The sequence below is a fragment of the Phoxinus phoxinus genome (assembly GCF_949152265.1).
Source record: "Phoxinus phoxinus genome assembly, chromosome: 10".
Classification (NCBI taxonomy): domain Eukaryota; kingdom Metazoa; phylum Chordata; class Actinopteri; order Cypriniformes; family Leuciscidae; genus Phoxinus; species Phoxinus phoxinus.
In genome coordinates, this window is record NC_136885.1 from 8,089,963 (window position 1) to 8,162,051 (window position 72,089).

General features: G+C 39.6%; 2 protein-coding genes across 2 annotated transcripts; one reads left to right on the forward strand and one right to left on the reverse strand.

The window, feature by feature from the left end:
* The first annotated feature begins 2,759 nt into the window (after positions 1–2,759).
* LOC307005547 (uncharacterized protein) lies at positions 2,760–37,360 on the forward strand. Its single transcript, XM_079625797.1, has 9 exons — positions 2,760–3,180; positions 4,416–4,467; positions 16,498–16,574; positions 17,143–17,277; positions 19,085–19,234; positions 19,831–19,885; positions 19,959–20,133; positions 35,895–35,947; positions 36,669–37,360. The coding sequence occupies exons 1-9, from the start codon at positions 2,825–2,827 to the stop codon at positions 37,287–37,289; spliced, it is 1,674 nt and encodes a 557-aa protein (XP_079481923.1). The 5' UTR covers positions 2,760–2,824; the 3' UTR covers positions 37,290–37,360.
* Positions 37,361–42,622: 5,262 nt separating this feature from the next.
* On the reverse strand, positions 42,623–58,909 carry nrsn1 (neurensin 1). The gene is made up of 4 exons (XM_079625274.1): positions 58,856–58,909; positions 54,822–54,951; positions 49,769–49,975; positions 42,623–44,648 (listed from the first exon to the last, which is right to left on the reverse strand). The coding sequence occupies exons 3-4, from the start codon at positions 49,964–49,966 to the stop codon at positions 44,250–44,252; spliced, it is 597 nt and encodes a 198-aa protein (XP_079481400.1). The 5' UTR covers positions 49,967–49,975; positions 54,822–54,951; positions 58,856–58,909; the 3' UTR covers positions 42,623–44,249.
* Positions 58,910–72,089: the final 13,180 nt, after the last annotated feature.

The window sequence follows — 72,089 nt, forward strand, 5'->3', positions numbered from 1 at the left end:
AAAGGGGTATCTCTGGCCTAACATCTGGCTCCGCCTGCTCATGGCTCCTCACTGGGTCCTCCCAACATCCACTCCTCCATGGACTTATTTTACGTTTACCCTGAACTCTTTTTGTTTTCTAACTGCTCCACGCACTTCTCCAGAGCCCCCTCCCTCCCTCCTCAGTTGGACTATATTCGGCGCGAGGACGCGCCTTTTTGGGAGGGGGTCTCCCTTGTTTTGTCGTGTTTTTGGTTTAGTCCTGGCACCCAGTTGTCCCCTGTCTGTCTAATTAGTCATCTCCTTTACTAGTGTCTTGTTAGCTATCTAATACAGTTCCTTTTGTTTGGTCTGTGTATTTATACCCTGTGTTCTGCCTAAGTCTTCGTCCGTTCTCATTCATGTTTAGTGTGGTTTTCTCCTGGTTCCTGTGTCATTGTCATTAAATATCATTACCATCTTTTGCATTTTTGCATTTATTTTAAAGCACCTATATTGAGACTTTTCTCTGCAATTCACAGTCTTTAAGTCCATATAATTTGTGCTTATAGTTGTAGGGCCTGCTTGTAACAGTATATAAAGAACACAATGTGACTCCAGTTTTGCGTGATACATATTTGTGTGGTGGTGCAAAAGGTAAAACGAGTGCACTTGTGTGGCAGTAACCCGGGTTTGATTCCAGTCCGTAATGGCTCCTACATTCAGTGTACATAATATCTGTTCCCATTGTCTCACTGATGTTCTCAGGATAAGTAAGTTACTGGTATACTGGGGGGTGTCAGTAAAAGGCAAATTATTAAGCTGTGCCATTATTTATAAAGATTACTTTATTGTAGCCTATTTGAAGCACACATGATGATGCCATTAGCACACTTCAAGTTTATTTGTTATGCTATTGCAATGTTTTTTTAAATTACTAAAAGTTTGTTGTCAGTTTAATATTAAAGGGATAGTTGACCCAAAAATGAAAATTCGGTCATAATTTACTCACCCTCAAGTCGTTTCAAACCTGTATGAGTTTCTTTCTTCTGTTGAACACAAAAGAAGATATTTTGAAGAATGTTGGTGACCAGACAGTTGATGGACCCCCATGACTTCCATAGTAGGAAAAAAAGATACTATGGAAGTCAATGGGGTCCATCAACTGTCTGGTCACCAACATTCTTCAAAATATCTTCTTTTGTGTTCAACAGAAAAAAGAAACTCATACAGGTTTGAAACAACTTGAGGGTGAGTATAAATGATGACAGAATTTTTATTTTTGGGTGAACTATCCCTTTAAAGTATTTTCAACACTCTTACAGTGTAATTGAATTGCAATTGCAATGTCACCAAAATACATTTGAAGTTTATGCTAATTAAATTCTGAATATCAAAACTTAAATACAAGAGTATATTTAAAGTGTACTATACTTGGAATAGTTCCACTTCAGCAAAAACATCATTATCACCATTATAATAAACTGCACCTTGGTCCTCTACATCATTGGTTTCATCTGCTTCCATGTCAGCATCGCTACAGCCCTCATGTCATTCCAAACTTGTGGGACTTTATTTCCTGTGGAACACCAAAATTATTGACAAATTATTAAAACACTTTTTGTAAATTGCTCTGGACAAGAGCATCTGCTAAACTGCATAAATGCAATATGAATTTCCCCATACAGTATGTATGTGTATAATGGATATTGTTCTTCATCTTAGGAAAACGCTGTTCCCAAACCTGTACAGAGAGATGCACTAATTAACCAAATTTCCAAGGCTGCTTTCCCTTGACGGTAATCTTGCAAATGGTCAAGGCATTTGACACACAGTTGTTATGCAACACACCAAACAAACATGTTTTTGTTCCAAGATATAACTAGGTTCGCGCAACAGAGGGGTTGTACTTGCACATGAAATCCTTGGTGTCCAATTAGACTGGAGACTGCATTTTACTAGTACATACAGTATAGGCCTACTGATAATCCACATACTGGTATACTTTGAGCAGTAACTATTACAAACACTATGTTTTTTGTTCTATAGTATCCCCCCCCCCAAATAATTTCATGATCTATAAAAGTTTTCCTAACAGATGAAAAAAAAAAAAACTTACGCAATATGTGTATAGTCACATTTTTATCTTTTTAATTGAATTGCTTATTGTAGATATGAGATTAGATAATAATATTTGCAAATGTATTACTAGTGGGAGAAATACTAGGGTCTCATTCATGGGTAGGCAGGCCTACTAGTAGCATCTAATAAATCTAACAAGTAGCCAACTATTAAATGGAATGAGTATTGAATGGTTTCTAAGAAAAGAAGTAACTTTAATAAGTACGATAGGTACTAAAATTAAATGGCAAAAATGTGCAGTTTGTACATCATGAAACTTGTCTCTGACTAACATTTGAATAAACAGGCTAGCCTATCAAATAAAGTTACTGGTGAACTGGGGGGGGGGGGGGGGGGGGGGCGTACTAGTCACTTTTGGAATAAATACTTACTTTTAGCACAGCTAACAATAGCTATAGCTTGTTTTAAGGTATAGCCTATAGGCTAAATGTTAAAACGGCTTGCCATATCGTGTGTCTCTTGAGTTAGTGCAGTGTGGTATTAGCGGGATTTAATATTGTAATGTCACTATAGAAACCGCTGGAAAGAACACTAGAGTTTCCATGTCCATTGCAGACAGGCGTTTAGTGCGCGAGATGCCTGCGTGTCCGCTTCACGCGCGCTGCGACACCGCTATTCAGCATCTTTCTGATTAGTCTGCGCTTTATATCTTTATATCATCAGGATATGAACATCCCGCTCGAAAGTTTTATTTGCGGAAATTCCACGAGACCATGAGGATGATATGCACTGCTGCACACTGGAGAATTGCGCTATAACTGTTTTTCTTTTGTACGTTTTACCTTTTGTGGCCATGAGTGCGGAGAAGCCAAACTTTCTGTCTCAACCTGAAGTAAAAAATATATATTTCTATCGGAATGGGGATCCGTATTACGAGTCCAGGCGCTTGGTGATCAACTCGAAGAGGGTTTCGACCTTCGACACGCTGCTGCGGGAGGTGACTGGTGGCGTCCGGGCTCAGTTTGGAGCTGTGAGAAACATTTACACGCCCAAAGCGGGACACCGGATAGACTCACTGGAGCACCTGAGGAGCGGAGAACAGTATGTTGCTGCTGGACGAGAGAAGTTCAAAAAGATAGAGTAAGACACATTTAAGAAACATCTATCTATCTATCTATCTATCTATCTATCTATCTATCTATCTATCTATCTATCTATCTATCTATCTATCTATCTATCTATCTATCTATCTATCTATCTATCTATCTATAACGTTGATATAATGTTAAAATGTATCTGGTATTAATGTTCTCAAAAACTTAAATCGGAAAGGTTTTGTTCATGGAAAGGTTTTGCAAAATATGTTTTAAAAAAGAAAATGGATGTTTTGAACGTTACAGAGAACATTCAGAAATAACTTCTTAATAACTTAGGTAGCTACTGTAATATATGAGCATTATCAAAAAGTTCTTAGAACATATTTTTTGTTAGCTGGAGAGGAGGCCATAACCCCAGGGGAAGTTCTCATATTTGGCAAACATTCTGAGGAAACATTCTTCCAGTAACGTTACCCTTAATGTTCCCACAATGTTAGCATAAAATCAGTTGTTGTTTTTTTTATACATGGTTCATAAAACTTTTCTTTCTGACATGTTTTATTTGGACGTCGTCTAATGTTTTTAAGATATTTTATTTCAAAACATACATTAAACATGTTTTCAGAATAGTTTTTTTCCGTTTGATCTGATTATTTAAGGTCCACCCCTTTCAATTCGATCAAAATTTCTTTCTGATCGATTTAGGTGTTTAAATTAAGCCTTTTCAATCCGTTTGAGCGGATTATTTAGGTGCATGCAAATGTATCATACCTTAACCTTGCCTGATCAAAACCTAAACATGCCATGATGAGTACATGTACACTACCTGTCAAACATTTTCACATCTTTCAATTGATTCTCTATTTTCTATATTTTATAATGAAAGTTACGAAAACACAAATGAAAGTCTGCGGATGATGTAGTGATCAAAACAAATAATGGCACAAATAAAAACTCTCATTTATCAACCAACGAGGTGCATCCTGGGATGCTTTTAAAAAAAGTTCCCATGTATGGTGGACACATGATGCTTTGCTTTCTATTTCTGACCCAACTCATTCATTTATTTCGACAAATTTAAAATTTGAGTTGCATAAAGTTGTAATACAAATTTAGATATCTAATTTCATATTTAAGCATGGACTTTTAGATCAAACACAAATAATTCAACATTTGACTAGTAGTGTATCTGTTTTATGGCAACGAGGAACAAAATCTGCAAATAATATTTTATTTTGCATTGTTAAAGGGGGAAAAGTAATTCATCTTACTTTCTAGTTATTTACAGATAGGAACCAGGAAGAAAAGAATGCTTCAGCTCAATGGAGTGGTAAGGACAAAAAAAAAAAATCACTTTATTTACAGCTGAAATCTGTGTGTAATGTGTATACAATGAATACAAGCTCAACTCATATAAAACACTGCTGATCCTATTACTGTAATTAAGAACACAGCACAAATATTCAACATACACAAACATGCAGTGTAAAGAAGTCAGTTGCTACACAGTTTGCTTGTTAATGGAGTCAGCGGGGTATGTTCATCCACGTGTCCCAGAGGACTACAGTATGTACCAGAACACTGAAGACCCCAGTAGATTTAGACATTGGCAAACAAAGCAAACAATTTAAGAACATGTTTTTCAAAACACGTGCTTTTCAAGGTTCATGTTAAAAGAAAAAGTCTCACATATGTCTGGACCATGTGCTAGTTCAGCATATCGCACCTACTTTAGCATTCAAGAAAAACGACCTAAGCGAGGTGTAATGTTTAGACACACGCCGTCTGCGTTGTCGTCTGGGAAGAATCACTTTGTTGTCGGCTTATTAATTATTAACCTGTGAATTATTATCTATCCACCTTCTTGGATGCATATTTAAGTCAATGGCTCTGACCCAAAGCGCAAACAAAGCTCTCCGGAGACAATCTGAATGACACTTCATATACTCCCGCTGTACTCAAGACTAGTTAAAGAAGAGAAGAATGAAAAGAAAGAAAACAGCACAGGGACTTTACAACAGTCTTAAAATTTTATGAACTCTCTAAGGCAAAGAGAGTGAGTATCATCACTTCTGCTCAGAGACCACTTTATTATTGCGGTGAACTAAATGGCTGTTGCCGTGGTAATTGGTGATACAATGTCCTAATCATCATTAGGCAAGATTGAACAGGCCAATTGATTTATGATGTGGGCCACACTTTGTTCCTACTAGCTTCTGATTGTCTCAATTAGAGCGGCTGCTTTGGCCTGGCAGCGTCCCAAAGACTCACCGTCCCTCTGCTCTTTACACAAGCGCCTGCTGGGTTACCAGGGGATACGGCAGGGGCCTGAAAGACACTGAAACTCTAGATGAGAGCAGTTGTCTGTCTGTGTTTGGGTTGAACTGAGCAAGGCCCTCGCTTAAACACACTGGTTAATCGAACTCACGTCTGACCCTGACTGCAAGTGAGCAGCTCTTACATTTCACATCTTGAGGCAGTGTTTTCTACTGTCTGAAATGCAGTTTCCTATTTATTTTATTAGATCCATTTTTACGTTTAAGTTAAGTGTAAACAACTTGTTTTTGCTGTCATTTATTCAGGTGTTTTAATAATGTAAAGAGATTTGGTTTGTAGACTTATTTTTATTTTAACCACCATTTGAAACTTGTTAGTAAGTGTGCCTGAAGAAATACAATTTAGCATTCTTTTCAAATTATTGTTGCCTATCTGTCAGTCAATTCAACGTAGATGGCCTCTGCAAGTACGCTTTTCCCCCAGTGAGCCTCATCACACAGACACTGTGCAATATCAGGGAGAAAGAAGAACAAATCTTAATGGTTGGGCCAGTATAGGCCTTGGTTCTCGGAGCTCACACTGAAGCCCCTTCTTGGTGAATCCCCCTAAGGAAGGATCTCCTCTGGCACCTCCTTGTCTGGCCCCTGTACGGGACGTGGAAGACTTCAGTGGACTTTCACTAGTGGTGATAGACACTTTCACTCAGGCTAGAGCCCCCTCCACGAGGTGGGCCTATGCTTTGAAGTGGAGTCTGTTTGCTAACTGGTGTGCTGCCCGAAGGGAAGACCTACAGGGATTTGAAAACTCCATCTCCCCTTCGGGTAGGATGTGGTCTGTGGATGAAGTAGACCGCTTCCTCAATGCTCTGATCTGCATCAGCTGTAGATTTTTCCTTGAAAAAAAAAAGAACAGAAAAGATCAAGGACTTGTAACATGTACTTGTTACATCTGCATTGCCGAAACTCATAACAGTTCAGCTGATTTAGTATAGGGACCCCTAGTGTCAGTATATCAAAATATGTTGAAGTGACTGACAGATAGGGAACCTCTCTGTTACTATTTTTATCTCCATTCCCTGATAGAGGGAATAAGAGGTTGTGTCCTTCCAGTCACAACTCTGAAATGGCCGCTATCTCGGCTCCTCGGCACAAACCTGGGCGCTGTTGCTATTATACCGGTGGGATAAATTACTCGTGCGCCCGACGCAAATCTAAAATGGGTTGGTCTGAAGTAGCTACATTACTCATAAAGATGGTACTCAACCAGAATAAGACTTTTACCGCCGCCGTTCCCGCGGCGGTAAAATTGCGGGTGTGTATTTGCTGCCTTTGACCGCTAAGAGGCGCTACAATCGTAGACTTTGAAAAGTGTCAGTTTATTCTCTCTATTGCGTAATCTGCCGCCGCGCCGCGGCTCATTGAGAAGGATTGAAATGTGGTAACAGATCAATTCAAGTGAAACATGTAGTTAAATTAATTCATATAATCACAAGACTGAAATTAAATGTAGGCCTAATACATTTAATAAATAATGAAAACATTTCAACACAAAACATTGCAATAGAAAAATATTAGGCTACATCAATGAGGCTTTGCAAGAGCAACGTCTTATCAGCGGACCGACGATAGCGCAGTGGACAACGCAACAGCACGAGCTTCACGGAGCTTCAAGCGATCCGAGATCTCATTAGCTTTGGCTGACAGCGTTAAATGTTTTACCATTCTTGATGCTTAGATAGGTAACTGTTTATTGAAGTCAAGCGTTTTGTTTAATTATCAATGGCACATTACAACATAAATTTGCTACTTTCCAGTAGAGCCGCTGCACAGACGAGAAAACTGATGAAGGAAGATTATCAGCCGATCGTGTCAGAAAATGAAAATTACGAAGCTATCTTTAATCTGCTAAATTATTGTTTTGTGAATCATCCACGAAATTGAGATGACTGACATTGAGACCCGCCATATGCAAAGGAAGAAATTTTTAAAAACAGATCCTGGACATTTCAAGGTTTAAATAAAGTGTCGGGGGCAGTTTATTTATTTAAAACAGGGTTGCATCAAGTTAGAGTTTATTAGAGTTTCTTAAGTAAGAAACAGAATCTTATTCTTGCGACATTTTAAATCTGTATTGCCAAAGAAATTGCAGCTAAATAAACAATTAAAACAGTAGGCTAGTCTACAAAACGAAAATAGTTCAAAGCAACATAAATTAAGATCATGCGTTTTTCTTTGCTTCTCTCTCGCGCTGGATCTCTTTTATTTTTGTTTATTTTGTCTCCCTGCACTGCGCGCCGGGTCTCTCTCGAAATTAAACAAGATTTCAGGGTAAAACCCCATCATACAGCTGATAATACTGTAGTATGTCGCTGTTTGTCATCCATACAAATCACAAAAAAAAATGTAACAAATGATTGAGTCTTGCTTCAAACAGAATGCCTGGTTTAATTCACCGTACAATAAAACGAGGTGGATCGCGAATAAAATAGCTCTGTATCTGCTGCTCACTTGCATTCGTTTAGTTGGCAAGAACGCGTTTCGTTGATAGTTCATGTTTAGATAATGCCAGATTGTTGACACACACACACACACACTGCTCAAACATGTTAAAATTCTACAAAACTAGTTGAAACAAATGGATTGAACACTTCAACTGAAAGTGTGGAACCTCTTTAAATACAATACATAAAACTACAATATTTATAATTTAAGGGCCTACATTTGGACACATCGAGAGATTTATCTTTAAAAGTATTTTGCCTTTGCCTGGTCATCAGGCTCTCTCCATATGAACAGAACATTTAACACCTCCTGAAGCCCCAACCCCCCACAGGCTATCTGAGTTTGAGACCGACTTACAACAAAGAGAAGTCGCAATTCACACTTAATTCTAGACATAGCATTAGGCTAGTAAAGTGTTGATAATGAAATAATTTAATTATTTAGGCTATGTAGGCTAATAGGCTAAAATTTCTGTCATAAAAGTTTATTAATAAACATTTAATTATTTCAATAATTGAAGAAATAAAACGCTACCTCGGTTTGGGCCAGCTTTTTCCAAGCAAACCTAAATACAAACGCATGTTCATTTGTTCAAATGCATGTTCATTTGTTGTCATGAATACAATGTTCAACTCAATGTTAAATTCCACGGGGATCTTTGGATCCTTACAACCAGGGTGCATGCGATTTGTGAATTAGCTATTATTATTTTTTTATATATAAATCTCGAACCACAGTGCTTGCTGCTGCTAAACTAAATAACATTTATATCATAATTATGAACTTAAATGAAACAATATCGCAACATTTCGACAAATAAATTATCTGATCTGTTTTTACAATTTAATTCAGGGCTATTTAGCCTTGACTACATTTAATTATGGCGAGATTTTCACCCTTGTCCGTTCATCATTGGGAAGCACTCACATGAGCTAAACATGTTTGAGTAGATCCTCTGCACCTCTCGGTTTCATACGGATTACCTAATCAGAAAACATTTATTAAATATTTAGACATTTAAAGGGGGGGTAAAATACTTAGTTTCAGTCAATATCATGTTAATCTTGAGTACCTATAGAGTAATAGTGCGTCCTTCATATCTCCAAAAAGTCTTTAGTTTCATCATATTTATAAAATAAAAATACAGCTTTCCGATTCTATCCGGAAAAAGCCGAGGTCCTTGATTCTGGGCGTGGGCGGAGCTATAGAGTCAAGCGGGAGCGCGCGGGAAGGTTTGCTTATTATCGATCGTGGTGCGGTAGGTCATATTATTATATATATAAATAGTATTTGGTTTGCAAATCCAGCGACGACCTCGGCCTTGTTAATAAAACATTCGTCACTGAAATGACCAGAACACAAAACCGCACTTGCCACACTCCTTTGCTGTCCCGGAAATACAAACTGCATCCACTGTTCCAGTAACACTGGGTTCTTTGGGAAGCTGAACAAGGTAAACTTTCCCTCACATCCCAAAACACACTTTTTTGGAGACATTCTTGACATCAACCATTCCTATTTAGCGCTGCTGATGATGATTTCCGGTAGTAGCGCGTCGATGCATAGATATTATATAGAGATATTATATATGATGTCTATGCGCCGATGAGCGCGGTCTTTCTCTCCTCTGGTCGACGTGTGCGTGAACGCGCTTTTCCGAGAGCAATGCTCATATAAGGAGTTCCACTCTGGTCTACGTCATTAGATCTACGATAGAAAAAAAACAGCCGAAACGTGTTGCAATCCGGAAGTATGATTTTCAGCACAGAAATTCTCTGTTATTCGTTCAAAATAACTTTTCAAACTTTGGCCATTATTAGCATGAGAATCCATCTCTTTAACACTGTAAACAACTCTGAATACATGAAACACCATTGTACCCCCCCTTTAAAGGCTTTAGACATAGCCGATTTCTTATCGTGACTGAGCGGAGGTAATGGCTTTCGGTTCATTTTTGTGACGCGCAGTTCCCGGAGACAGAGACGACAGATAAACTTTTGAAGACTCGAGGCATTTCTTTTTCTCTTGAATTTATTTTAAATTATATATTACCCCTGGCTCATTTTATTTATGTATTTATTTTTATATTTTGTTATTATTACTTTATTTTTGCATTACTTTATTTTTGTATTACTTTATAACTCGATCTTAGTGTTGTTCTTGTAGTTCTCGCTGTTATGTTTATTCAATAAAAAAAAATAAAAAAAATAAACTTTTGAATAAAAGTTTGAATATGAATAAAAGTTTACTGTTTTGAACGATGTAGGATACTCTACTCTGATCTGTATGACAAAAAAACTACGGAGTAGTCTAAAGGGCCTAAGTTATTTTAGCTGTTATGAGAAAAATAAATCCAAATGAACGCACCGCCGCGTCTGCCGAACACTAATTCAACATGCCAGAATAAAACCCGACTTTAGAACAATGGATAGCGCCACTCGGCGTGGTGTGCCAAAATACTTAATTATAAACTTCAATATTTCATTCAAAATAATCTCAAAACGCTTTGTGACATTTTAAAAACCGTGCATGCATTAAAGGATAATTCCGGTATTTAACATCTTGAGTCTATATTGTAGTTTGTTTTGGATGAACAAGAGTGGTGGACAACATTTTTTTGACAATGGTTCCTCTCTCGAGTTTTTGACTATAAAAGAATTGGCCATGGACCCATTTAACATTGGAGTCAATGGGCATGTCCGAAAACGGAATTGTTTTCTGAAACTGCAAAATAGCACCAGGGAATGTTTGCGCCGGAACACGTCTCCTCTTTTCGCTGAACTGCCCCCCCCCCCCGGTAGTTTATCGACGTGCGTCTGTGGAGGGAAAAGTCTGCTGTTCGTCGGATGCAAAATAGGAATGATACATGCGTCGGCGTACAAAGTCATTTGCGCTGGGTGCAAGAAAGGACCCTATGTTTTATGCCCTCCGTCAGAGAACGGAGGCTACAATAGAAACCGAGTCTTTGTTTGTTTCATCTTTCTCAAGTGTGTAATGTTGCTGTTTGAGTGTGAAAAAGGTCTGCAAAGTTACAAAGCACAGTCAAGTAGGGCTGTAACGATACAGCAAACCCACGATTCGGTTCGTATCCCGATTTCTGACCCACGATTCGATACAAACCGCGATTCTTGCGAGGAGGGAGGATTTTAAAAGCCAAATAAATAAATAAATAAATAGCTAAAGCTATAACTCTGTTTTCTTGTAACAAAATACTTTTGAAAAACAAACAGAACTATACTCCATTGTGGAGATGATTCGAGCATGTTAAAAATTCTTCTGAGGTAACCGAGGCTTACTGTCTGTGCTGTAAACCACAAATAATATATTGCCTATTCCGCTTGACCCGCATCTCAATCGCAGGAATAACGCTTGCCACAAAGTGAACGCGCCTATATAGAGAAATGCACACTTCCTACGAATTAGCCTAAGCAGCCATTTCTTTATGTTTTGAATTAACGTTAAATCAAGTAAAAGTATTTCAAGCTTTCTATAGAAGTTTCGATTCGTTTATGAGGTGAGTTCCAGTTCACGCGCACGCCGGTGCCACATACACACACACACACATACAAGCAAACACCGCGCGCTTTGCTCACTTGCTCTGGTGTTTGCTTGTGTGTGTGTGTGTGTGTACTGTGCTCGCGCGCGCGCGTGTGTGCGTGTGGGGGAGAGGTGCGATTTTTTTAATAATAATCAAATGATACCCAGCGATCTTCGAATATTATTTTTGCTTGAAATTCCCATACCTAATATGTAAAAGACCCCGTCACAGCCCTAGGATCTATTCTGGACGAGAAAGATAAGTCTGGGAAGGGGTGTGTCGATCGCGATCTGCCTTCTCACACCGCGACACAGGTTCGTGGATCTGAGTGTCGCGATTTCGGTTTAATATCGTAAATCGTTACAGCCCTACAGTCAAGTAAAGTTAAGCCAAGTCACCTTATTTATTTAGCACTTTTTACAATACAGATTGTTTCAAATTAGCTTTAGGAGATAACAGGGAAAAAAAATCCAATAAAGTTTTTTTCTAGAAGAAAATAGGAGTGGAATGTTCTTGGTTGAAAGCCACACTTTTTGACCAACGAAGTATACGGGAGGCTTTTAGCGGTGGTGATCGGCCTTAGCCTTGGTGCGCGCCCCCATCTGGAGCAGAGTCTCGCGGGCTCTGGTCCATGTGCGGTGACACCTCTGGACGAAGGTGTGGGTGGAGGGGACCGCGACTTCGGATTCCAGACTAGGAAAAACAGGTTACGCTACACTCAAACAGAGATAGGCCCGTGGATGACACTGGTAACGAATTGTGAGTGTACTCCACCATTGAGAGCTGCTGACTCCAGGAGGAAGGATTCTTGGATACCAAACATTGCAGCACTCTCTCCGAATCTTGGTTGGCTCTCTCAGTTTGGCCATTGCTTTGGGGATGAAACCCTGAAGACAGACTGACACTCGCTCCCAGTAATCGATTCGGTGGGCAACCAGGTGGAGGCGTTACCCCTTTCTCAGGCCGTCTTGACCTTCGATTCGACCTCCCATGTGAGTGTAGAGACAAATAGGGTCTCGGGTAAAATGCATTCAGGAGTAGACGGGCATTCGGAATGGTCAAAAATGCGTGATAAAGAATCAGGTTTGATGTTTTTAGAATTGCGAATTAAAACCCGATAGTAATTGGCCTTATGGGAATCTGGACTTGGCCAATCTAACACAGCATTAACCTTTTCAGGATCCATGATGATGTAGATGATGATGACGAGATGATGTAACCTAAGAAAGGAACAGACTGTGCATGAAAAGCTCATTTCTCCGCCTTGACAAAAAGCCCATTCTCTAGCCATCTCTGAAGAACTCGCCGGACGTGCTGCACACATTCCTGGAGAGAAGATGAAAACATCAATATGTCATCCAGGTAGACATATACAGTATGATCTGATCGATCATATCTCGCAGCACATCATTGACGAGAGCCTGGAAGACCGCTGGGGAAATGGACAGACCGAAAGGTATGACCAAATATTCAAAGTGCCCCCTGGGGTGTTAAACGCGGTCTTCCATTCATCCCCCTTTCTTATGCGAATCAAATGATAGGCATTACGTAAGTCCAGTTTTGTGAAGACCTATGCTCCCTGCAACCACTCTAAAGCTGAAGACATCAACGGAAAAGGATAAGTATTCTTTACCGTGATGTTGTTCAACCCCTGGTAATCAATACAAAGTCGCAGGGAACCATCATTCTTCCCCACAAAAATAACCCTGCCCCCGCTGGAGAAGAGGAAGGACGGATGAACCCCGTTGCTAGAGAATCAGAATTATATTTATCCATGTCCTCCCTTTCTGGAGCAGAAAGCCAATATAGCTTGCTCTTAGGCGGAGACTTACCTGGCAGTAAATCTATGGCACAGTCGTAGGGATGATGCGGAGGAAGAGAAGCAGCACGGGATTACTGAACACTTCCTTCAGGTTGAGGTACTCCGCGGCAACGTTAGAAAAATCCACTGCCTCCTCCTGAAACACAGAACCAGACATAGACAGACAAGCAGACACTGGACATGACTCATGACACTGATTACTCCATGTGGAAACTGAGCTCTGACGCCAGTCCACTCTGGGATTGTGTTGGGTTAACCAGGGGTGACCAAGGACAACGGGTGCAAGTGGAGAGTCCATGAGGAGAAATGACAATGTTTCGGTATGGTTGCCTGAAGTGGTGAGTGTGAGGGGTTGGGTGGTGAATGAGATGTTGGGGAGGTCCTGACCATTAAGTGCATTGACTGCTATCTTGTGGGTGAGGGGTGTGACAGGGATCTGAAGTCTGTGAGCAAAATTAAAGTCCATGAAGTTACCTTCAGCTCCGGAATCCAAAAGTGCTTGGCAGTCGTGCATGTGTGTTGCCCATCTCAGTCTTACCGGGATGAGTCTGGATGATGATGAGGTCTTCCTGGCGGAGATCCCACACGATAGTAGCCTCACTGTTACTATCGGGCTTGTCCTTTTACTTGCCTAATACTGCCCCCTCACCTCAGTTGCCTTGTTGTTGTTGTTTTTTTTAATTTATTTTTTTTTTTTTTTTTATGTAGGTGTCTTAATGAGTTGTGTGTTTGTATATGCACTTGGGATATGTGTTATATGTTCTATATGTTCCTTATATGTTTTATTTCTGTGCTATGGAGAATGGAAAAATGTGTGAAAATGATTATCCCTATGGGACAATAAAGACTCTATCTATCTATCTATCTTTTAACGGAGAGGCGTGCAGGAAATGACCCGCTACCCCACAGTAGAGGCAAAGCCCCTGGGATCTCTGCCTCTCCTTCTACTCCCGGGAAAGCCGAGCTCTCCCTACTTGCATGGTCTCGTGATCGAGAACGGGGCTGACCGTGTCCCCGCCGCTGGTCCGTGGCGCCCCCAGATGGCCTGATGGGAAGGACGCGACGTTCCATCCTGGATATGCGGGCGTCCACCCGCAGGGCCAGCTCAGTAAGTCCGTTGAGACTCGTCGGAAGGTCCAGAACGTATATCTCCTTCTAGACACGGTCAGCCAGCCCACGCAGGAACATGTCCCACTGCGCCTCCTCGTCCATTGGCACTCTGCCGCCAGGGTGCGGAACTCGATGGAAAAGTCCGAGCGGCCTCCTTGACGCAGGTCAGCGAGTATCCTGGCCGCCTCTCTACCGACCACCGCCCGGTCAAACACTCGCCTCATCTCCTCTGAGAGTGCCTGGAACGAGGCGCAGCATGGATCCTGGTTCTCCCATGACAGTGCCTGGAACGAGGCGCAGCATGGATCCTGGTTCTCCCACACTGTAGTTCCCCATAACGCCGCTCTTCCAGTCAGCAGGTTTAGAACGAACGCTACCTTCGACCGTTCGGTGTTGAAGGTCCTGGGTTGCAAGGAAAAGTGCATGGAACATCTAGTCAGGAAGGCTCTGCAAGAGCTGGGTTCTCCCGAACATGCCTCTGGAACAGGTAGGCGAGGTTCTGACTGGAAGGGCGGCTCCGGTGGTGGGGGTTGATCCGGCGGTGTGGGTGGCGCAGCGGGACCTCTCAGGTGTTGGAGTTGCTGGGTGAGCTCAGACACCTTTGCCACTAGCGCCTGCACCGCCCGCCCTGTGTTAGTGAGACTCTCCTCTTGTGCATCCATTCTCGTGATGCTGCGGGCTATGAACTCGTTCAGACTGATCGTGGATTCACCTGCTGCATCCATGGGTGGTCAGATTGTTCTGTGATGATCAGAAATGAGGATGCAATAATGCAAGTAAAATGGATTTATTGGAAGTTCACAGAAAAGTCAGATTTAAACAAACACACAACACAGTGGCAGCAGAGTGGCGCAGGGACCTCGAAGGACAGCACGGTGTTGATGGATGTGAGTCTGGAGAAGTGTCCTTGAAGTGCTAGGTGAGTGACGTAATCCAGATGGTGAATGACGAACACTGGGAGAACATCCAGACAGGAAACACCGACCACGAAGACGCCAGACAGAAACGGGAACAGGAAACAACACCGGGAAACTCCACAACGATCTGACAACACAAGACAGCGTTCACTGACCATATAAACATGCATAGATAAGGATCAGCTGGTAACGGCAGGACCCCCCCCCCCCTGCCGTTTATATATTATATATAATATATATATTATATATATAATATAATATATATATTATATTATATATAATATATAATATATAATATATATATTATATATTATTATATATAATATATATATTTTTTATATATATATTTAGCCTCTCTGGAGGAAACCGTTATGTCATCGTCCAGCTCAGTTCAGTTGGTATGAAAAAGAAGCAAACAGTTTGTGAATAGGCTACTAGAAAATTATGGCCGTGAAAGAGACTGTTAACGCATTGAATAGGATATGTTTAGTTGGTGAATAGCATAGGCTACTATTACACAGCAGCGATTAACGTTAAGTGCACCAGAATAAAATATAATATTCAGAAGTAAACAGTGTAGCTGACTAACAGATTCAGTTAACATCCACAAATGAATAAGCGCGACGATTTAGGGAGCAGGCTACACAGTGAACTCCAAGAAAATGCTACTTAAGCTCTGCTGCTTTCTACGAGAAAACGCTACTTAAACTCCACTGATTTTTTCGACCCTCTCTGTCTCTGATCCTGTGCTGTCCTCACTCAGTGTGCAGTGTGAGAGGGGGAGTGGCCAGCTGCCTTTTACTGATATATTTAATGATATCTTTTGCATTTCTAAACAATTTCAAACAATGTCAAACTTGGCACTGCACTTACTATTGCCCGTAGCAAGACACATGTCAAGTTTGAAATCCATCTGACTAATGGTTAGAGAGATATGCGAAAAACACACACAGACAGACAGAAGTTCCTGCAAATTTATACTGTAGATAGATTTGTAATTACACATTTGTAATGATGAAGTTGCATTATGATGTATCTTAAAATACAGTTTATAAGTACAATACAATTGAACATTAAATACAATTAAGCACTTTTTTTTTTCATAAAGGGTAACCAAAGATGATATTCGTGAGCATGAGAAGATTAAAACTGTTAGTGTATGTGCTACACATTGAAGTCTTTTCCCTATGTTTAGATGAAACCCGTTCCTCAGAGTCGTGTGATAGTGTCTGCCAGATTCCTCAAACCCATCAAAGAACCCTGTGCAATATTGTAAGTACACTTTATTTCTTTATTTCATAGTCTTTAACTTTAGGCACATTTCAATCAATCATTTTTAGTCAGCATCACTGCAAATATTTGATACCTTAGTGTCTAAAAGCAGCATTTGTGTTGAGGGAATACTTTTTTTTTATACCACATTTAATCAAATATCTCTGTGGTATACTTAAAAGCCTTACCAGTTCACTCAAAAATGAAAATTCTTCCATTACACTCCCTCCTGTCGGTCCAACCCCTTTTTTTCAGTAAATGTTTAGGAGTAATTTTGCAGCTCTTTGCTCACAGTGATACCTCATAGTAACCACAGAGGTCAAGCTCAGAAAGGGAACACCAAAAGCACTAGTAGTCAAACTGTAAGGAGGTTGTATGTTTGGGAAGAACTTTAATTTTGATTAACTATTACTTTACTAATTACTTTACTAGCAACTAATGAACCAGCAAGTATGCATTTGTGGATGAATGGATGTACTGAATTCATACATTGTGTTTGTTTGTATACATCTGCACTATTAAAAATATACATTTGTAATATAAATGTAATTTTTTTCTGTGTCCTCAGTGTTGTGGCAAATGGAGATGTCCAGAATCCAGCAGCGAGGCTTCTGATTCCCAGCCGTGTGATTGGCCAGTTTGAGCGAATTCTGGAGATGATCTCAGATAAAATGGGCCTGCGAATTGTGGGTGGTGTGCGGAGGTACATTAAAGTGAATTTAGTTTATATTAGTCAGAATTCATATCATGAATTGGGATGGCTTCCAAAGTATTTTTTTTTTTAATCCAGATAAAAAACCTACCATTATGCTTCTTCTTTTTTTTTTTTTTTTACTAAAATCAGAGGTTAACTCTTTCAGGCAAATTTGTGCACTTGTAAGAGTTATTATCATTATGATATTTAGTTTTTAAGAGATGCAAAAAGAACAGCAGTTAAAGGGGTCATGACATGGTTTTTTTTTAATTTTATTATTATGTTCCCTTAGGTGCAATTATAGTATTACTATTGTTTTTTTTACAAAAAACTTTTAAAATGTAGTGATTTATGACCTTTTCCCACCCTGTTTCTCATCCTCTGATTCAAACAGTCTGTTTTGGGGGTGTTTCCCCTTTAAGAGTTCAGTGTTAACGCCCACTGTTATGATTGGCTAACGTCAGTGCCTATGCATCAATTATTAACGCCCCCAGCCAGAACATTGCGTCGTCGTTGTTGAGCCCAGAATAGTCGGCACGGACTTATCTTTGAGCAACAGTTTTCTGGCAAAGGCAGCATCATTTTGGGATTAGTTCTCAAAACAGTCATCCTTCAAATGCTTAAACTAACCCTGCCGTGACTGAGACGTCCGCAAAAAATAAAGTGCATCCATTTTTCCCTGACGTCTGGATCTTTCGCAGCGTATTCAAAGATGTTATTTGTCCACAGCCAGGAACAGCACATCTGCGTGGCATCGTAATTTCCCTGTACACAGACCCACTCGCTGTCCGTCGACTGAACACTTGTGAGGCGCGCAGCGCGCGGGCGCGACAACGATGCAAAATAAGCGTAGTTGCCTTGCGCTTTAAGCGTAGTTGCATTGCGCTGGAGGCGGTCTATATGCAAACGCTGGTACGTCACTTCGTACCGTGACGTCACTTCTTACCATGGATCCAGAACGAGCTGTATTTAGAGCTTGATTAAATAAATGATTCGTTTATAATGGGGAGGACGTCTTAAGCTATGAAACTTGCAGGACGTTTTAATGGTACAAAGACCTCTTATATACCAAAAGATCAAGGCAAATTTGGTTTCTCATGTCATGACCCCTTTAAAAAATATATATAATTTCAGATATTTGGGAATTCACACCATAATATACTTTCATTATTGTGCTTTTCCAGGATAGTCCCAGCTAACAGGGAATGTTCTCAGAACTTTGGCTAACATTCTGGCAAGAGTCTCTCAAAGTTATGAACACACATTATTCCAGTAACATTATCATTCAAAGTTATCTGATCTTTAATAAGTTCTCAAAAAGTTAGTTAAAAAAACGTACAATTATTTATTAAAATTATTTATATCATTAATTATATATAATCATTACATATACATGGAGTGTTTTTTTTTTTCCTTAAACGCTTTACCTGGACTTTTGTCTTTCATTTATTAAATGTTACTATATTTCTGTCAGAACGTTTAGGGAACATTCAAATGTAATGTTCCATTATTGTTTGCAAAATGCTATGGAATGTTCCCTTAATATTGGAATAACCAATTATTATTTTTTAAACACTTTTTTTTTTAAATGGACATTTTGAAAGTTCAGAGAACATTTAGAAATTATGTTTTCATAACTTAATGAGAAAGTTAGCAAAATGTTGTTATAACATATTTTTGTTAGATAGGCTGTAAAACATTTAATCAAAAGTACTTTAGATGCTAAGTGCCCTTTCCTCATTTGGGAAAATAAAAAAATGTCTATATCATCTGAGCAATATTTACTTATTTTAGCCTTTAACATCTTCTTTTGCAGCCTGTACACCTTTGAAGGGACTCTCGTTATGGATGGAAAGAAATTAGAAAATGGACAGTTTTATGTTGCTGTTGGCAGAGACAAATTTAAAAAGCTTCCATACAGTGACCTCCTGTTTAATAAACCCATAGGCATAAAGCGAGTGAACGGGTAAGAGAAAGATGCTGCATTTTCCCAGCAGATGAATAATGTTTTCGGTAACACTTTACAATAAGGTTTCATTTGTTGACATGAACTAACAATGAGCCATACAGTACATTTGTTACAATATTAGGTCACACTTTATATTAGGTGTCCTTAACTTATGTGTACTTACATCAACAAATAAGTAAAATGTAGGCTACTTATTGTGTCCATATTGTATTGCAAAACACTTTTGCTGCTATTGAGGTATTGAGATACGGGTAGGGACATATTAGGGACAGGCTTGGTGGCATGGATAGGTTTAAGGGTGGGTTAACGTGTAAGGGAAGGATCAACAGTGTAATTATATGTCTAATTAATTAGAAATGCTGTCATTTCTAAGTAATTACATACAGTTTTTTTTTAAATATAAGTATGTACACAATAAGTGCATTGTATCAAATTATTACATGTTAGTACATAAAGACACCTAATATAAAGTGGAACCCAATATTTATTAGTCTTTGTTAATGTTAGTTAATACAAGTTACACAGTTGTTCATTGTTTGTTCATATTAGTTCAAAGTGCATTAATTATGCACTTTGATTGAATTTGATTTTAGGTCAAAAGCAGCGTCATTACCACCTATATACAAATACGGACGACAAAATGGAGATGTGAGTACAAAAAAAGAAAAGAAAAAGATTTTGGGCATTCATTTGTTTAATCGTTGAATATTTCTGCTGTCAGGTGGGGAACCATCACACCAGTAAGTCTGATTGTGGACAAGAGAAGAGCAGTCCTTTGGACCAGACCTCCAATGAACAGCTGTCGTCTATGGTCAGAGAGATGTCTCAGGCCAGACTCATGAGCATACGCAAGAAGAGGAGCGAACTCACAGCATCTAATGAAGCTCAGGACGATGGTAAGAGACACATGTTTGACTATCAGCAGACAATCTGAAATCAATGAAAGCACAAACAATGAAGAAATTCATACACATTTGTCTGTCCAAAACAGGAACACAGCATGCACAACTACATACACTAGCGTTCTAAAGTTTGGGGTCAGAAAGACATTTTTAAATGTTTTTTGAAATAAGTCACTTATGCTCACTAATGCTGCATACATAAAAATAAAAAGTAAAAATAATAATATTGTGACATATTATTACAATTTAAAAAAGCAATTTTCTCTTTGAATATTAATTTTTTTTAATATTTTTTGTTCCTGTGATCAAAGCTGAATTCTCAGCATCATTACTCCAGTCTTCAGTCACATGATCCTTCAGAAAAAAATCTAATATGCAGATTTTCTGCTTAAGAAACATTTCTTATTATTATCAATGTTGAAAACAGTTGTTCTGCTTCATATTTTTGTAGAAACCGTGATAGATTTTTTCCCCAAGATTCTTCGATGAATATAAAGAACAGCATTTATTAGAAACAGAAATCTTTTGTTAGCCTTAAAATCCAGACCTAAATCTGAAAGATTTAATGGTCTGCCGTCGACTAATGAAAATCGGCCAGCTCGAGGGGCGGCACCAAGCATGCATTTGAAAATCTCACTGCACGCAATTGGATAATACTACGACCAATCACAACAATACACAAGTCTAACCGCATACACTACCAGCGGAGCTAACTGGTAGATTAGACTCTTGCCATATCCGGTCGGCAAAACAGCAAAAACGGCCTTCTTGCAAAGGAACGATTTGAGCGCTGTCTTCTTTTCCTCTTTTAGAGAAAAAGGCAAGTCTAAATCTTTTCAATGTAGTGCCCAAAGCCGTTTCAAACAACTGGTGTTCATCCATACATAGCCATCTTGCAATGTTTACTAATGACTTCGACGTCACTGCGCTGTCGTCATCTGTGGTTCTGCAGTTGGTTAGTATTGGTTTAGCTCGCCTCTGGCCTGCCTATATCAGATAACCCGATGCGATTGGTGCAGCTCAGATACAAGGGCATATTTAATGAGGATCATTACTCAACACCAGAGTAACTTGCTGAGCAAATTCAACTTGTGCTCTCGCGAGAAATCTGGATTTCCAGGGTAATCTTTTGTAATCTTTTAAACATATTTTTGAAAAATGTTATGAATCTTTGCTGAATAAAAGTATTCATTTCAATTAAAAAAATCTTACTGACTCTAAACTTTTGAACAGTAGTATACTGTATGTACACTGTAAGAATATACATTTAGCTTGTCACTGTCTCATGACAAGTGTGATGTAATTAATCAACATGAATAGGTTTAACTGCAGAATATTTGACTGATTTAACTGCAATATGCATAATCTATCAAGTCAAGTCATCTTTATTTATATAGCGCTTTTTACAATACAGATTGTTTCAAAGCAGCTTTACAAAGATAACAGGAAAATAATGCAAGAAAGTTTGCAGCGTCATAGTCCAGCATCCAGTGATGGTTCATTTCTGTTCATTTATTAATTTAGTTAATTTAACTATACAGCCCCTCTGGAGAAAACAGTGATGTCATCGCAGTGGTGTAGTCTACGTGATACGCAGGTATACGCCGTATACCCACTAGGAAATGCCAAGTATTTCCGTATACCCACTAAAAAAAGCGTGAGCATACGTAACAACTTCGTTTTGTGACAGAACTTTCACACTTTCATTCATAAATTCACCGCGTCTGTGTTTGCAATGGACACAGATCAAATCGCGTGAATATTAAAAACTCAAAGAGACTGCAGTTGTTCAACACGTCTCTGGGAATGAGCGCTCAATGTGTGCTCTACTACACACACACACTGAAGCAAGCGCGTGCTTGTGTCAGCGCTTCACTGTAGCTATGAGGACATGATGTAGGCTACACATGACACATGAACTTCATCACAGAGCTGCTATGAGAGTCACTTCATGAGAATTTCACCATTTCATTTGATAACTATCGCCATTCATTCGTATCATACACACACAGAAACTGTAATGTCTTTACGACAACCTGTCAAAATAAAAGTTCGGTATAAACTCAAAGAAATTATGAAAGAAATTGCACAGTAAAATGTACTGTAAAATAATAATAATGATGAAATCTATTAAAACTTATTTTAAAAAGGAATATCACACAAGTTTTCATACATGTTTTAATTTAAACAGTAAACAACAGTAAAGCCAAAACAATAACACAATTTTCTTTCAAAAGCACCATTTCTAAAAGTAAATTTGTATTTGTGCCTATAATGTTTTTTTATTATTATTATTATTGTCAGCTGATAAAACCTGTGCTTCAGGGACCATATTCATATAACATCTAAGGCTAAATGTAGAAAATCAGTCCAGTCTCCTCAGCTGTAAATGTCATTGGCTGTTAAAGTCTTGTGTTGCTTATAATAAATTGACATGTTGATAACACTAGTCTCATAATGCTCTCAATTACATGTCGTTGCATACTGTATGCATTAGTGAGTGTGGTGGTGCTTATGGGGTGATGAGACGGGTTCGGGGGGGGGGGGGGGGGTACTACACTACTGTGTAGTGAGTCACAGTATACTCACTACAAAAAACTAGACTACACCACTGTGTCATCGTCTAGCTCAGTTCAGTTTTCATATAATGGTGTCAATGCAGGCAGATCAATGATATTGTTGAATATTAAATGTCCCCAACTAAGCAAGCCAAAAGCCAAAGGCAACAAAGGTGACGGTGGCAAGGAACCAAAACTTCATCAGGTGACAGAATGGAGAAAAAAACCTCGGGAGAAACCAGGCTCAGTCGGGGGACCAGTTCTCCTCTGGCCAACGACTGAAGAGTGTATGATTATGATTCAGGCAGCATTACAGGTCAGAAGTCAGATTGGATCGGAACTATCACTATCCAGTTTTTGTTGTCTTTTGTGCACTCACCCAAGTGTCTCTGCAGCCACTATTGTCTGGATAACGATGATGTAATTCAGTGATGCTTATATAATGCGCTTCCCTATGTGTTCAAGAGATGGCACTGGTGCTCTGTGAGTGTGTTGCTCATGCTCTTGCTGTGGCATGAGAGGGATTACATCATCATCATCATCGTGTGTCCTCAGATTGCAGCCGGCGGTGTGCGATCAGCGCCATGCTTGACTGCACGTGTCTCTTTTCAGAACATCTCACCGAATGATGACATTTCAGTGCAAAAAGAGCCCTTGCAGAGATCGCCTGCAAATGCTATTAGTCACGCTCCAGATTATGAACGAAATTGATTCATACTTAAATTGATGTGTGGTGAAAATAAAAATCAGGAATAAGAGGTTTGGTAGTGAGGAGGTCACATATTGAGCAGCGTCTGTAGTTAGTGTAGAAGCGTCTCTCCCTCATTAGCACTCGAGGTCTTGCTGGTACCCAGGTGTCTGAAACAAGCCTATTAAATCTCCATGGCGATGAAATCAACAAAAGCACACCTCTTCTCTTCTTTTCTTGGGCCGAGCAGAATGCATTTCTGTGTGAAAACTGTTCTTTTGTAATCTGTTGTGATTTTAAAAGGACATTTGTTCTGTGTGTTTCATGAATGAAGACTTTAGCCACAACTTTAATTATTTCCAGGAACATATTCACCAAGGTCATTTTAGTTGGTGATTTGAGTGTGTATGAAAAAATCAAGCCATTAAACAAGTGAGTCAGTTTGACCATGTCAAATTGTAAATTAATGAAGTTTCCATTGTCACAGGATAAATGTCTCCATTTGATTCCTTCATGCAGCATATATGATTATAGAACCAGGGAGTTTAGTTGCCTGATGTAATTATCTGCACTGACTAGTCTTATATTTGAATAGAGCTGGTTGTATTCAGTCGTGTAGGGCAGCATTCTGCTCATTTTAGCTGCTAATAATTGAGGTTCAGGAATAAAGATTTATTATAGTCTGTTATTTGTCATCAAGGAAGTGAAAATACAGATCTGTGCTTACATCTACACTGTTGACCCTTCCCTTACCCTTAAACCCATCCATGCCACCAAACCTGCCCCTAACCTTACTATTCCACTTATAGCAGCACGTTTTGCAAACAACATGAACACAATAAGTACATACCAATTTGTTATGTCTTTATGTAAGTCCATAATAGTTAAAGACACCTACGTATATAAAGTTTTTGTGTTCAGGGTGCACATTTGAATTCTTGTCGGATTTTGCTTTCCCTGGGAATCGAGCCCATGTTCTTGGCGTTTTGGGCGCCGGCGCTCTACTGTTTGAGCTACAGGGAAGTTTACCTATCGATCGAACACGTGATGCACATACGTGCCGCCTGCATTTTCGCGGGTTTGCATTTTTGAGATTTGGGCAGAGAAAACGTATAATCGTTTGCACCTTCAAGCCTATTTCAGGGAGTGCGTTCTGGAGACACCAGGCACTTTTGTGTCGATTGGCGGCCGGAGCGCGTTGGGGGTTTTCTGTTGGAATGGTGTCATGTTGGCGGCCCCTAATGCTGGGCGTACACCAAAGGATTTTCACAGTCCCAGACTAAAGACCGGCAGTCTTTAGGAATCTTACTGAAGTCTCGGCGCGCTCCCGTCGTCTCGATCGTTAAATGTGAGGGGATAATCTGCAGTCGGCGACCCGATTTATGCCAGTCTTTCTCTAGTCTTTCATATCAAACATGTTTGATATTATCGCAAGTCCTAGCGTAGTCATAGTGACGTAAAACAATCAACAACCAATAAATTTGTTCTCAGAAAACCGGAAACAGGAAGCCATCAGTCACAACAAAGAAACATGTCGACGGACGTGGAAACACAACGAGCGCCAAGTAGGCGAAAATGGACCGTGGATAAAGAGGAGCGCCTTGTCGAGCACGCAAATGCGTCTCTATAGCACGCAGTGTGTTTATCGTGCAATTTATACGCGAAAATGAGATTTTACGTGGATATGATACGCACTTTATTGCGTGATATACACACGCACCCCACACCACTAATCCTACCCAAGCGTATAATACACACACACCCCACCCTAAACCTATCCATGTACTATGCACGTAAAAACTCATTTTCGCGTATATATTACACGATAAACACACTGCGTGCTGTATCTATACAGACGCATTTGGTGTGATCGGGTTGGGGCAGAGCAGCCGTGTCTTTTTGATGTAAACTGCCATTTATACCACGACAGAGTGGAAAAAGAAAAGAAGTGGACCGATATTGCCGAAGCCATCGACATGCCTGCATTTAAAATTATACCCTTTCAAGACATTTAGTTCAAACTATTGTTCTCATCATATAATGATAGGCTATAGATTCATAACCCCCATATACAGTCATGTGAAAAAGTTAGGTCATCCCATTAAATAGTCAACTCTTTATTAAAGGATAATTCCGGTATTTAACACCTTGAGTCTATATTGTAGTTCGTTTTGGATGAACAAGAGTGGTGGACAACATTTTTTTGACAATGGTTCCTCTCTCAAGTTTTTGACTATAAAAGAATTGGCCATGGACCCATTTAACATTGGAGTCAATGGGCATGTCCGAAAATGTCATTAAAACAGCCAATAATGTTCGTTTACAAAACTGTTAAACTCACCGAGTGGTTAGTGGTGTTCGTTGATGATTATAAACAATATATCGTCGCAATATATGATTCCAATCCGTTTATTTTGTGGAACTATTTTTTCAACAATGGGATTTTACAAAATGACGAATAAAACACGACAGAAACTGTATTTCGCAACACTTTTTGTTTCTGGAACATCAACTAACATCACTAATCACTCGGTGAGTTGCACAGTTTTGAGAACTAATGTTAAAGGTTGTTTTAATGACATTTTCGGACATGCCCATTGACTCCAATGTTAAATGGGTCCATGGCCAATTCTTTTATAGTCAAAAACTCGAGAGAGGAACCATTGTCAAAAAAATGTTGTCCACCACTCTTGTTCATCCAAAACAAACTACAATATAGACTCAAGGTGTTAAATACCGGAATTATCCTTTAAGAGATGTTCACATAACAATGTCTAATTTGATTTTTTTCCTGGAAAAGAAAGTGATTTATTGTAATTAAACAATATAAATTAACATATTTTTACTCATCTAACAAAAAATATGCATAAAAATGCCTATTTGAATGGAAAAAAAAAATTGTAGTCTTGTAAATAGTGTCACTACAAGATTCAGTGTTTGTAAAATCTTTAGTCTGAGACTGTGAGTCTGTGAAACCAAGGCCCCGTTTACACGATGGGAAAACGCAGATATTTCTCTGCGTTTTGGCCTGTCATTTACACGAAAACGCCGTTTTTATCCCAGAAAACGATTAATTCTAAAAACTCCGGCCAAAGTGGAGATTTCTGAAAACGCCGGTTATATGTTGTCGTGTCAACTGGGAGAAACGGGGTTTTAGGTTCTCTCTTGTCGATTCTGAGGATTCTGATTGGCTTGCATGGCTTTATTCTTCTCCCTACACTGCCGCCCATAGGTTTGGCATAGTTATAATGACGCTCGACGGCGTATTTATGCGGGTTGTGTGCACAATGTTATTATTGAAAACGGAGGGGGGGAAATATTCGTTTCTCTAAATACCCGGCTATGTGTAAATGTGGCCCAAGTCTTTAGATGTGAGCTGATAATCTTATAAAGTCTTTTCTAAATCTTTTCAAAGTCTTTAGGTGTACAGAAGGCATAAGTTAATGACTGATGATCTTCGCAACTTCACTGTAATGCTAATTTCTATTATCACTGTAAAGCTGCTTTGAAACAATCCATACTGTTAAAAGCTCTATATAAATTAAGGTGACTTGACTAAAGTGGGACTTTAAAAAAAAAAAAACATACTTTACATTTCTTTAGGTATACAACTTTTAAATGAGGAACAAATTACAGTGTTCCTTAATTAAATTACAATATTTTTAAATATCAATGAATCATAAAGACTGTTTTGCTCAGAATAAAACTCAGTCTTATGTCCTGCACTGATGATTATCCCTCTTTGATAAATAAACCGTGCATTAGAAGGCAGGAAACTATGTGCTGGAATATAACACTACGTGCATACATTTGAATATCAATGATTTGCGAGGATCTGACACCATTAACGAGGGAGTCTAACAGATGGCATAAGTGTTAAGTGAATGTAGGGCAAATTCTCCAATCACATGGTGTAATGAAGTCAGAGAGGTTTCTGGAGGAGAGTGAGGATGTGTGGCTGTGTTTGAGAGAGGGAAGGAGGAATCAGGGGGAAATTGCTGCGGCTCCGTCCCACTCCAGTAATGACAGGGAGGGATCAGAGGAGTGTAGAGACGTACAAGAGCCACTGATGGCTTTCACAGTTCAGTATCTCAGAGCTCCTGGTGACAATCCATCCACAATACTGTAATAATGCTGAAATAGGCCATTAAGGTGCCTCTCTGTGCCTCACTTCACTGATCAGAACGTGTGTGTGTGTGTCTGTGTCTGAGGTCTTTCAGCACCTCCGAACAGACTGAGATGTGACAAGTGCTAAAGTCTTGCTCGCTTCTAATTAGATCATGGCCTGCAGTGATGGCAGTAATGTAATATCTGAACCAGAGGTGAGAGACAAGAGAATAAAAGAGGATTTGGAGGAGAGAGTCAAAAATGTATTTTTCTTGTTACAATGTCTTTTCCTCCTGTGTCCTTGCCAGTGTGATCTCATTAGCATTAGATGTACCAGAACGTATTGCAGTACCTATTTTTTATGCAAATAATATACTTTTAATCAATAATAATATCACATCACAGCTTCTAAAACATAACAGTATGAATGTGCAGCTGAGATGCACAATTGAGGGTGAAGTCGTTTTTAATTGTAAAAAACTTGATCCTATCCTACCTTAATATTCAGCGAAATCTATAAAACTCTGTTTGATTGAGCATCCCAACCAGCCCGGCATAGCAAATTGTTTGACCATGTTGACGACAAGGAAAGTGTTCAGCAAAACCTGTTTTTAGAAATTACATACACATTTCAGCTGTAAAAATAAAATAAAATTATGTCATACAAATAGTTCATGTTATTACTTGAAGCAAAAATGTTTAAACCATTTAAGCACTTGTTTCATTCTTGAATGAATCAGAATTTTTGAATAAATCAGTTGAGTGAATCATTCAATGACCATCTTATAAAGACATGCACTTGTTTTCATTCCTGTATGTATCGGTGACTGCGTCCATCTCTGAGTAGGTACTTTTGATTAAGTAATTCAGACCATTAAAAAGTATGTTTTACAGTATATGGTATGAATTTAATCCGGATGTACTGCATTCATCTTCTTGTCATTGTCATGTGACCTATTGTACCAGGATCAGTTGTGTTGCATCACTGCATTCACAACTCCTCTACCTAGACTTCATCGGATAGTAAAGTGTTCATCGTATGCGCACTTCAGAATCTCTGCAGAAGTAGTAGATCATCATGTCCCCTAAAGGACTGCCGCTCTGCGTTTCACTCGTAGCCAAAATATGCTGTGACTCACTCCATACCCTGTCCATAAACAATCAGTGTACATTTCTGAGAACATATTTTAACATCCTAAGTATGTATATTCTGTATATTTTTTTATAAAATCTTAAAATTTTGATGATCAAAAAGCCCATGATAAATAACTCAACCCCTGTGTTGTTACATCTGACCCAAGATCTGGGTTACACAAAAACTTCCCTAACACTGGGTTGTTACATCTTATCCAGGAGCTGGGTAACACAAAAACCACCTAAACACTGGCGAAAATAACCCAAGATTTTTTAGAGTGCATGTTCTTTTTTAGCGGCTCCGTACGTTTCACCTATATTCAGGGCCCAAAACTAACTTTTTTCTTTCTCAACTGTTTATGCTCACTCAAGACAATTGACTATGTTTATCTAGGATACTCACGAGACAGTGATTTTCCGTAATATTCAAGAAGACGTGAAAGAGAGTTCAATTTACTATTCACGCCCTGTCTGAGACGCGGCTTTCTGGGTGCGCACTTCGAATGTTTAAACTTCCCACACATAGCGCAAAAGTCACGAATTGCACTTGAATATTTACATTCGCTTAAACACTGGCCTATCAACTCTCCAGAGAGAGTTCTCACAACATTTTTCATTTTTGTTTGTTTGTTTCATTTGTAAAGGGTCTTTGAGCTCCTTGGAAAGCGCTATATAAGACCTATGTTTTATTATTATTATAACATTGCATTTTAGAATTCATAAAAATGTTACTGGCCAACTGGAGAATGGCACCGTTTCATATACTCGCCAAAGCTCATTTTTACGTGCATTTGGCGTTTGATGAGTGTTAATTTTAGGGCCTATCTGTACTGGTTTACACTGATTTTTTTTTTTTTTTTTTTTTTTGGATTCCCACCAGAAATTTTTTAATTTTTTTAATAGTAATTTTCCAGAAATGTTTACAAAGGACAGGCACGTGGAACATAAATTTTTTGAAGCAGAAAGACTGAAATTGTGTTTTCTTGTGAAACATGCTCTAATAATCTTAATTTGTTCACAATTTTGAAACATATTTTTTAACAGCGTATATGACTACTGTGAATTTGGACATACTACTCTTTTCACATACTGTTTTTCACCTACAATATAGTTTGCAAAGTATGCATATTTTGGATGCTGAGCAGTCTTGAATGAATCAGTTATATCAATGATTCAATGACCTGCTCATAAAGTAATTTGTTGCCACCCACTTGTATAACTATGTACCTGCAGAAATGGTCACTTTAAATGCTCACTCCTCTCTGTCTGTTGACTAAATCATAACATATTTTTCTTTAAATGATGCATGAAATATTCATGTTTACAATTAAGCCAAGGCTGGTTTGAATCAGGCCCCTGGATATTTCATGTTTTGGAGGAACTTTTCCAGAACTGTATGTTGAAATTCTACTGAAAGAGGCTGCTGTACATGATTGGCTGAGATGATGGCCCGTGTAACAGTTGCTGGGCGGAGCTTGGACAGTTGCCTCCATGGGTTTGCTGCTAACTGGTAACAGCGCTCTTATAGGATTCTCCTGTCTGCCTCTGACAAATCAACAGGAATGCAAGAAAACACGGCAGCGAATGAAAGTCAGCACTGATTATCCCTCCCCCGGTTTTTGTACGCACTTAGACAAGGAGGAGGTGGTAATCAGTGCGATTTTATACAGTCCTCCCACCAAAAGCATGGTGATTTATTTTTGTCAGAAGTGGCAAATTGCTTTCCACCAAAACTGTGCCTTAAAATATTCCCAATTAAGCCTCATTGCAGAGTGATTCATACTGATTATGCAGTGTCAATGCCATTAAAGACTCAAAATCCCAGCAGTGACATCTATTGTGAGTTATACGCTTTACATCACTATAATAGATGAAAAAATGTGCTTCTTGAGAGCTCTGCTGTCATCCAGATGTATGTTAAGACTATGACTATGCTGATGTATGAGGTTAGGGGTCTGTTCTAAAGATTGTGTATTTGTTCTCTATGTTGAGACCACAATATAATAGAGATATTGGCACTTTTACTTTGGTACTGCAACTATCACTCGCATTTTCTTCAGAACAATGCAATTAATCACAGTATAGTACAAATCTTGAAATGTTTGCACAATTAAGAGCCACAGATCATCAGTGTGTTTCTTTGCCCTTGTGCTTTATAGAGGCATAACAAAACACCTCATGTTGAATAGGTCTCTTTCATCGTGCACATTCCTTCAATAAGCCTGCCAGTAGACTGAAGGTTACACATGTCTTTTTAATGGCACAATAGAAGCTTTAGAGTTGGTATATCGTTTGACAGACATACTCAAGTATAAATGCATTGCCACACTGCCAGGTTTTTGCTTAAAATTCCTTTTAAAGATTAGACATGATCAGTTTTTGGGAATGATAAAACTGTCATTTTGCTCATTGTTGCATTTCAAGGCTTCCGCCTACTAAGAAATAATGTCTGTTGGTTTTCTCAGTTTTGCCTTCTATTCCTTCTGTTTGCACAATCTTTTCATATTTTAACCTTGTGAGAGCAATTTGATGCCATCAACATCATGCAGTGAAATGAAATGCTCCCTTACCTGGTAAATTTAATCTACGCAAGGTCAGTCGCAACTGAAGTTGGCCGTTTGGTTGATCTCTCATCTTAATGTGTTGTAAAGGACAGCTTTACAGCCATGTGTTAATGACACTGTGGTAACGTGATTAAAAGCGCACTCATTAATCTGGCAATCAGCATGTTAAAAGCTGCTTTTATAAGCAAACAACAATATTTAATATTTCCCCCCCGGCTTTGATAGAAAAAGGTGACGCTGCCAAAGTGAATTAGCCAATCAGTACGTCTCCTTTAATGCTTCACAGCAGTCTTCACTTATGAGGAAAAAACAAACGCTGGAACTGCACGTCTGAGCAGACAGGTCTATCTGTGAGTGTGTCTGAGCCCTGTGCTGTTTTCGTGTCAATTCTTCATGAATTGCCATAAAAACATTACGTCCTTATCCTGCTTGCCAACCATCCTGTTTTACGATCCTTTGAAGGAGGCTTATTGGATTAGGATAAAGAAATAATATTTTGTCGTTTTAGTCGGTAGACTAAATGTAGAGCATGTTGAGAAAAACATTTCTGCACATTTATAGAGTTGCGCTTGACCTGAGAGATTAACAGCTTTGAGGGGTTGATGTGCGCAATATCATTATTATTCTGGTTTTATTTCTACCACTGGCCACTATCAGAATAAAAGTAGATCGTACTAGATTTTACTGTTTTTTTCTGAAGACAATACTGGTGTGTTGTGGATGGTTTCCCAGGTGATGCTGTGCTGTTGCTAAGGTGCTCTGGGTGGTTTCTAGGGTGATACTAGGTGTTTTCTTCCAGTCTGGTGTAAAAAGAGTCTCTGTGATCGTTTTTTGGCTTAGATCTTTTTGAATGGGTTTTCTTTAATAAATTCAGCCCACTGTTTTGTCTGTAAACATTTGTTATGTGAAACAGCCTTTTCAATTCAATTAAATACACATTTATTTGTATAGCGCTTTTCACAATACATATCGTTTCAAAGCACCTTTACAGAAAATGCATGTGTCTACAGTACAATTTAGAGTGACCTGCTATCAGAGGTGACTGTGACTAAGTAATTTTTTTCAGCAATGTATACAAATCACACATTTAGCCAACAATGTATTGATTCAAGGCAGAAACAATGAGCTCATTGAAGTAATTATTTTGAGTTGTGAACATAATGATTACAATACGGTATATGGAAAATTTAGCATTGGCGCATGTTGATTCAGAGTTTGCGTTACCCGTTGTCCTCGCAGGAGTTTTTCAGGGCAAGACTAAATCAAAAAACAACATGCAATCCCATTTATTTTGCTAAAATTATGATCATTTTGCAGATACTGCATGGTGGATGTACATGACCTGTAAATTCAATACAATAAATAGTTGAAATCCATGTTTATTATTGAATACACACCCACATAATCTCAAGTGCATAGCAACCTATTGAAAAAGTGAAATTTTATCATCAGATGAGCGGTTTCTGTTATACATATTTCATACATTATCAGTTTTGATGAGGTTAAGAATGTGTTTGGTTGCCTCTGGAGCAGCACATGTTTTGCATAAGAGAAAACTCATTTAATGCTTTTGATGCCAGGTGCATGCATACCAATCGCATTTGCACATTTTATTACCATATTCTTATGTTTGGCTCAATTGCTTGTGCTGTAATTGTTTGCATCAGATTCAATATGCATCACGTGGTCTAAGAACGAAAGTAAAGCTTGTCACAAACAGTGATGTAAAGCAGAATTCATGACAGCGGAGCGACTCTGATGCTCTGTCTCGTGGGTCGTGTAGTTTGCTTGGTAACATGTAGATGAGAGAAAGCTATAGCGAGCCTTAGGAGGTCTTTATTAAAATAATCCATAAATACCTCCTCTATAGCGTGTAAACAGCAGGACTTGTTCTTCTCCGGCCCGCGGGAGTTAAAAAGATTGGCCCAGTGCCTAGCAACCAATGACTGCCTTAACAGCTTCACATGTGTGAGTTCTTCACATCACCGCTGGAGCCGGTCCTTTGTGTAAAATCGTCCGAGAAGTGCCGAACATCTGACACGGGTCTTTCAAACACACATCTCACTTGTAGTGCTGCTTTGTTTACTTGTCACGGTCTTTTGTGAAAGACTTCATTTCTAACTATGAATGGAGTAGATGATGTTCTTCAGTCATTTTTCTTTCTTTCTCAGAGTTTGTTCTAAACCTCTAACACAGTGTTAGAATTCTATGGTTGATTCTGCCTGAACCGCTGAATCTTTGTTTTGTTATGGTTATGTTTCAGTTATGGTTAAGTATGCTTTAGATTTCTGCTTTTTGTAAACCTTATTTATTTTAGTAAATTTAAGGCAAGACACCTCAGGCAAAACATTTTAGATTTTGGCCTATATTTGGCTTATCATAACGTGTTGTTTCAAACTAGTGGAAAGAAAACATTTCAAATACCATTTTAAGTGTATATTTTATTGCACTTATCTATTTCCATCTGTAGATTTCAATTACAATACATATTTAAAGTCGGAAATATCCACTTTAGCAGCACTTACACCAAATCAATTCATTGAGCATTTGCCTGATTTGCATTTGTTTATTTTTTATTTTTTTTATAAAAAGAGATATCTCAAATCCCCTGTGTAAAAACCTTTAACCCTAACATATCAGCAAAATAAAACAAGAATTTTGAACCTATAGCTTCCTCCAGTGTTGAGATTTCTATTTTGGGAATTAATTAAATACTGCCTCATTTGCATATTTAAACAAAACATTTCAGAAAACTTGTAATACAAAAAATGTTTGCAGTTATTAAACGGATAGTTCCAAACCTGTACAAGTTTCTTTCTTCTGTTGAACACAAAAGAAGATATTTTGAATAATGTTGGTAACCAGACAGTTGACGTTAGCCATTAACTTAAAGATTTTTTTTTTTCTACTATGGAAGTCAGTGGCTACCGTCAATTGTTTTATTACCAACATTCTTTAAAATATATTATTTTGTGTTCAGCAGAAGACAACTTGAGAGTGAGTAAATTATGTTTTTGGGTGAACTAACCCTTTAATGTTTAATGTAATGTATGTGATTTTGGATTAATCAATGGCGAATGTATGTTGATACCCTACTGGTGTATGTTGCCGTAATATTTAAGTTTGACTGTCTCCTCATGTCAACGTTATATTTACATAATTGTGATTAGTCTTTGTATTTCTTGGACAGTTTATAGCTGTCTTTACACTATACACAGTGACATACAGTGATTCTCATGCACAGATGACAGAAAGCAAGACTGAAGACTAATTTAATATGCAGAGAAATAAAACCTACTAACTAACACTAGTTGTGTTGGAAATGAAGGCTTAAAAACAGGCGGCAAAACTTGCGTCATTCGAGTCAGGCATTATACCCCCTCCCCCCATCCCCCATCCAACAGCCTTTAATGAAGGCAGGTTTTAAAATGTTATTTAATTTGATTTAGCATTTTTATGAGACGAGCCCTTCTCTCAATCACATTTAACTGTTTATTGTTACATTAGCGGTCCTGCTTACAGTCTGGGTTTTGGACTACAGTTAATAAATGTGAGCGATTTCCATAAAATATTCAAAGAAGCCCATTATTGCTACAGCGGCTCATCTCTGCTGCTAAACTTCAATCAGTTTTGCATTTGAAACGCATTAAATGCCTGGGTGAAATGCTATCATCTGCACAGCAATATTTTTATAGCCGCTATTGGGGAAAGCGTGAACTTATATGAGGTGCATTAATTCTGCTGTTTAATTATTTAGAGTATATTGATTTCACACAATGTTTGGATTTATTGCTCATTAAGTATTTAAAACACTCGTGTAATTTTCTTGTTTACTAGAGAGTACAATGGTATGACTGTAAATCTTGCAAAAATAATTACACCGAACCATTGAAAGCTAATGGTCATTTTAAAATCGACTCTATAATTAATTAATGAGAGATTTTAATAAGAGTGGGACATAGGACTATTTCTGTACATGCTTGTTGCAGTTCTGAGGCTAAATCTACCATATCTGAGTACATTTTAATCTGTAATGTTGATCATATTGGTCACCGTTGATTTCACCAATATAATCACAAATTTTGAATATTACAGTATAGGCCTATATATGAATTTCTTTTTTTTTTTTTTTGGCCATTTGCTAATTTTATTGATACAGTTAAAAATATTAAAACTTGAAAGCCATTTTCCATCTTTTTTTTAAGTTTATATAGAAGCATCAAATTAGGAGATATCACTTTACAATAAGGTGTTATTTGTTAACATTGGTTAATGTGTTAACTAAAATGAACTAACAATGAGCAATACATTTGTTACAGTATTGATCCATCATTGTTAACATTAATTAATAAAAAATATAACTATTCATAAACTTGTTAATGTTGGTTCACAGTGCATTAACAAATGTTAACAAATACAACTTTTGATTTGAATAATGTATTAGTAAATATTGATATTAACATTAACTATAAGATTAATAAATGCTGTAGAATAATTGTTCTTTCTTAGTTAGTTCAAGTTAACTAATGTTAATAAATGAAACCTTATTGTAAAGTGTTACCTGTTAGGATTTAGATACATGATCAGATGTGTGTTAATGTGCAAAGTAGTAGTAACTATTAACCTGCTGCAATTACTTTGTAGTTTTAATCCTGACCAATGGATGGCGCTGGTGTTTTATCTGTTATGTGTGTGTTTGTGCAGAAGATGGAGAGGACAGAAGTGCAGAGAATGACAAGTCTTCACCAGTCAAGCAGGTGAGATGCTCTAACCTCATCATGATCTCTAACACTCTTACTAGACTGGCATAAACCCAATATGCACACATATGCTTCATTTCATAACAGAGTTACTCAGAAAGCTTTTCAGCCTTTGCAAGAATATATATATATATATATATATATATATATATATATATATATATATATATATATATATATATATATATATATATATATATATATATACATAACCCTACCCCTAAACCTACCCATTACAGAAAATATTCTTCATTTTTAGATTTTTAAAACACTTTGGTGCATTTAGTTTAATATGAAAAAAAATGTCTCCATAAGGTCAAAATTTACTATCCTTGGGGGGACAAATGTCCCCATTCTGTAGCAACGAATACATACACACACACGCATGCGCACACACACACACACACACACACACACACACGTTGTGTTTTCATGTTTTATGGGTACATTCCATAGACATAATGATTTTTATTCTGTACAAAATGTATACTGTATTATATCCCCTTACACTAACCCAACCCCTAAACCTACCAATCACACAAAATGTTCTGCATTTTACATTTTAAAAAAACAGTATGATTTATAAACTGTTTTCCTCATAAGGACCAAAAAGGATTTTGGATATTGCCATCTTTGTGAGGACATTTTGTCTCCATAATGTAGGGGATTACCAGGCTACACACACACACACACTCATTTATAATGTTGTTTAATTAAGGAGGCAACAGAGGCCAGTCCAGAAATAGACGACTCATCCAAAACACCGAGTGAACCAGCCCAGAACACAGAAGTAGACGACTCATCCAAAACACCGAGTGAACCAGCCCAGAACACAGAAGTAGACGACTCATACAAAACACAGAGTGAACCAGCCCAAAACACAGAAGAATCACCATGCGACGGAGAGGAGGCGAAAGAAGAGGATGAAAAAAAAGAAGAGGAAGAGGCGAAAGAAGATGATGAAACAAAAGAAAAGGAAAAGGAAGAAGAGAAAGAAGAGGATGAAAAAAAAGAAAAGGAAGAGGAAGAAGAGAAAGAAGAGGATGAAAAAAAAGAAAAGGAAGAGGAAGAAGAGAAAGAAGAGGATGAAAATGAAGAGGATGGAGAGATAAAGGATAAGGGACTGACATCAGAACCAGAGGCGAATGAAACCAGTGAAGAGAAGAAGGACGGAGAGGCTGATAGAGAGGATGAAGAAGAGAAACAAGTGGAAGGAGTAGAAGAGGAAAACCAGGAGAAAACAGAGATTGAGGGAGATCCAGAAGAAAAGACCGAAGAGAATCCAGATCCCAGTGAAGAAGGGTTGGCAAACACTGAACAAGAGGGCGAGACAACTTAAAGTAGTAGTTCACAGAGAAATTATCATTCTGTTATCATCTACTCACCCTCATGCCATTCCAAACCTGACTTTTATGCAGAATATAAAAGGTTTTTTTTGTAAAAAAAAAAATATATATTATTTTTTTACTAAAAAATCTCCTTTTATATTGAGAGTAAGATTATTAAAATGAAGATTTGATTGCCAGCAGCCATATCACCCTGTAGCCCAAGACCGGTTGCCCACTGAAGCTAAGCAGGGCTGAGCCTGGTTAGTACCTGGATGGGAGACTCCTGGGAAAACCCAGGTTGCTGCTGGTAGAGGTGTTAGTGAGGCCAGCAGGGGGCGCTCACCCTGTTGCCTGTGTGGGTCCTAACGCCCCGGTGTAGTGACGGGGACACTATACTGCCAAAGAGCGCCGTCCTTTGGATGAGACGTTAAACCGAGGTCCTGACTCTCTGTGGTCATTAAAAATCCCAGGATGTCCTTTGAAGGGGTGTAACCCCAGCATCCTTGCCAAAATTTGCCCAGTGGCCTCTGTCCATCATGGCCTCCTGATCATCCTCATATACTGATTGGCTTCATCTCTGTCTCCTCTCCACCAGTAAGCTGGTGTGTGGTGGGCGTTCTGGCGCACTATGGCTGCCGTCGCATCATCCAAGTGGATGCTGCACATTGGTGGTGGTTGAGGAGATTCCCCCTTCTATGTAAAGCGCTTTGAGGTCTCAGAAAAAGCGCTATATAAATGTAACAAATTATTATTATTATTAATATATAAGATAATCAAAGAATAATTGCTTAAATATCTCAGTCACATTGTTGGAAAAGTGAGATCAGCACATTCTTCAAAATATCTTCATTTTTGTGTTCTATCTCCTGAGTGTTTCATTTTCAAAGTCATACAGGTTTGAAGTGGCTGGCGAGTAAATGATGACAGAATGATAATTGTGAACTATTCCTTTTAGAGTAATGATTAATGCTTTGATTACTACTAATTTATTCATATTATATTGTTAATATTGTATTGAGATTTCATTAATGTGAATTGATTTAATAACAGCTAACTTAAAAACATATATTCTCCATATACATCTTTCCTCTGCTAATACAGTATCTAAGCTAGTTGTAATGTTTGCTAAATATATTTATTTTAGACATTTGTTTTGTAAAACAAAGCTAAATATACAGATTTATGTTTCATGCTTCATGTTTCAGCATCTCCTCCATTGTTTATGACATATGATGTCAAGTTATTTGTCGTCATTATGATTATTATACTATCATTCTAACCGGTTTAACTGCGTTGATTAACATCAGTCCTGAACTATAAGCTATATGTATACTAAAATACATATCTAAATACAGGTGACTACTTTTACAAATCTGTCTAGATATCCCATTCATTCAGTGTGTCTTCTTTCATCGGTTTGAACTGTGTGTGTGTGTGTGTGTGTGTGTGTGTGTGTGTGTGTGTACACAGTTTATTACATTGATGGTTAATGGCTAAAACATGTCACTTGATTTTGTCCATGCGAAGTTGACTGGATGGTTGTGGTTTGCTATTGGTCGATCTCATGCGAGTGACAGGTTGCCCCGCCCTCACGCCAGTAAACACATCATCAGTGAAGAGATGTTGCTGCAAGAGGGAGGGGAAGTTTTTGAAGTATTTTGATTTAAAATTATGAGAAAAATTCCAAACCAACATTATTATTATTTTGGGGGTAATATCCAGGCTGCTATTTTACATACAAGAATGGAAAGTGAATATGTCTTATACCATAAAAGTCGCTCATACATCTTGCACATATTCCAAGTCTTCTGAACTGAAGTCATTTAATGATTTATAATGGACTGAAATTTATTTTAATTTGAGTCTGTTCCTCACACAAAGCCTCATATCGACTAACAGCAAGAAATATCTCCAAAATTTGTTTCACTATAGAAAGAAAAAAAAATCTGTTTCTTTTATTAGGTGAACTTTTCCTTTAATTTGACATAAAAATACCCCTTATGAATATTCAAATTATGTTAAATATGCTATGTATTTAAAAAAAACCAGGGTAATAGAGAGGTTTCTGCAGTCTAAAAAAGATGAATAACGTCACCCAATAATAGACATCTCCATTAGTGTTAAATTAACTGCTTTGGTGGATTATATTGACTTCTTTGTTGACCAAGGCTAAATCATAACAATCATCTCAACATATGCGATACATTCCACAGATACACACATACAGCTGACAAGAATTATTGTAGATGTTGCTGCATTTATGCTGCTTAGGAGAACAGTGAGTCTCGTCATCTGAGAGACAGCAGCAGATCTTTAGCATGACTCACTGAAATTAACATCTATTTCTAGCCCACTGACTCACTCACACACCGGTAAACAGCGAGACATCACTCAATATAACATATTTCATACTATGGAAGCTTGTTTCTACCACGGAATAAAAATAATACTGATAAAAATGACTTGTTATCTCACAATTGCAGGGTATAAACTAATAATTGCGACTTTATATCTCACAATCCATGACTTTGTTCCTCAGAATAGAGCATGTAAAGATACGTCATGCCACTTGCTGGGATAGTTGCGCCATATTGTGAGGATCACTCGCTGCTGATACTGAAATTGATACGATACCTGCTTATATTTTTATATATATATATTTATATATATTTTTTATATTTATATTTTGTTTCGTTTACTTAAATCGTTAAGGGAGGGAGTCGTGCTCAAGCAGCTGGCATTTTGGCCTCTGAGTCTGACTGTTGCTAGATAAGTGCCCTTTTGCAATATTTTAGTTGTTTAAAATTGGCCCGTGGCATAATTTCTCATTTCTCAATCAATTCTCAGCATGTGTCCGACAACTTGTTCATAATAATTCTGCGAGATTGCACCTCCAACTCTTTGACTTTCCTTGTCACAGCCACCACAGCGCTCTGAAGAGCAGGCCAGCAGCATTCAAGCCTCCCGGAAACTGCCTTCACTGACAGCCAGTGTTTACAAATAAACAATAAGTTGATTATATGAATTGACCACAACATTGCTAAATAGAGAATTTTATATAAAAAATTCGCTCAACAACACAAAGCGATGTTTCCTTATTTAATGACTCGCCGTTTTTGAACGAATAGGGTGAGTCAATGGCTGCGTCCGAAAACTTAGACAGCTGACTTGTTGCCTCGCTGCCCTATCAGGTCCCAGAGAGCAACAAAGTGTCGGCCCAGATCTGGCCCACATCTGGGCCGTGTGGGGCTGCAACGCATTCTCATCCTAGGGCGTCATATACTGACACGTTTGACATTTCGTCTACATCCAACGCACATGGCACCCTTTAGCGTCAATATGACACGCACAGAGCTTTGTTCGGTTATGGTTGGGTTTAGGTAGGGTAGGGTTAGGGTTAGACCGCTAGGGGGCGCCTTCTGGCCCATATCTATCTGTGTCTCATATTGACGCTAAAGGGTGCCATGTGCGTTGGATGTAGACGATATGTCAAAAGCGTCAGTATATGACGCCTTGGGATGAGATCGGGCTGGGAATCCACATGTACCAGATGTGGGCCGGATCTGGGCCCGACACTATGTTGCTGTCTGGTGCAGTGACTTTGCAGGGAGCGTTTGCAGGCAGCAGGCAGGTACCTCACTAAATGGATTTCGGACAGACTTTTGAGGCAGCGTAACAGTTTAATGATTTACAGCAAAATCGAGCAATCTTCGGTGAAAAATAATTGAATATTTAATGACTACAATAGTAATATCTCGCTAGAAATTACTTAAGTTTATCAAAAAAGTAAATTTTTACACAAACTGACCACTAGCCGCAACTTTCAGACACCATCTTTATTTTTCTGGCTCAACTTTCACATAATTGAAAGCACAGGATTGTGGGATATCAAAGGCAGCGATGGATACATCTATGCTGCCTTAAAAATCGATCAGATGAAGGTATTTCAGGAGACAGGAAGTGAAATAACATTGCATTCGGACGTGCCTTGATGCATTCCCACCTTGCGTTCCCCGAAGGGAGCATGTATCAGTTTTCGGATGCAGCCAATGATTCAATAGGCTTGTTTGAGATGAGCAAAATCAGTTTCTGGTTTCCATTGACTTCCATAGTAGGAAAAAAATATACTATGGAAGTCAATGGGAACCAGAAACTGTCTGGTTACTGACATTCTTCTAAATATCTTCCTTTGTGTTCAGCAGAGGAAAGAAATTCATACAGGTTTGAAACAACTTAAGGGTGAGTATGATGACAGAATTTTCATTTTTAAAAGTGAACTAATCCTTTAAGATTATATTTAGAAGAATATGGGTATCAGTTGATGGACCCATTTGACTTCCATAGATATGGTTACCGACATTCTTCAAAATATCTTCTTTTGTGTTCAGCAGAATAAATTCATAAGGGTTTGGAACATATTGAGGGTGAATGACAGTTTTTTCTCATAACCAATGAGATTTGTTTTTGTGCGTCACGCAGGTTGGGTTGAGCTTCTGTTTATGTTTGCTGATCAATGTTTATATGTGGATAAAAGCCTAAATTTAATTTGACTGAATTTAACTGTTCATAAAGCAATCGAGTCTCTTCAGAAAATGTGGACTAAACCGCTCAATTGATATGGATTAGCGAAGAGTACAGAACTGGCTCAGATTTTATTAAAAATATCTTCATTTATGTTCCGAAGATGAACGGAAGTCTTACAGGTTTCAAACAACACGAGGGTGAGTAAATGATGACAGAATTTCCCTATTTGGGTGGACTAACCCTTTAAGGATTTGTTAACAAAGAAAAGGTATGCATTCCAAGAAGGGCAACCTCCCAGATTTCAACAGGATAAAAAAAAGATGGGAAAATTTAAATAATGAAAGCAAAGCAGCATAGTAAGGGGAAGATTGAGAGGGAGCTGGTGGAAAGCAATATATCATTTGAAAAGGTATGGAAACTATTGCTGGCGTAAAGAACGATAGGAACTCTAAGGTGACACTTGTTATACAGTATGTGACAACCAGCTTGCACACGAGTTTAAGTTGTATCTGAGGTTTGAAACCCATAATTTAAATTTAATTTTTATTTTGTACAGGAAAATATGTTAGAATCTAGAAATTTCAATAGGAAACCATGGAATCTGGAATTGATGGATCTTTTTGCCCGCAGAATTACGTTGAAACTTACCTAACGTGACCACACTTTTTATACTATTATGACAATAAGCTATAGTCAGTATTATCCAAGTAATGAATGCATTACATGAATAATGGGAACTTTTTATGTTCAGTGATTAATTGGTATCTTTTCAGTGATCATTTCAATGTGCAAATTCAGAGCAAACAAGAAAAACAGACATTGACGGTAACAAACAGTTATTTTTATTCTGTTTGCTGCAAAGACATGTTCCAAGAGTAAGAACAGCTCCGATACCTTCACCTTCCAATAGAAGACGGCACAAACCAAACAAGAAGCTTTGATAGTTTGAGATAATAACCAGCATTGTAATCTACACACCTCTGCAAAGTCACAATTTCACATACAGTGTCATTTTAAACAAGAAGTATCAATTCTTGAAGCAGCTTATATTATAAATGTTACATTTCAACTTGATTTAGGCCTGTTTGAGAGATCAGATTGTTAAATATCCTGTGATTAATGTGTTCATTAGCAAGCCTTGTCATTTTCAAATATCTGAATGCATATGCAATATGCTCAACGATAATTCATAATAATCAGTAAATAACAAAAGATTACACTCACAGAAGCGGCTATTGTTTTTAATTATTATCAACCTTCTTGAAAGTTGTTTACAATGTTTAATCAAAGTGAATAATATGACAATAAAAAAATAAAAGAAATACCTGCACAAAGTAATCGTGTTTTTAGGAATGAGTGTCGCAAACGATGAAATGAAACTTTGCCACAGCAGTGACGCTACCATGAATACAAACAGCAACACAAAAGAAAACCAGACAGAAAGAAAAAGTGGCGTTTTCTCTAGAACATTAGCAGAAGCGCATGGAAAGTCCTAATGGGCTCCGCTCCAATGAGTGTAATTACCAACAGACAGAGACGGCGCTTAATGTCCTCTTGAGAAAACAGAGGCTGAAGCAAGAATGATGTGCTACACAATGAGAGGATATTACATAATCCCACAGGCGTATCTTGACGTTAATCTTTTTTCGCCCCTTGATATCGCAAGCAATGATGTATTTGAGTAGAACGGATGCGTGGTATTGAGATTCTGCCGCATGATGTGAAATTGTGGCTTCAGCTGTCTGGAACGCATTGCGTTCTGTCAACTAACTATTGATTGACTGTAGCAATAGAGCATGAAGCGTTCGCTTGGAGAGATTTGGAGAAAAATTGCACCTTAGGTGTTGGCAATGAACCAACGTGAAGGTTTTAGAATGAGCAATAACAAATCATTGTAGTTTCCGTTGACAGTGTTAGTAAGGCAGCGATGATAAATTAGCCAGTAACACGCACAGCCTTCTTTCTGCTTGTTTATGAGTGACTCTGACTAGCTCCATCTCATATATCACAATGGAAATTGTGATTAAAGCGAGAGGCTGTGAAGTAGCGAAGACCGCGAGGATCACTGCAAGATTTGAGGGTAATAGAGAAACCGTTCTTACTTATTCGGTATTAATATGCACATGCTTAGACGCCTCTGAATAATATGTTGCTCTTTGGAACAGCTGCCTAAAGGTGTTCTGATTCCTAGCCGTTGTTATCAGCATAGCACGCAAGTATATTTGTGCTGTTTGTCTATTCAGGAGCACCACGTTTGTGGCATGATGATTTACAGGGGTACGCTTACGTTAAACACCAAATACTCTCTGTACTCTTGGTCGATATAGACGAATGATTTGCGCCGGAAAGTGCAGTGTTATCTATCTCTACTGTTCCTGGAACTGTTGTTTTGCACGAAACCATTGGAATCTCGTTTTGCTGACGTTTAACTGTGGTGAGGGCTGAGGTCAGGTTTCTGCCCCGGGTTGGACACTCTGAACCTTGGAGAGCGTCACAGGCACCTTACCCTCCCCCGGGGTGGGTGCGCGGGTGACGGGCTGAACGGAGGCCTGGATCTCAGCAAGCCGCTCTTTGAAGCGCTGCTGCAGATGGAGCTCTTCCTTCGAACTGCCCTGAGAGCAGGCAGCCAGAAGTAGCCCCACCGCCATCCCGCTACCACCCACGCAGAACAGCACGGCTCCGGCCAGCTTACAGGCATCCAGTGCCCGGTTAAAGCGCACGGCGCGTCCGTCCACGAAGAGCAGCTCATCTTCTCCGAATGCCTCGAGTCGAGGCGGCGTGGCGTAGCCAACCAGCAGCACAGATAACCCCGCTACCAGAATCAAAGCTCCTAGCGCGAGACAGACCTGACAAAGAGCAACAGAACAAACATCTTACTATATTCAACAGCAGTGGTTTTAACAGGATGAAAGTACTGGCATCTGCTGCATAGGTTCATTTATTATTCAACCTCAAACTGACCGTCTGATGACTGCACAGATAAAAAGACAGAACTAGCAGAAAACTGGGATCACACTTCATAATAGGTGGCCTTAAAGGGATAGTTCACCCAAAAATTTTAATTAGCCCATGATTTATGAAGCCATCCTAGGTGTATATGGCATTCTTCTTTCAGACTAATACAATCAGTTATATTAAAACATTTCCTGGCTCTTCCAAGCTTTATAATTTGAGTCAATGGGTATATTTTTTTGGAAGTCCATCAAAGCCCATCCATCCATGATAAAAGTGCTTGAAACGGCTCTGGCGGGTTAATAAAGGTCTTCTGAAGTGAAGCGATACGTTCGTGTAAGAAAAATATCCATATTTTATACTTTATTGACTAAAATAACTAGCTTCCGGCAGACGGCTGCATGCACACAACATTATTTGTATTATTATAAATTATTTGTGTGATATGGTAGAAAATCATCTAATCATCAGAATATGTACTTTTTTTCACCACATTGATTTTTTTTATATAACACTTTACAGAATAAGGCCTCATTTGTTAACATTTGCTAATGTATTAACATGAACAAACAATGAGCCATACATTTGTTACAGCATTTATTAATATTTCTAGTGTTAGAAAATGCAGTTGTTCATTGTTTGTTCATGTTACTTCACAGTGCATTAATGTTGAAATTAACATTAACTAACATTAATACATGCTGTAGGAGTATTGTTCATTCTTAGTTCATGTTAACTAAAGTAGTTTAATGTTTAACCTTATTGTAAAGTGTTACTGATTTTTCTTAAACATAGTTGTCCTCTGTTTCATTTGTTTAAATCGGTCATGGAGGTATCCAAAATATAATTGAAACTGGTAAATTATGAATAACCAGGTGTCAAGGTCAAGGAGATGTTCTTGAACTTTGCCTGTTTTGCAATAAATCATACTGCAACCTGCAACGCTGGCAGAAATAGTTTGATATGCCACAGCCCCACCTAGAAAATTATTCACCAGCCACCACTGCAATGCACCAACATGTACGTAAAAAGAATTGCATTCAATTAACATTTGTAGTTACACTGTTAACTTTACCCCTAACAATGACCCAACCATTACCTCAAAACCTAAGTCTAACCCCATTCATCCTAACCAAAACCCATTTACTCCTAAACTTAACCATAACTCAAACTCATTAGCAATAAATAATGTAATTGTAGTTTCACAGTAAATACATAGTATTGTGGGTATTTAATGTTAGTACATAGTAGTTAAGGCCACCTCATATAAAGTGTGACCAATAAATGAAGTTCTAATATGATCTTGAGGCTGCTTTGGACCGGCTGAAAAGATGATGGAGGGGGATTTGTTTTCTAAAAACAAATCTTGAGTTTCACTTTATTTTAATGGTCCCTTTAACACATTCTGTTGACTATAAGTAATGTTGCACCTACATGTCAACTAACTCTCATTAGAGTGTGAGTAGAGTATTAGTAGACTGGTAGGGTTAGGGTTAGAATAAGTTGACATGTACTTTCAAAGTTACTTAGTATGGATGTTGAAATGAATTGTTTCTACAATGCATCGCGATGCGTACGTGGGTGATTCTGCATTGATGATAATCGATTATAGCCAAAAGACATTTCTCTGACGTCATTAATCACATACCCGCTTCTTGCGCTACTAGCGTAAAATGGCGGAGGGTGGCAAAACACAAAAGCAAGTAATAAAAAATGCACCCACTATTTTAACATTTACAGCCTGAGCGTGTGCGTGTGTGCGAGCGTGTGCATGCGAGTGTGTGAGCGTAACTGCAACTTAAGTACAAGTCAAGTCAAGTCACCTTTATTTATATAGCGCTTTTTACAATACAGATTGTATCAAAGCAGCTTCACAGTGATAACATGAAAATAGTACAAAAAAACAATTTTATCATCGTCCACCTTAAAGGTGCCCTAGAATGTGTTGAAATAATATTTTAATTTTGTCCCTGATATCTACATAGAGGGTATGTGGCTTAAAAAGCCATTTCAAATGTCCAGAAAAGGTTTTACAGGTCAATTTCCAACCCTATAAATTGGCCCTAGAATGAAATGGTCTGTTTTTACCTTATTTGGAAGGGTCATGAATAGTAATGAGGAGTTCTGCTCTGATTGGCTCTTTCACTGCGGGCTCATTACAAGAGCTCAGAGAGTCACAGCAAACAGGTCCGACGTGCAAATGGAGAGACTCGGTGTACAACCGTATATGTTTGAGCCGGTTTCAGACGACGATGCAGAGTTTGAGGAACAAGCGGTTGTTTGTAGAATGCAAATGGACGTTTCGGAGTGGTAAGTTTATTCATTATTTTCAGTACGAACTTAACAGTCACGTGTGTGCGTGTGTGTGTGTATGTGCGTGCGTTCGTTCGTGCGTGCGTGTGTCTGTGTGCGTGTGCTTCACCTGCGCAGCGCAGTTCTGTGTAGCACCGTATCTCTGAAAGGGCTTGGCTTATGCAAATTTTGGAGGCGTACATATTAATGATCCCATCGGTTACATCACAGTAGGTGTTATGTGGAGATTCGCCCGTTTTTCAGGGGTGTTTTTCAAAAACGAGATTTAAACAAGAAGGAGAAAACAATGGTGTTTGAAACTCACTGTATGTCATGTCCATGTACTAAACTATTGTTATTTAACTATGGCAAGTTAAATTCAATTTCACATTCTAGGGCACCTTTAAGGCAGATCTATAATATTGTTGAATAATAAGTACACTACTGGACAGTTTCATGCGCTTTTAGTATTTACTAGTGTTTATTAGTTCTAAATGCTCCTGTTGTCTGCTATGTGCAGACTTAAGTTTTGTTTGATGATTGCTACATTCAAGAAGTGCACTTTCTTAGAGCAGATCAAATAAAAAGAGAGTTCATATATCTGACTGCTTGAATTCATTGACGAAAATGTAGCCATGTGCAGTAAAATTGAGGACGCAACTTATCGTGATATCAAATCGGATCGTTGACATGATAATCGTAATAATCTAATTGAATCCTGAGACCAGTGAATATTCACACCCCTGGTCAGTAGAATGTCTGTTGGGGGACCATCACAATACAGAGTTAGCAGATATTAAGCAGACAGTCTACTGTACTAAGGCCTCATCCACACTACTGCGTTTTAGTTTAGAAACGGAGAATTAAAACGAATACGATCTCCGTCCACACCAGCGTTTTAGCTGCGTATTAGAATTGATCTCCGTCCACATTAAAACGACTGAAAATGCGGATTAAGTGACCATTCACCAACACTGGGCATGCGCGTGCCAGTGTAAACAGGTGCATGTAGGCAGTTATAGCATTGTAAAATGCAGAATTTACTTGGACAACAGCTGCTAGCAAAGACATCAACATCAGTAACACTTGTAATTCGTTATCCATGTTGCAGTCGCTAACGTTACGTAGTCCAGGCTGTTTTTGTATGTTTTATTCCCGGGGACGGGTCATGTGATGGGTGTCTGACGAATCAGGGAAGGATACGCCATGACTGATGACACCCAATCATAGAGCCGAGCGTGAGCCTCTGCGTCATTGTTTGTAAAGTCCTCCGTTTTGACCGTCTTCACTAAAACGCCCTCCGGAGATTCAAAACGCAAAACGGGGTCGGCAACGTTTCTAAACTTCTCCGTTTTAAGTCTTCGTTTTTGCCGTTGTAGACTGGACGGGAGGTGCAAACGTAGCAACAGGTCTCCGTTTCTAAACGAAAACGCAGTAGTGTGGATGGGGCCTAATACTCTAATAAGAGTAAGTTGACATGTAGTTGCAAAGTTACTTATAGTCAACAGAATGTTCAAAAGGGACCATCAAAATATTGTTTCTGGAAATTCTTATATTAGAATAGAACTACATGTACAGTAGTTTGTGGTAACATGACATCCTTAACTGCAAAATGACTGTAAGAACTACCGGTACAAACGTAAAAAAAAAAAAAAAAAGATAATCCTCACATTTTAGCATAATAAATCAACATGCTATAAGTATGTTATATATAATTGGTTTGAATAAAAACAGCAGATTGACAAATTCACTATCTAATAGTAGGTGGCAAAAAAAAAAAGCACAAAGCAGTGCTGCGCGTATAAGCACTACTTTATTAGTCATCATTATGGAGGTAAGGAGAAAAGAAAAAGCTATCTTAACATTTCTAAATAAAGTCTAAATAACCATTAATATTCCCCCCAAATAAAAGTTCAGATTTGCCAAATCATGTGAATAGCCCATTTTAATGTCAGAATGGTAAATTTCGCCAAAAGGCATTGAGTTTGCAGGTATGCTAATCATGATTATTTTGGTCAATATTGAGATCAGCATTATTAAACACAATTACTCACTGACACTGAAAACATCATCATGGATTCATTAAACTTGAATAATATAAAAATACATAAAACTAAATAATCTAGATTTGAGCCACACTGAACATGCCACAGCTTGGCAGAGAGTGTGTTTAGGCTTTTATTAAGAGGTGAAAGCGCATTGCTGTAAAGTAAGTGGGTGTGCTCACTGTGCTGGATTTAGGACACAACACAAAATGAGAGCATCATTGCAAAACTGAATGCGGCACAATAATCGTTTAATCTCAATGATCTTGTTTTCATAAATGTTGAAAGCTAAAACAGTTAAAAAAATTATTTTCGCCCAGCCTTATCTGATGGTGACATCTGTCTGTCGGGGTGCACTTGATAGATACAGCGAGAGCATTGGAGGAAGAACCAGGTTTGTGATTGGCAACACATTCTGCTAATGTGTCTTCTGTGTTTCATTAACTGAAATTTCTTTCTAAATATGTTTTTTCCCCAGCAACAAACTGCTTGGTTGCTTTTCATTTCAGTCAGATAGACCCGAAGTGTCAGTCCATGGTCAGAATAAGTTGCAAAGTAAACCATATTTTATACTGACAGTCAGAAGTCTGGCTACATTCATGCAAACATAAAAACGGCTTACAGCTGCAACTTTTTTGCATAGAAATAGCACATGGCTAGCCTTCACAAAAGCTCACCTTCCAGAGCACAGAGCTCCAGCGATTAGGCGATCTCTGTGTCTGAAAATCTTCATCGCGCTCCCAGATTGAAGCGGTGCACTCCTCGTAAAACTGGTGCAAGTAGGAACGCACCCCGTAACCCTGGTGACCGCTGCTGAGTGCACCGTGGCTCTGCTCAGCGTAATCCGACCCACAGATCTCTGAGCAAGAAGTCATCCTTCACATCTGCACACACACACACACACACTCAAATGAAACACAGTCATTTAGTTATGCAACATGGACATTTATAAAATGCATTTTGTGCTCAAATTAACAGTCAGGAAATAACCAATCTCAACAAACAGCGTTCAAATTACAAGTAGAGATGCACCGATTGCAATTTTGGTGTGACTCACCAATACCATTTTTTGCCGATTCCCATTTTCTTTCAAAGAACTATAATTGACAGCATAGCCTTCTAATAAAAATCTACCTTTCTTCATGCTAAATATTATTTTCATAAAAAACAAGTAAAAAGACAGTACTAATTTACAAAAAAAAAACTAATTAACAAATTTCAACCAACAGCATAAATAAATGCAATAGAATAAAGAGATATAAAATAAACACGGCTTAAGTTTTTTCAGGTGGATATACGTACATTCAGGTAAGAAATACTACAGAATTTAATGTAATCAAATGTAAAATAACACTGGATAGCCTTCATTGTAAAAAAAAAAAAAAAATACAGAGTAATGTTTACAATTAGTTACAAAAGTCAAGAACAGAGAGTGATTTTCTTTGTCTTTTGCTAGATTGGAATATTAGACTGCGGTCACTTTAAAGGGATAGTTCACCCAAAAATGAAAATTATTTCCTGATTTACTTTTTTACTTCTTAAAAAAAAAAAAAAAATCAGAGTTTTATTAAAAAATGTCCTGGCTCTTCCAAGCTTTATAATGGTAGTGAATGGCGCTCCTGATTTTGAAGTCCAAAAAAATGCATCCATCCATCATAAAATATATCCAAATGGCTCCAGGGGGTTAATAAAGGCCTTCTGAAGCGCAACGATGGGTTTTTGTAAGAAATAATTTCAACATTTAAAACTTTATAAACTAAAATAACTAGCTTCCAGACGCAAGTCAACCTGAGCCAAAAGAGTAACCCCTGACGCGATATATGACGTAGGATGTAGTGTAAGCCTACAACTACATCTTAAGCCTGGAACACACCAAGCCGACGCCGAGTTTGTTGTCGCCTCGCGTCGGGGTAAAAAGCTGCACTTGAACACATCGAGAGAACTGCAGACGGCTGTCAGCTAGAATGCGCGTTCTGCGCCTGTGTAAATATGACAACTGTCTTATTTCCCCAGATATATTCGTCTATATTCGTCATTCAAAAAGGGAAACCGACGCTGCAGGCTGGAGATACACAAACCATAAACAAAGCAATGCGTGTTTACTGTTTTGAATATCAATCCTGCTACACACTTTTTTTATTCCACTGCGCTCATGTTGATATTGAAATATTCACCAAGGAACATTCAGGTAAGATGACGTAACATTTGGACAGCCTTCTATCTGTACCGTTTTGACTTCTTTGCTCGCTGTTTTGCTATTATTCTCAAGCACTGACTCGTTTAGTAAGCTGAACAGCCAATCAGAGTTCCCTCTTTCAGCGACGGCCGACCGTCGGCTTGGTGTGTTCCAGGCTTTAGATGCAGCTTGTGTTTCAAACAAATAGGTCTGGGCAACAAACTCAAGCTCCTCTTTTATAACGAAATCCTCCGATATTTTTCTTTAGAAAATTATTGTTTCGTGACCAGTGTTTTGTTTTCCTCTTTCCTCTGCTATTCTGCGTTCATGTTCAGAGGTTACTCTTTTGCCATAAGTGGATTGGCGTAGGCCGTCTGCCGGATATACTAGTCATTTTGGTTTTAGTTTATAAAGATTTAAAAATATGGATATTTGTCTCACAAAAACCCGTCGCTTCGCTTCAGAAGGCCTTTATTAACCCCCTGGAGCCGTGTGGATTAGGCTACTTTTATGATGGACGGATGCACTTTTTTGGGCTTCAAAATCAGACGCATGCATTCACATTATAAAGCTTGGAAGAGCCAGGGTATTTTTTAATATTACTCTAATTGTGTTCGTCTGAAAGAAGTCATGCTTGAGGGTGAGTAAATCATGGGATAATTTTCATTTTTGGGTGAACTATTCCTTTAAGAGTTTATACATGGATCCAATATACTGTTATACCCAACTTCAGTTATCTTTCTCAACTAATTATGTTCCAAAATTGACTGTGTTTAACTGAATACTCGCCAAGACAGGCATTTTGACAACATTTTGTGTGTATTTGACCGTTAAAGTGCAGTAAGCCACTCATTTTGGTACTTGCGACTCACAAGCTGCTTGAGAGGCGGCTTATGTGCACTCCACTTATATAGCGTAGCAATAGATCAGTAGTGTCCACGCTTTTGATGTAGCCTAAGCAACAAACCTGTGGGAATTAGTAAAATTATGCGCAATTCAAGCACTATTTAACCGGAGCCGAGTGAGGGAGAGGAGGCGGGTGAGTGTCACTTCGGCGCCGGAGAGAAGAACGCGCAGCTGGCGTTATTGCCTGTGCCGCTGGCAACAAAACAGACCAGCTCGGAATCGGAAAGACTGACCGGCTAATTACCGGTCCGGGCCATACATTCGCGGAAAATCATCTGATTCCGGACCCTGGGCAGTAGATTGGTGCATCTCTAATTACAAGACCATCTAGTTTTAGTAAATTAATTAATAAACAAATAATACTAATAATGGGTGGGGCAACCTGACACTCACATGAGATCGACCAATAGCAAACCACAAACGTCCAATCAATTCCTAACGGACAAAATCAAGTCCTGTCCTACTTTTTGTTGTTGTTTTTGTCCTTTTTGTTGTTCCAGTAGCTGTTACACTTGGATATATGTTACAATCGGGAAGAAAAGTCTATCACAACTTATTTCATGCTGTAACGACAGCCACACTGGTGTGCAGAAAAACAGTTCTGATCTTCTGTCACATGCAAGATGTGTTCAAACACCACATGGTTTTCAGTGTGAGTTATTTCTGTTGAGGTTCAGATATTAGCATTTTTAAAGGATGGTTTGCGTGATGGGAGCAAAAGGGTAAATAAGGCTGTTAGCTTCCAGCAGAGCGCTGTAATTAAATCACGACTCAGTGTGTACCTGCTGAAACCCATGGGGAAATGACTCAGCTGCCCTTCAGCATAGCTCTCTTCTGACAATGTCAATTTGTAATTAAAGTCATGTCATGCAAAGATACAGAAAATGAAGCCAAATTTACCCATCGTCAGGAAAATGTCAATACCATCACTTTATAACAACATCAGCTAAACCGTTTGGTTATAGAGAGCATCAGTGACTGTCCACTTTTGCAGTGGTGTTGGTTCTGATTTTTTTTTATATTCATTTTTGTTCCATAGGGATTTTAAAAAATATATTGGTTTAAGCATTATAAACCATGAACCAAACCAATAGCTACGAGATAAATCACAACATTACAAACTTTGATTTGTAGCAAAGACAAAAAAAAAATTGACAATCAGACAAAAAGACAAACACAAGAAAGACCTACAAACCCATGAAGCATTGTGAATGAAAATTGAGGTTAAACCGATGAAGAGATATAGGACTATTGAATTAAAGATGTTGATTATGTAATATAGAAACAATACAGGTGAAACTCGAAAAATGTGAATATCGTACAAAAGTTCATTTATTTCAGTAATTCAACTTAAACCATGAAGCTAATATATTATATATACTCATTACATGCAAAGTGAGATATTTCAAGCCTTTATTTGTTATAATTTTGATGATTATGGCTTACAGCTTATGAAAACCCCAAATTCAAAATTAGAATATTGTGAAAAGGTTTTCATAGCTGTAAGCTTGAAATATCTCACTTTGCATACAATGAGTCTATAATATATTAGTTTTACCCTTTAAGTTGAATTACTTAAATAAATTAACTTTTGCACAATATTAAACATTTTCGAGTTTCACCTGTATATTTGACATTTATTGTAAAAATTCATACAAATATTTAAGACCTTCAAGAGCGTAGGGATACCAACTCAATTACGTCATTCGCAGGGCTTCAAATGAAGTGGGTGGAGCTGAAGTGTTATTTTGATTTCCTTGTCCTGATTATCTGATTGGTGGATATTTCTTTGCAGAATCATGAGTAATGTAGTTTCTAACAAGGAATTCTGCTGTTGAGCACAAATATATAAAAAAAGGAAATAATGTGGGCGGATGCCTTCAGCAAAAGCAAATAACACTGAACAACCTCGTAGCTCACAGTAGGTCTGCCTTTATTAATTTATAAGTTATTGTTTAAAATCAAATTCCCCTATGGAGAAAATAAAGGGGATATTTATTTCCAGAAACAGACATTTGCTATCTGTTTGGGCTTCATAAATATCTCTCCACTTGGAGGAAATTCACATGATCAAGTCTTCTTGATACAACAACTGTAACATGTCTCTCTGGACGATAGCCTATACCTCAAATGAAAATGCATTCTGGATTCTAAATTATATTATTATCAGTAACAAATAATAATATTAATTGACCCGAATTTGTCAATGTCTTTGCATTTGGTTTGAGAGCATCTGTGTCAAGCAAGCTGTAGGTTTTCCTGTGATGAAAGAGCAGTAAAACGTCAAAGATGACGTCATCCCAAGCTCTTCATGTCATCTGATGTTCCTGAACAACTGAGACACTCTGTCCCCGACAGTCCCCTCATTAGAGATCTGAAAATATATTAATAGCTGCTGGCATATCCGATGCACCAACGAATGTTTTAAAAAACATGTCGTTCTTATCAAACAATACAGCACAAAACAGCATTTTACACATTTGATGGTCACTATATTAGTATCATCCAGCAGTCACAGTATTACCCATCAAATGTGTCCTTCGTGACAGACATAACAACGATTATATCTGCTATATAAGGTGTATAAGTAACCTCGATACGCTTTGATAGAACAGTGTTTGGCGCATAAAATATAAAAGTGAATATACCTGTCATTACCGGGCTGGAGCGCGATCGCTGCTCTTCACTCTTCACAGCCGACGACTCAGTGACGCACTGCGCATGCGTTAAATCCACAGAGGTGGGAGTCTATTCTGATCAGACGCTTCTCTGAGTCACCTGAAAAAGTGTGTGATGCATTTTTAATGAGGATAAATCCCTTATCAAATGAAAGAAGCTGCTCTGTCCTTACTCATAAGTTACTCCTCGGAATACTAAATCATATAATCACTATTTAATAGCTACTAAAGGGGAGGTGATTCCCTTCAATCCTATTAAATATCCAGAAGAACTAGGTGGACTATTTTTTGCATTGTGATTAAACCCATTTAAGCTTTTAAAAATGTGTGATTGCACCATAATTGCATAATAAATATTAGATTATTTTCATATGTAGGCCTATATCAAAGGGTATAGCCCTTAGGCTAGAGAATGCCACATTTTATTTTTGTTATTCAATAAAAAAATAATTTAATAAAACATTTGCATGTTATGCTTTTTATTTTCCAGCATTATATTTAAAATGCTCTACCTATTATGAATAATGAGATAATATATTTGCTATATTAGCAAAGTCACAAATCATAAAACTACATTTTCTTGGTTGCTGAAATATTGCGGAAAGTCAACATTTTTCAAAAAAGTTACTTCCCTTTCAGTCGTTCACGTTCGACGTAGTCGTTGTTCGAATGAATGGGATAACGCCAGGGAGCCAGTACATCTTCGAGTACTATTGAAAACAAGCCAATGGAATTGCAACTTACATCACACACTCCGGAAGATAAATACGGAAGTGGATGCACGCACTAGTTGTCTTTCGCTTCGGAGCTGATCGCTTGATGTCTCTGAAGAGTGCTGTTGTTTACAACGAGCGAGTGTGTCGGTGTTCTTCTGAAAAACTCTCCCAGTGCTGGTGGTTTCTACAGCGCGAGTGCAGCGGTGATCGCGAGCTTTGAGCTTTCAACTGCTGTTTTAACAGCATCAAATTTATAAATGTTTGTGCTTGTTAATGGCTGGTTAGAGGGCGGAAAGGTGAGTGCTTCACTGTTTCAGTTCACTGTTCAGTGTTGCCGCGGTCATTCCCCTGTGTGCTCCGGCACTGGTGATGGGTCTTATTTCCTGAAAGAGCAATACGGGTGCGTTTGCATCTTTTTCAAGATGTCATTCCGCTCGTCCATTTCTGGATGCGGTCGTTCCCTGTTCCTCTCTGACGGTCACAATTGTTGCATCACGTGTTTGGTCTTACAGCACGCTGAAGCAGCTTTTGTGGACGGTTCATGTTCTCATTGCGGGAATATGACTGTCATATACTGTCGGTGTTGAGATTGAGACTCGCATTTGTCCGCGAACCTCGAGTCCCCATTACCATGCCCCACTCCCGGGTGCCGTGTGGGATGGGTGATCGGAGGATAGTGATGGATGTCCGTTAACCATTCCCTGTCGTCTCCTCACTCCTCCATCACACCGCAGCCGGTGGAATTTCCTGTTGGACGTGCTGGTCAGATCAGCTGTTTCAATTGGGAATCCCCCAGAGGATAGGATGTCGATAGCAGCATCGGAGGGTGAGCTGGCCTCTGGAGTTGGAGGGTTGGCATCTCGGGGTGGGCTGCACTGGTTCTCAGCTTGCCGCTCCAGTGCCTTTCATGCCGAAGTGCATAGGGAGCTAATCAGGTTGTGGATGGCACCTTTCTCTGCCAGAAACTGCCTGAATAGCTTAGTGCCATGGTGCTGCTACAGGTCTATCAGGCCAGGTCACTCATGAACATGCACGAGGGTAGCCCAGACCGTGCGCTCATAGGTGAGCACCACACTGCATCCGACCTCGCCCTCCGGGGCACGAGGTCTGGCAATGTCCACCTTAGTGGTTCAGGAGCGCCATCGTTGGCTCAGCCTGGTTGATATGGCGGATGCAGACAAGGTTCGGTTTCTGGTCCAATTTCCCAGGTTGGACTGGTCGGCGTCGCAGAGAAGAACTGCGCCCAATAGTTATCTGCCGCCCAAGCACAGACGGAGGCCATCCGGCACATCCTGCCCCGGCACCCAGCTGCTGCCCCCACCCCACCGCCGGTGGCAGTTCCTCCACCTGCTCATCGCCGAGGGCGTTCCCCTGCTGCCGCTCCTACTGGGTCTCTGCAGCAGCCTCCAGCCAGGCCTCAGCATGGAGCTGGCCGCAGTAGGGACGCCCAGCCCGCTCCATGCGCTGCCAAGCCAGGTGGCAAGCGAAAGCACTCCTGAGCGGGCCGCTCAGGGATGGAGGAGGATACTCTTGGAGTTAGTCACAGATCCACTCCCTCCCCCCGGGTGAGGGCCTGGTGGAGTCTTCGTATGTGTGAGTGTCTGTTTTACCACTGGCTCCCAAAAAATGCGGACCAAGCGGTACCCACACTTCAAAGAAAGAGCAAATTCCTCTGTTCCTGGGACCCAAGATGGCAAGTCTGGTGGTGTGCGACCATGTAAAGCCTTGCACCCCTGAGCTCCCTCATGTTCGCCAGCACGGCAGTTGGGTGCGGTCCGAGGACCCGGTCATCCGCCTTCTCATGCATTCCTGGTCGTCTCGTGGAGACAGGTAAGTGTTGTGCACCACACTCAGACCCTGCTTCGGGCCGCCTTCGGGCCTTCCGAGCCGGGTCCCTGTCCTCTACCTTGCTGCCCCACCTCGGGTACGACTGTGGTCCCCAGGCCCCTGGCCCAGTTCGTGGAAGCCAAAAATGCTTCCCAACCGGTCCAGATGGCTCCAAACTATACCATCAGACTCGGCTTGTGATTCCTTTTCGCTCGGCTTCCACCCAAGCTCAGTAATATTTATCACACCTAGGTGTTGAGCAAAGATGCTCCTATAAGTTAGTTACTGACTAGTTAGTTACTAGGATAACAAAGACAGAGCTAAAATGCACAGGGGGAAACAAGGTGCAGGTGAAGATGATTACACAAACGAGAGACCACAGGTGAGTAACATACAGTAGTGGCAGAACTAAGGAAACAGCAGTCCCAAATGCTGACAGCTTTTTACAATACAGATTGTATCAAAGCAGCTTCACAGTGATAACATGAAAATAATACAACAAAGTTGTTTCTAGAAGAAAATTACATCATCGTCCACCTTAGGTAAGGCAGATCAATAATATTGTTGAATATTAAATGTCTCAAACTTAGCAAGCCAAAGGCCAAGGCAACAGTGGCAAGGAACCAAAACTCCATCAGGTGACAGAATGGAGAAAAAAACCTTGGGAGAAACCAGGCTCAGTCAGAGGGCCAGTTCTCCTCTGGCCAACGAACAAACAGAAATCTAGCTTACACATTTACCCAAATTATTCAGGCTAATTATAGTAATAATGGATCAATGCAATGAGTAACCTGGGAAACTGAGAACAAACTTTGACTGAAGGTATACAAACTAAGAGTCCATGGGCCCTATCTTGCACAAAGCGCAAATTACTTTGTACGCCGACGCATGTATCGTTCCTATTTTGCACCCGACGCACAGCGGACTTTTCCCTCCACAGACGCAATTTGATAAATTGAATGAACTTGCGCTCCCTGGGGGCAGTTCAGCGAAAAGAGGAGGCGTGTTCTGGCGCAAACGTTCCCTGGTGCTATTTTGCAGTTCCAGAAAACAATTCCGCCACAGACCAGGAAAAACCTTGTCAGTGGTGCATTATTCAGATGCTATTTTAAGGGCGCATGCTTGGCCATACTGTAGCGTGTGCACAACGTGCAGACATTTTGCTTCTCTCATCTACACAAACGCATCAGTTCCCATTTTTGCAAACCATACATGGTTACAAGGAAAAATATGACCACATAAGGGAAATAATTGTGGTGTCCATGAAGGTGTGAAAAAATAGGCATAAATCTAGCTTACACATTTACCCAAATTATTCAGGCTAATTTTAGTAATGACGGATCAAACCTGTTAACCTGTCAATAGTGGCAAGACACATAGGTATATAAAGACATATGACAAAGTAGGTTGTCCATCAAGAACCAGGAAACAAAATTCTGAAGACTGCAAAATTACCTTTACCATCATGTAAGTTGCGTGCGCCTGGCAAATCCGCCGTTATAATAGCAATCCGCCATGGAACAAGCGTGCCTTCTCTTAAATTGAATGTGAGATGACGCTCTGATTGGTTTATTGCACATTTTGCCCAAACCACACCTATGAGTAATGTAACTACTTCAGACCAACCCATTTTAGATCCGCCCAGAAAGTTACTTGCGTTTCGCGTTTGAATCTTGCGTTTCATATCGTTAAAATAGGGCCCCATGGGTCCGTTCTTCATAGGTCGCTAACTGGATTTAGCTGGATTTGATTGTTGATGATTTGGCATAATCTTTGGTTCTTTGAAGCTCATCCTGGACTTGCTGTCATAGCAACAGGTCTGTACGCTTAAACATGCTAGGAAGCAGGCTTATTTCATGTAAACAAGATTAGATATCGGCTTTTATAAACGGAGGTGATACGGTAAGTCCTTTAGTGCAGCGTGTTAGTGTACTTTTTGAGGGATATCGTTTTTCTCGTGAGGGTGTCATTTACATCATTAATTTGTTGGAACCACACATTAAATGTTCGACTCTTCGGAGTCTGGCCTTAACAACAGTAAAAAACTGTGTGCATTGCCCTGAGATTCTTTGCAAGTCCCTTACGTAACAAAAATATATGGGAATATACTGCAAATATAATGCGATATAGCTACATATACATTTCCATAAATGGCAAACTAGTGCTTATATTTTTCAATATACTGCAATATGCATTGACCATGTAGTCAAGTCAAGTCAAGTCACCTTTATTTATATAGCGCTTTTTACAATAAAGATTGTATCAAAGCAGCTTCACAGTGATAACATGAAAATAATACAAAAAACAATTTCATCATCGTCCACCTTTAAGGCAGATCTATAATATTGTTGAATATTAAATGTCCCCAACTAAGCAAGCCAGAAGGCAAGGCAACAGCGGCAAGGATGTATGGCTATATTAATAAAATATGAATTGTGTCGGTCTTAATGATCATTCAATCATTTTGTGTTTCTTTCGTTATTTGCGGTGCGTTAGCGCCATCTACCAGACACTTGTGGTAACGGCAGGTTTGGTGTACAGTTTATATTTCTCTGTTGTATTCTCGTTTGGAACGAGATTAGAGTTCAGTTAGTACGAGACTTTTCCAGAGCGAGTTGTACTCTGTGTTGTGTAAATGCTGCTGTCAAGTTTCTTCAATCCCCGCTCAGTTGTGTTTTCACTCGGGGGCAATGCCGGTGAGTAGCGCTGTGTGTAATATAAGGCGCTTTATATTCGTCATTTTCTTAAGAGAATGTGTAAGAAGAAAATCAACGTGTTGCCGCGAAGTGTAGATTCCTCTGTTTACCGTGTAATGGCGGCTCATGCTCAGTAGAAAACTATGTATGTGTTGTATTTGGTTTTGGAAACGATTGAAGAAGGCAATTTGAGTTAATAGGTGCTTTTATTTGTGTTTACAGTTTTACAGCTTGTTTTTGCACTGCTGTGTGTAAAATAAAGGAGAGGAGAAAAAGGACCTCGAGATAAAGCATCATCTCTTTTCTTTGTTCACCTCACCTGGCTGTTTATACGCGCTGGATAGCTAAATACATATACATTTAGTGAGGCCAGTACATGAATAAATTAAGACAAAAATAGCATTACATGTAATATTCAAAAAGTTGTATCCTTTATTATGTACATACATTCACATTTATGAGAAAATGCATGTGCAATATATGTTCACATACATATTCATGGAATGAGTTACAACGGATTTCTAGTTCCCAGCATGCTTTGCTTCTGACTGTTAACATTTACATTTATTCATTTAGCAGACGCTTTTATCCAAAGCGACTTACAAATGAGAAACAATAGAAGCAATTAAACTAGCAGTAGGACAACAGTATGTAAGTGCTATGACCCTTCACAGTACAATCCAACACAATACATTTTTGTTTTTTGTTTTTTTAATAAAGTTAGAAGTTAGAATAGAGAAGGAAGTGTTAGTATTAATGGATTAAGTGCTGCCGAAAAAGATACGTCTTCAGCTGTTTCTTAAAAATGGCTACAGATTCAGCAGCTCTGGCTGAGTTAGGCAGATCATTCCACCAGCAGGGAACAGTCATGGTGAAGGTCCGAGAGAGAGATTTCGTGCCCCTTTGAGATGGCACCACAAGACGCCGCTCGCTTGCAGAGCGTAAGTTTCTGGATGGCACATAAGTCTGAAGTAATGAGTTCAGGTACAAGGGAGCAGTGCCAGTGGTTGTTCTGTAGGCAAACGTCAGTGACTTGAATTTGATGCGAGCGGCAACCGGCAACCAGTGCAATTTCGTGAGGAGAGGAGTGACGTGTGCTCTCTTCGGCTCGTTGAAGACCACTCTAGCTGCAGCATTCTGGATCAGTTGCAGAGGTTTGACAGTGCAAGCTGGGAGACCAGCCAGGAGAGCATTACAATAGTCCAGTCTGGATAGAACAAGCGCCTGAACAAGGAGTTGTGTAGCATGCTCGGATAGGAAGGGCCTGATCCTTCTGATGTTGAACAAGGCAAATCTGCATGACCGGGCAGTGCTAGCAATGTGGTTTGTGAAATTCAATTGGTCATCAATTATAACTCCAAGGTTCCTGGCTGATCTTGATGGAGTTATGGATGACGAGCCTAGCTGAATGGTGAGGTTGTGATTAAGTGCTGGGTTAGCCGGGATTACAAGTAGTTCTGTCTTCGCAAGGTTTAGTTGAAGGTGGTGGTCCTTCATCCAGCCAAAGATGTCTGTCAGGCAGGCTGAGATGCGAGCGTCTACCGTTGGATCATCAGGCTGGAATTAGCGGTAGAGTTGTGTGTCATCAGCGTAGCAGTGATAGGAAAAGCCATGTTTCTGAATCACAGATCCTAGTGATGTCATGTAGATTGAGAAGAGAAGTGGACCAAGCACTGAGCCCTGAGGCACACCAGTGGCTAGATGTTGGGTCTTAGACACCTCACCCCTCCACGACACCCTAAAGGACCTACCCAAGAGATAAGACTTGAACCTGGTTAAAGGAGAGTATGGTAAAATTAAGGGTTATTTAATGTGTTTTGCTCAATGTTAATATAGGGGGAGATATGTTAGAGTTTAATGTTCGATTTAAATAATAATAATAATAATAATAGGTTTTCTGGCATGTGTGAGTATTTGGGGTCATTGTGCTGAAGAGTAGAGCCTGTGATTAGGTTGAAAATTGGCCAAGCACCATTAAGACTAAAATTACTATATTTTAAAAGTAATGACTGTGCACTCCTCAGCACAGTGAAAGTCTCTTGGCTAAATACTGTAGTAGTCTACATGCAGGTGTGATTGTGCTTTTGTTAACAAGCTTGAAAATATGAAACATTTATAATGTAAATAATCTGAAACTATAAGAATTATATTACAATGTATATTTTTGTATATGTGTGTGTTTATGCTACATGAGTAAACATATCTGCAGTATATTACACATACAGTATCTGTGATCATATATACATATTGTATAAAGTGTATCACTGAATTTAACATTACATACATTATGATATATTAGTAAATATATTGTCACATATTTATTAAGCTTTATTTCAATTAATCTTTGTAAAGAAAAGCCAGTGATCAAGTCATATTTTGCCTGCAAGAGATATTGTTATGCAAGGTCAGCAATAGTACTCTGTGTGATGTGTCATGTACCTGTCAACACATGACTCATGCAACAAAAATGAAAAGTACAACACTTCCAACCTCTGTATCACTTCTATGTGCAGACTCTTCTGTAGGCCTTTCTGTAGATGTTGACTCCTGCAACTCATATTGCAGTCAGAAATAATAGGTACACAAGTGTAAATCAAGTGAAGTTATTGTGCACTTACAGATACTTCTCCAAAGGACAGTCATCTGAGAGGGTTTCTTCACTGTCCTGTGCATTGGAAACAAATGGGTATTACAAAGTGTTGCACTTTCTTCCCTTTTAATGTAAAGTTAAAAAAAGTGGGAAAAGGTAAAATTGTTGGTGTATTGTGTAAAACTGCACAGAAGAGGAAAACACAATTTCATTACAATGAAGTACACTGGAGAAAAAATATTATCAATAACTCATTTTTTTTTTTTTACATTAACTAGCCTACAAGTCAAAGCAACTACTCAAGATTTAACATTTGATATGACTGGACCAGCCATTTGGATTATAGGCCTACTTAATTTAATGCAGGAACAAATTATTTTCCAGTGTACTAAGATGATTTAAAGCTCATTTACCAGTAATGAAGGTGTTGCTGCAACTGGTTCGTGGCTTTGGGTCTAAGGAAGAGCTGACCACAGGGATGCTCTCTCCACAATGGGTCGGTTTACATTCAACCCAAGGGCCAGCTCTTCTAACGGGGTGTAACATGGGGGTGCAGCACCACCACCTGTTTTTTTATTTTATTTTATTAGGCTTTTTCTGACATTACAATGAACAAAGTAATTATGAAATTAAAATACAAAAATATATATATTTACTGTAATAAGTGATAGAAACATTTAACATGGTCACCACTACAGCATTTAATTTGTCTGCTAATTTTTGCCAGCCCTATATCTTGGCTTTTGCTGACTTTGAGACATTCCCTGGTGTTTGAATTAAACATTCAAATTCCGCATAACCTTCGACTAGCTCTTGTCTGCTGCGGAGAAAAACTGGGCACGCTCTTTGGCCATGATGAGTAGCCAATAGCAGCGTCACTGATCAGTGTTTCTACTATCAATACATATCCCCTTTTAAAACAACGCATGAACGTGCAATTATCTCAGATAACTCAATCCAGCGATACTAATCATAAACAACACGTGTGTTCGAAGAACCTAACTAGCCAGATCATGATTAGCCCGATGATGGCTAAACTAAGAATAATAGTGACAGTACGCCCCCTCACGCCGTAACAGATGAGATGAGTGAGGAAGGGTGGGGGCTTTGGAGGCGGACAAGGAGCAGGCGAAGGGCTGGGTGAAGACAGATAGTCAGGCAGCAGAGACCAGGGACCGGGATGGAGGTAGCAGCCGATTATGGGAGGAGTGGCCAGGTGGTGACCCAGAGCGCAGCCAAGATGAAAGGCCACGGCGGATTCAACACAGTAGATGGAGGTAGCAGCCGATTATGGGAGGAGTGGCCAGGTGGTGGTGACCCAGAGCGCAGCCAAGATGGAAGGCCACGGCGGATTCAACACAGGGAGGAGCCATGATGGAGTTTTGGCTGACGACATCCGGGGGACGACTGACAGAGAAACCACCGATGGAGGTGGAGCCCAGGGCGCAGACGGAGAGCCGAAGGGACCGAGCGACACTGCTGCCACTGGAGACCAAGGCGAAGCCACGCCGACGACCGCTGGAGCCGAAGGGGTGTATAGATGGTGCGCATCAGATGGGTCAGCTCATCGAGGTGGAGCCGAAGGGACGAGAGAACCCGGTGGAGCCGCAAAGCCGAGGGTCTCTGGTGGAGCCGAGAATGGGAGAAGCCAAGGCGAAGTCGACAGGACGAGGTGGAGCAAAGAGATCAGGGGCCGGCGGCGGAGCCACAGGATCCTCTCGCTCAGGTGAGACTGGTTGATGCTAGACCTGAGGCTTCACATTAACAGCAAGGCATCACCGGTGAAGACGAAGGGCTGCAAGCAGAGGCGGGGCTGGAGGACTGGTTGAGCTTTGTGGTGGTGGTGACAGAGGTAAGCTCGACGAGATCAATAGCGGTAATTCCAAATCCCAACAGGTTAACAAAACAGTATCAATGCTATCCTAGAACAGCGATGATTAAGATGATTAACCCCGTGTCCAGATCGAGTTTCAGTTTCCAAATCTACCAAAACTCCCATAATCATTGCTGTTGCCAGCTCACACCCCTGGTCAGGCTCATAGTCAGGGTGTTTATTGGCACAGTAGTCAAAAGGCTCTTTCGTCGCGGCGGGCGAAAGCTCTCCGTCTGAGGGGGGCAATGTGTGTGGGGTGATGGTTGCCTGGGCTCTGGGCTTGGCTGCTTGATGGGTGAAGTTCTCTCGGGGTAGACGCTCTCCAGACATCTGAGGACGGCCTCCTTCCATGTGTCCCCTTTGATGTCTGAGAGGTCTACTTGGGGATGGTAATTTCCCCCCGATCCAATAGAGAGATTTAAAGTCTCATCATCAAAAACAGTCCGCTGGGAAAGCTGACAAAACTGAAACAATGTAGGTTTTGCTGGGCAAGACCAATAAACGCTGCTGAAATATCAATAATCCTTTCTGGGATGGTCGGTTCTTCTGTCAGATTTTGGCAGAGCGTGGAATAGGCAGGGCGCGAAGACGAAGATAAAAGTGAACGGGTTTATTGACAGAAAGATAACTACACCACAATGAACTGAAGCCTTAATGAGAACTAACAAATGCGAACTAAAACACAGGCATACTATATTAAGTGAAAACAAAGATGATTGGATTAACAGGTGATACAAACAAGGAAACTGATGAGTAACCATAGAAACAAACTAGAAAAATGTGTAACCTAGGAGACAAACAAGTGGCGAGAAACTGAGAACAAAGGAGACATGTGACTGAAGGTAAACAAACTAAGAGGCCATGAGGGTGAAACTAAGAATAATCGTGACAACACCAATTAGATTAATGAAATGATTTCTGAACAAATTAAAAGTGGTGATGAAAGTAGCACGGAACTCATTTGAGATAAAAATTTCATTTGTTTTCTCATTGTGTGTGTATTTTTATTGAATTCATTTTTGGGGAGAAACAGCTGAGACCAAGTTGAAACTGAAATAAAATATGACTGAGGACTCCATTTAGTCTGCTGAGCTATGAAAGAGAAACCTTTGAGAAATATTCTTTGCTCTATACATGTCGAGAAAGAGATCTTTGTAACTCATCAGGGCAAAATATAAAATAAAAAAATCTCATTGTGTGTCATTACATTTCACATAGAAAATTAGACTATATGAATGATATTTTATTTCAGAACTTTACAATCTACACTGATAATGGCACAGGCTGTTAATCAATATTCTGTTATTAACAATGTAAACGAGAACTGGCTGATTCAGTTTCTTTTAGGCTACTTAACAACTGCAGTATTCCCACAGACTGGTTTCTTTTCTGTAACACTAGTGAATTATTTACATTCTGAACTGATTGTTTATTGTGAGCTTTAGGCCAAACACCATCTAATGACTAATCAATAGTCCTCCTTTCAATCACATTGTACAATTCCATGTTTCACACTGTTCTCAGTCTCAGATTGATCCTGGCTGTAATTAATGTGTCAAGCGTCTTGTCTGTGCACTTACCTCTTTTCAGTCTTCTTTTCTGGGCAGTTTTCTTAGTTCAATAGCGCCCAGAATGGATAACACTTTAGAACACTGTTCCGTCATTAATACACAACTGCGCAGGAACAAATGAGTAATGCAATATTAACATTATAGTTACTGCTATTACCTAACAAGAAACTCTGATTTACAAATTAGTAAGTAACTGTGCTCAGTTGAATGAGGTAGTTCACTATTTAATCAGTAACTATTGTTTTTTTATACCTCCCAGAGGACTATACAGGTCCATAATTAATGAGAGCTATGCACAATGCATATTTAATTCTAAATTGAAGATCGTGGTAACTACAGTAATGACTCAAATGTTTTCTACTTTCTTCTAAAATAATTACTAGTTATTTGGAGGAGTATTCTAAAGTGAAAAGTATTATAACTCTCTAGTAAACACTGATTACCATAGGTAGTTATCATGCTTTATGTTGGTGTTTTAGCATAAAGGCTTGTTCACAACAAGAGCAATAACTAGGGATAACTATAACGATAATATTTGTGCAGTGTCCACACCAAATGTACGATATTGTTGTGTTTATTATAAATGTATGCTGCAGTTCCCTTTCAAGGGAACTCGAGCTGCATCGAGACGCTTTGGGAACGCCCTGCGTGATTGCGTCGTGAAGCATGTGTATAATCAGTCCAATGGAAAAAGGGAGACGTTATATGCGGGTGACGTCATCGACCAGGAAGCTATAAAGCACCCTTGAGATCAGACTAGCTTCTTTTGCCTTCAGCAAGCGCTATCTGTATCTGTACATGTCTATTTATTGTTGTCTGTCTCAGTATCTATATATATATATATGTATTATAAAGAAACAAGAATTAAAACGTTGTGTTGTTCCCTACCCTCGTTTTTATCTCGGGTGGGGACGCGCATCAGCTTTGCGTTGCTTGTTTGGGAGTAGAGCATACCCAGTCAGTTCTCGGGGGGCTGACTGAGCATTGCGAGAGGTTGTCTGTTTGTACGCCTCGCAAATGGATCCAACAGCGGGGTTTGAGACGGGCGCCGCCCTATCTCAGCTTTCACCTGTTAGATCCAGTGCCTTATCTCAGGGTGAAGCACGCGCTGTGGTTTCTTCTCCCCAGGATGAGGCACTCATGCTGCGATTTCCAGTTCCGAGGAATTGGTATTGTTAGTGTTTTGAAAAAATAAATAAAAATAACGGATATATGTGTATATATATATATTATGAATAAGGCAGATGTTTGTGAGTTTTCAATGAATAAATAAATAAGTCAGCTCATAAGTCTGTTGAATAAAGAGGAGCTTATAAAAGGAGGTTTTATTTGGTGCTTTTGCCAAGTTAAATGTTTTCTGGCCAGCCGAACATTATGAGAGTGAGAATATAAAGAAATCTCTATATCTCAGCCTCCTCGTTGGGGATTGCGGTTTTTTACCTATCTCCACACTGAGGAGTTGAGATCGTGGAATAAACCGGTTTCTATTTTATGTGTTTATCCCCAAAACTTCTACAATAGTAATGTTATGGGTATTAAATATCATGGTATGACACTGCCTCGGGTTAAAGAGACGCTTACTAGCTATCTCTCTCCCGAGTCGGCATCATCATAACCCCGACATTATCCACCAGCCATCATAAATAATAGATAAATATTATTAGGCAGCATTGGTGGGTAAAGTATATAAGAACATGGGTGAATGTGAGGATGTTAGCACTGACGCTATTCGAGAATTGTGTCGCGCAACAGAAACAACTATAACGGGGAGGGACGGTTTCAAGAAATCGTTTCTCCTCGGCGTCCTCTGGGGGGCGACTCTCTGAGGAGGGTCGCAGCGCTGCCAGTTCGGTTGTTTTCCTGCTGGTGGCCACGGAGTCATATATATAAAAGTTTTTCTGATGTAAGAAAAATAAAGATAAAATATGTCTGTTCTTCTGGACACTCCGCTTTCAAAAAATGAAGGAATAAACTATTCAGCGGCGTTCCAGAGGTTTCTTCCTCACCGATCTAATGTTTCTGAGACTGCTGGGCGGGAGCAGTCTCAACCTACTAAAGCTCCTCGCAGCAGAAGCCCTGACGCCAAGGCTGCAGGCGTCTGAGGGTGGTCCCCTCCGGGGTTGGGACGGTTTTGAGAAATCGTTTCTCCTCGGCGCCCTCTGGGGTGCGACTTTCTGAGGAAGGTCGCAACGCTGCCAGTTCGGTTTTCCTGCCGGTTTGACGTTTCAGGACACCGAGGTGTCAGGGTCCCCAGACGATCCTCCGAGGAGGGTCGTAATGCATTCACTTCGGTTTCCCTGCCGGTTCGTCGTTTCAGGGCACCGATGTGCTTGCTTTTTTTCAACGATCCTCCGAGGAGGGTCGTAGAAACTAAGCTAGTTAGAGGTTGGCAAGATCCGAGGACTGTCGTTATCTCTGATACTTAGACAAGAAGTCCTGACGCTGAGGCTATCAGGCTTCTGAGGGTTCCTCTGGGGCAGGGACGATTTTGAGAAATTGTTTCTCCTCGGCAGTGTTGCCAGACGTACGATAATTATCGTATTTGTACGATAATTTTGACCTCTGTACGATGTACGATCAATAATGAAAAAAATCCCATAATGTACGATAATTTCAGAATTGGCCGCAAATTAGTTAAAAAATCTCCCGGAATCTAGATCGAGCAAGCAAGAGTGCGCATGTGTAGCGTGCGCACAGCAGAGAAAGGGAGCGAGAGACCTTGCGTGTGTGTGCTAGTGTCATATACTGTCTATGGCTAGTGTGCGTGTGTGCCTCACGGAGCGCATGTAAGGACCTATTTTTTTACAGCGGTAAGGACCCAACCAAGCGAATTATTCAGATTTATTCGTCCGCCCAGATTTCTAGGGGTCCTCACCACAGTGGTGGACCCCGAGCAGGCTCTGGTTATGGAGCAGGAAGTACTGACACTTCTGCAAAAGGAGATAGTCAGGGTTTTTCAGCCGGATGCAGCTCTGGCTCCTCTGAGACTCCAGGGCATTTGCGTATTATACTATATCGACGATTGGTTGATCCTAGCTCAATCTGAGTAGATGGCAGTTTGGCATCGAGATGTCGTTCTGTCTCATTTAAAGATGTTGGGGTTGCGATTCAACACCAAGAAGAGTGTGCTCCTCCCAGCTCAGAGGACCACTTTTCTAGGTATATTATAAACGATTAGCCGTAAATGGGGTAAAACTAGGCCAGCCACTCACTGGAACAATTTCAGACTGTTGGGTATCATGGCAGCTGCGTCCAACGTAATTACTTTTGGCCTTCTGTACATGAGACCCCTGCAGTGGTGGCTCAGGACCATGGTGTTTTCTCCGAGGGGAAATCCGTTTTCGCATGATCAAGGTCACGCGGCTATGCTTACGTGCCTCGGTCATGTGAAAGAACCTTGGTTCCTCGCCCAGGCCCAGTGTTGGGGGCTTCTTGTCGACGCTTATGCTATCGACGGATGCTTCTCTCACAAGTGGGGGGTGATCATGAGTGGTCACTCGGCGAAGGGTCTTTGGCAGGACCATCTTCCTTTTGGCACATAATTGGCTAGAAGTGATGGCGGTATTCCGAGAATCTCAATACTTCCTATCAGACCCGAGAGGTCACCATGTGCCTGTCCTTCTGGACAACACACTGATGCTCTCGTATATCAGAGCAGATATCCTGTTGAGACAGGGGCTGAGGCCCGGGCAATAGAGACTTCACCACGAGGTGGTGGAGCTTCTTTGGGAGAACTTCGGTTAAAAATGTTGCTCTTGTGGTTATCCTTGACGCATCCATCTCCGCTTGGACTGGATGCGATGTATTAGGTGTGGTCGAGGCTACACCTGTACGCATTTGCTCCCGGGGGTTACCCTCATCTGGAGTTATGGATACTGTGGGGTCGGCCTCTGAGGGGGCCCAGCTCATAGATTCAGGTCTCTCGACTGAGGTCGTGGAGACCATACTCCAGTCTAGAGCTCCCTCCACGAGAATACTGAATATGCATTGAAATGTAAACTGTTCTCTGCCTGGTGCGGAGAATGCCTTCTGAATCTTGCTATCTGCCCTATGGTACAGTACTTGATCTCTGCAATTAATGTTTCCTTGCTGGGTTATCTCTGAGGAGAGTTCCTTTTTTCGTCTTCTCCGTGGTACATGAGGCTGAGGCCAGGCCTGCACGTACTTGGATTTGCACCTGGTTTGGTGATAGTCTTTCTTCACCCCAGGCCGGGTTGTATTCCTAGCTAGGTCCCTACTAATTTGCGGGTCATTTGGGCCTTCTATCCTCCACCTTAATCAGGAAAAGCTAAACCGATATTGAGCAAGTGAGTAGTTGAGTCTATCTCACTTGCTTATGTAGAGGCTGGACAGCCTTCACCTCTGGCTAGGGGTATGGCTGCCTCTTAGGCTTTAATTTCAGGAGTTTCTCTCCCCGATATCTGTAATGTGGCAGGCTGGTCCTCACCGCATACATTTGTTCAATTTTATGATTTGGACCTAGACTTCACTCCAGGGTCTAGTGTTTGTGCTTGTTTCTTAGTGTGCGCATGGTCTTCATACAGAACAGGCATTTGTCATATGGCGCCGTGGGTATTTGTTCCCAATGCGCCTCGACGCAGCTCGAGTTCCCTTGAAAGGGAACGTCTCAGGTTACGTATATGTAACCCTGGTTGCCTGAGAGGGAACGAGACACTGCGTCGCCTTGCCATACTCCCTGCATGCCTGTGATCGACTTGCTTCAGGCTTTTTCAGAAGCTAGCGCGGTCTGATCTCAAGGGTGCTTTATAGCTTCCTGGTCGATGACGTCACCCGCCAATCACGCAGGGCGTTCCAAATGCGTCTCGACGCAGCGTCTCGTTCCCTCTCAGGGAACCTGGGTTACATACGTAACCTGAGACGTTTATTGTTTATCGCTTTAAATGCCTGGAAGGATTCTGATTGGCTGTCAATGTTTTTATCGTTCATCAGCTGAAAAAATTATAATTTTGAAAGTGATTCCAACAATATAATTTCTCAGTGCCGTTATCGTTAGTTGTGGTATGGACGCTGCTATTCTTTTATATTCAGAACGATTTTTAAAATCTTTATCGTTAGCATTATAGTTATCGTCCTTTGCGTGAATGGGCCTTTATCAATAAGTGAAGTGTCAATGCTTAGGCTGAAATGTCCAAGTTCTAGCTTAGCTTTAATACAAAAGCAACAATTATGTGAGTGTTATGTTATGAACGTAACTATCATATTTGGACTGCCAATACATAACATCATGTGGGTAATCAAAAGTATTTACTGTAGCTTGCTCTTGTGGAAACATGTCCACATAATTTGATTTAAATGTTTTAACTAGGGACATGTCTAAGTTTAGTTGAGTTTACTCCATCATATGAAACCATATCCATATATCCATCATATGAAAACATACCCATGATTCAAGTTAATTAATTTTTTTGTGTGTGTTTAGCAGATTATTTTATTTGAAGTGATTTACAGACGAGCAATTCATCATCAAAAATATATACATAATAATAATGATTTTACTTTTGGCATCCAGTTGATTTTGCGGTCTGAAATGTGTTTATGCATCAAATATTTCCAATTTCATAGCATCTGTATGTCATAGAATGTTTCCCCATTATGGGATGAAATTAGTATCTAAATGATTAACTCATGCAAGCACAATTATCAATGAACTTGATACATGTTGCAAATATGTTTTATCCATGTCTTTCAACTTGCGTGTGCAAAATTAAAAATTGAATGAATGTGTAACAATTTGTACAAATTCAGACATTTTTGTGAATACAAATGTTTTCTTTTGTATTAGTGTATCATAATTTGCGCATGCAAAAAAGAAGATGTGCATGTGTGGATCAGATGACACGCATGCATTCATTGACGTCTTTTCTGAGTCGATCTCATTTGATTCATTTGGATTTTGAGACTTTCTTTTCGCTGTTTTTAAGCATTTCACAACACACACACAAAC

What these genes read in the sequence shown, in the direction of transcription:
- LOC307005547 (XM_079625797.1), top strand. Translation starts at nt 2,825, where the DNA reads ATGCACTGCTGCACACTGGAGAATTGCGCTATAACTGTTTTTCTTTTG. An exon ending in AAAGAACCCTGTGCAATATT is followed by an intron (nt 16,575 to 17,142) that starts GTAAGTACACTT and finishes CTGTGTCCTCAG; the next exon opens with TGTTGTGGCAAATGGAGATG. An exon ending in GGCATAAAGCGAGTGAACGG is followed by an intron (nt 19,235 to 19,830) that starts GTAAGAGAAAGA and finishes ATTTGATTTTAG; the next exon opens with GTCAAAAGCAGCGTCATTAC.
- nrsn1 (XM_079625274.1), bottom strand. Translation starts at nt 49,966, where the DNA reads ATGACTTCTTGCTCAGAGATCTGTGGGTCGGATTACGCTGAGCAGAGC. An exon ending in GGAGCTCTGTGCTCTGGAAG is followed by an intron (nt 44,649 to 49,768) that starts GTGAGCTTTTGT and finishes GCTCTTTGTCAG; the next exon opens with GTCTGTCTCGCGCTAGGAGC.